The sequence below is a fragment of the Lepidochelys kempii genome, chromosome 23, assembly GCF_965140265.1.
Source record: "Lepidochelys kempii isolate rLepKem1 chromosome 23, rLepKem1.hap2, whole genome shotgun sequence".
NCBI lineage: Eukaryota > Metazoa > Chordata > Testudines > Cheloniidae > Lepidochelys > Lepidochelys kempii.
In genome coordinates, this window is record NC_133278.1 from 9,541,185 (window position 1) to 9,612,610 (window position 71,426).

The following is a 71,426-nucleotide window of genomic DNA, read 5'->3' on the forward strand; positions in this document are numbered from 1 at the left end:
CCAAGGAGCTGGTGGGGCTGCCACTAGCCGTCTACCCCAGCGAAGCGAACAACAACCCTGGAACCCATGTACACACGGAATGGGTGTGTAGGAAGGAGCCCAGGGCAGCCGAATCGGGTTCAGCTGTGTTATTGACTACAAGCCGGCCAGCGTGTTGTGATCAGATTTTCCCCTCTGACCCAGTGGCGGGCCACTCCGCTGCTGTTTAGGGCCCTGGGTGGGGACGCAGTGGAGCGGGAAGGCCTGGGTTCCCGTACCACCGCCACGCCACCGTCAGGAATGGCAGGCTCCCCACCTGGTTGTCAGGAGGCCTCATTGCTCTGGCACCCGCCTGAATCAGGACGCCAGATGGTTGTGCTGACTCTCCCACCAGAGAGCTAACCTCCCCTAGACGGCGACGGCTCTGCCAGACTGTAGGCCAGAGCCCCCCTACTTGATTGCTGCCCCGCCCTGATCAAGGGCCAGGCAAATGGACCTTCTGCTGCTCTGCCTGCCTGGCTGGAGGCCAGAGCCCCTACTCGACTGCAGCCCTGCCCTGAATGAGGGCCCCAGGCAAACAGACTCTCTACCATTGCTCGGCCTGACTGCAGGCCTGAACCATTAACACTGGGCTAATTTTCCCCTGAACCAAGGTACCCCGGAAGTATCGTAGCGAGGGGCGTGGTCTCCCACATTGATGGACGGGGAGGGAGCCGTGAACCCCTTACAGTCTTTCTTTCTACTTGTTCATACTTTTTCTCTAAATATGTCAAAACACAAGAACACAACCTTTCCCCGGCCAAACACAGAAAACAATACAAAAGAAATGTTCAAAAGGGCCGACGGCGCCAAAAACGTACACGACCGGAAACGGGGACGGAGTGCGGGACGTAAACCCTACACAGGGCGTGGAAACCTGTCAGAAGGTACACGGTGATGAAAGCTCTCGAGCAGTTAACTAGTCACGTGCAATCCCCCCTGTACATAGCAATCCCCCCTGTACATAGCAATCCTCTGTTTCATTTTGATGCTTTTTGATGTATTGTTCTGCTTTTATTTGATATATTAAATAACTGTATTTACAGTGATACATTGAGGCATAAACGATCTACACACCTTGTCCTGTACAGAGCACACAGACGGCTCCCCTGGATCCCACAACCCACACAGGGAGAAAGCTGTCGCAAGCGTCGGCATCTCCAAAATCGTATCAGGGCAAGAAAAGGCACCTGCTATTTCCCACCCTTGTACAGTGTAGACACGGGGTGAGGGCGAGACCCAGTGACCCCGGTTAGTCCTGCTCCATCTCTGCCGTCTGGGTTTCCATCAACAGCTGTTCACACTCGAAACGCAGGGCGGGGTGAGGTTTGCCCGTCAGCCAAAGAACCTTAATGTAAAGCAGCGCGCTCCTGCCAGTGCCCGTGGCAGATCCCCCATTCGAAGGGTGTGATCATTTCCGCCCTGAGATGGATGAGACCTCGTGTCCTGGTGTTAGGGAGCGCTGTGCTCTGTCCCCCACATATCCCCCCTCTCCCTGCCCCCCAGCCTAGTGTTAGGGGATGCTGTGCTCCGGATCCTACATATTCCCACAGCTTCCAGGCCCCTGGCCGGCATTAGGGGGCGCTGTGCTCTGTACCCTACACCCCCCATCTCTCAGCCCCCCTGCCAGGTGTTAGAGGGCGCTGTGCTCTGTATCATATGCATTTCCCAGCCCTCCTGCCCGGCCTTAGGGGGTGCTGTGCTCTGTACCCTACACATCCCCAGCCCCCAGCCTGGTGTTAGGCAGTTTCTAGTGTCTGTGAACTTACTGCATGTACCGGAGTCTATCGGCGCATGCTGGGTGCCACACGCTGTGGGTATGGACAGGGCCCGACGCTGGAACCTGACCTGAAGGTGGGATTGGCCACTGTCCTGGTGGTTAGGACACAGGCAGGTAGTAAAGGGGCTCCGTGCGGGGACCCGATTCTGCCTTTCTGTCTGGCCGATCCCTTCTAATGAGGCTGAACCTGCCCATCTCCCCAGACTCAGCATAGCACAGGACTTGGGGGGCACCTGCTGGCAAAGTGGCCTCAGTCCCCACTGTACAGGCAGGGGTCATTCAGCTGGTGATAGCCCTTCTCTCAAGCCCCCAAGCACCTGTGTGTCATGGCTGCCTGCAGCAGTTCAGGGCCAACAACTGCCTGGGGGGAGGGAACAGGGTCTGGCTAGGCAGGGGCTCAAACCAGGGAGTGTCAGTTTGGATCTCCAGCTAGCCGTTGGGGTGCAACACGGGGGGCGGGCAGGCAGATCAACTCCAGCCGCTTCATCATAAACCCTGTCCCTGAGGCCTCAGTAGAAATGGGGATGTTCACCTGGCAGTATGCAGGTGTGAAGGACTTCAGAGGGAGGTGGCAGACGTGCCCTTTTGATGGCGGTCCCTGAGCACACGGGGAGAGCAGGGGGCAAACGTCTGTTGGCAAATGTTCATTGGCAAACGACTGCGACTCACGGGCCCTGGGTGCACACACCCCTACAGAGGAACGTGTACAGGCCCAGCCCAGCCTGAAGAACACCAGCTCCTGTGTAAGGGAAGTCACCGTTTTTTTCACAAGAGCGGGAAACTGACGTTGGATAAGCCAGGAACTCCTGATGGGCACTTTCGTCCCTCCAGGAGACCAACCCATCTAGCACAGAGAATGGGGGGACATAAAGGCTGAGCTGAAGCTAGATTCATGCTCTCCAGGATGCTTGGGTGCCCTCATGCTTGAGCTGAAGATGGCCTGGGGGTTCCCAGCATTGCCCTCCTGCCGTTTCTCTCTGGGAGCCCTCGCCCTGCACCCCGGCCTGTGTGTTCTCAGGAGGCTGCGTGCTGCCAGGTGCACATCCCCAGTGCGGAGTCCCTGGATTAATGCCAGGGGAACGGGGACTGGGACTCTGCTCCTGGCTCATTCCCAGGAAGCTGGGAGTGTGAGTGGTGGAGCTGCCGGCTCTTGGAACCTCCCTTCCCAGCACGGGGTTGTCTCTGGGGGAAGCCCACCCCAGGAGCTGGCATTTGTTGGCCTCTTCCACAGAGCGCTGGAGTCTCAGCCACTCCAGATCGGGGGGAGGGGCCAGCTGTGAATTGGGAGCCAGATCCGGGTTTAGATGTGAATCCGCCAGCGCTGCGGAGCGTTCGGATGTGGGGAGCCAGTTCCCGCCTGCGCCAGATCACAAAGTGCCACTTCAGCCAGCCGCCTGCCAGGCTCTGGCCGCGCCCCGTGTGGAGCTGCAGCTGGGCCCTCCACAGCTGGGTGCTGCTCCTCCTCCCTGCTGGCCAGCCGGCCGCAGCTCCTCAGCACCTGCCCGCTCAGCCCCACCTCAGCGCTCCTGCCTCCCCAATGTCCTCCCTGGTGCTGCGCCTGGCCCCCTGCACCTGGCCTGTCAGTGCCCAGCAGGGCTGGGAGCCAAGCGCCCCCTAGAGCCATGTGTCAGGCCCTAAGTCCCTCCTGTGCTGGGCTCCCGCCAATCCACAAGCCAGGAACAGGCCCGTGACTCCCGGAGCAAGTATTTCAGTCTCACAGCAGCAGCTCAGTCTGCTCAACACGACTCCAGGGCCAGGAACTCGCTCCTGCCTGACATTGGCAACAGTCATAGGCTGCTCCAGCCCTGATCCTCGTCCTGCTCCAGCCCTGCTCTCGCTCCAGCCTCGCTCCACCCACGCCCCGGCCTCCTGAGTCCAGCTCCAACCACGAGGCCTGATCACCTCCCGCACCTTAGCTGACACCATCACTTCCAGAGGGAATGGCACTGAGGTTGCCGGGGGAAGAGGCATTCTCTGGCTGCCCGGAGCCATTGTTCCATTCCCCAGGACAGTCCCGTTGGGGACACTGGGGCATGGCCACTAGGTAACTCGAGGGGATGGAAGACCACGAGTGTCGATGAAGCCCCCTCGTACTAGGGCCAGGTGTCCTTGGCCCCCCCTCCCGCCTGGAGGCACTCGCATCAGCTCTGCGTACTAGGCCCAAGTGTCCTTGCCCACCCCGCACCCCCCCCACCCCGCCTGGAGGCACACACAGCAGTTATGCTGAGAATCTGCAACAATATGCTGCAGAGTCAGACTGCCTGAAACTAAGCAAGGCCACACAGGGCAGATATGGAAGAACAATGCTGAATAAAGCAGCTTTATGTAGAGTTTAACAAATGATACAGAGAATCAGGGAACTAGCTGGGAACTGGATTGGCTGGCTATATGGATACTTGGGGCAGCTTGCTATTGGATAAGTATGCTGGGAAAAAGGATGTATAAAAGCCTGTGTAACTTCCTGCTCTGTGTACAGGATTTGAGATTCAAATCTCCCTGTACCTATTTGAAGCTTCAAATAAACTTTTCTGCTTCTCCACCCTGTTGTGATTATTGGGTGTAGCACACCAGGAAACGAACCATTCAAGCTGTTGTTCAGCCTCTCTGCACTGGGTGCCAGCAACAGTCCGATGCCAGGACACTCCCCCTGAGCTCTGGAGAGGACTAGAGGTGCCTTAGGACGCCTGCCGTGCAGCTGCTGCAGAGTCAGCAGGAGACACTGGGTGAGGACTGGAGCCCCCCAGGGCAGGGGCCATTCAGGAGACCCAGCGTGGGGGGAATCAGGCCTGGGATTCTCTGCAGCGGCTGCTCCCACACAGGCCTTGGAGAGAGGAGCTGCGAAATCGCCACAAAGCGCCGTCCCAGCACAGAGCTCTGTAGCACTGGGACCCCGTACGCGTGAGCTGAAATCCAGCAGGGCCTTGCGCCAGCCCCACCCTCTCCCATTGCCCCGCTCTGGGAGGCCAGAGCACAGTTCACAATTTAGCACGGACCAGCAACAAGGATCCTGGCGGGCCCTGGTATGGTTGGAGCAGCATTTTCAATGTTGGGGAAAAGCGAGATCTGTGCAATAGGCAACGCAGCTCCATCTGGGCACCAGCCAGTTCCTGTGCCCCAGAGAGCTCCCACTGAACCAGGGACGAAGGGGGCAGGAGGTGGAAAAAGAAGGTGCCATCCTGGCACCCAGGAGACCCATGTTCATTTCCCAGCTCTGCCACAGATGCTCTGTTTGTCTTTGAGCAAGTCCCTTATTCTCTCTCTGCAGCGGTTCCCTGTCTGTACAGTGGGGGTAGCAGCCAGGCCCTGCCCTGCAGGGGGCAGATAGAATAAATGCAATTGAGGTTGGGCAGTGCTCGGATGCCAGGGGGATGAGGGCCAGGATGGTGCCTAAGACAGACCGAAAGCAAGGGGGAGCTACAGAGCCGGTGGTGAGAGGGGTTTGGCCTTTGACAATCTGCTCTGAGTGCCTGGGGTGCCAGACCCCAGGCAGCCACTGGCATTGCCAGATCTCCCTGATCTACACTGCTGCTGCTCTCCCTGCTTCTAGGAGTCACTGCCTCTCCCCGGGCCGAGAACCCCACAGCAATCATCTCCTGGGGCTGCCGTGGCTCTGAGCGTTAGCAAGGCCTGGGACACAGTACGGGGGCGGAGGGGGGGGGGGGCTGCTATTAAAGCAGCTTCTGCATCATTGCAGCGGTGGGAGAGGAAGCAGAGAGGGGACCGTTTTCCATCCCGTGGCCAAAGCACCCAGCAGCTTGGGAAAGTGGAAAGAACCGCTCGGGTGGGCTGGGAGTCGGGGGTGCGAAGAGTTCATGAATCCCCGTTCTGCACTGTCACGAGAAGGAGGAACCGGGATGGAAGTGATCCTCCCACTTGGGGATCCAGAGACCCCCTGGCTCCAATAGCATGGACGCAGGGAGGGGCTCTGGCCTGGGGTCTGCAGGAGCTGGGACTAGAGGAGCCCAGAGGTCCCTTCCGGCCTAACGTCTGTGACTGTGGGGAGCGGTGTTGGATCATATTAAAGAAGTTCTGTATTGAAATCACAAATGAGTTTGATTCCCAACAGTTTAAAGTCCAGGGTATTACTAATTAAGAGGTCTCTTGGTTTTTGGTGCTGATTCTCTCCCTCTATGTGTGAAACCTGCAAGCTGCTAATTGTGTTCGTACATTCTAAGACTGAGTCTGTTCTCAAAGCAATTCACAGAGAGAGAGACTCAAAGCAATACTCGAACAACAGAAACAGCACCCAGAGACTCCCCGCCCTTTTGTTGTATTAACAATTGTGATTAAAATAGAGATAGAGGATGTATGTGGATGGATGCTTGGTGTGGATAATAACTGAATGATCAGGGAGGTGCCAGCCTAAGAATCCAGTGTCCATGGGCTGAAGAAGGCGTCAAGTGGAAATAACTAGAGGACCCCCGGAGGGCAGACTGGAATCCACCCAACAGCCTGAAGAATGGGAGAACCAAAGAACAAGATAACATCTAGCAGCGCGGAGCCCTCAGGAATGTGCTATCTGCTGATTGATTCAGCAACAGCATGATGAAGGAATTCCCATAGACTGGCATAGGAAGAAATTCCTATAAAAATAGACTCTAAAAAGTGAGAACTTTGGGGTCTGATTCTGCAAACCAACTTCCAGAAGCATCAGATGACCATCTGACAAGGCCCTGCTCTCTCCTCACGTCCAGGCCACCTGGCCAGTGGCTTGGCATGAGCAACTCTAAGGCTGGTAACTATGATAACAACCTTGCATAACCTGTGTGTGTGTGTTTGTATGAATGAATGTGTGAATAAATATGAGATTGAATGGAATGTTATAGCTATAACTAACTGCTTACTATGATTCTTTCTGTATTCACAATAAATGTGGTATTTTGCCTTTTTCCCTTTCATGAGATCCTGTTGGTTTTTATTTTATTGGTATAACAGCGGAATGTCCCTCGCATGACCCCGGTGGGGAAGGACAGGCTCTAAAGCCGTGGCGAGGCCAGAGCAAGTCTGGCTGGGGCATCGCATGGCTGGGGAGTCACACATTGGCTGGTCTGTGACTCGCCTGCCCATTGTGACACGCCCCTGCTGGCTGGCACATCCTCATTCCCTCACTGCCAGGCTTGGCTCTGGCAGAGCGAGAGCTGGCAGGTGCCGCTGGGGAACGCTGAGCCAGCAGATCCAGCTCCGCCACCGGCAGCAGAAAGTGGGTGGCCCATTTACGCGCAGGCTTCTGCCCACTCCTGACTCCAGGTAGGAGAATCTTCTATTGCCCACCTCTGCTTTTCCACTGCATCGCCAACCACACCGAGCCTTCCCCGAGCTCCTGGCTGGGTGGCGCACGTCTGCCAAGCGCCCCGGTGCCGGCGGTCTAGCCTGGTGCCAGTGAGGAAGTGGGCACCGGCATGCGCACAGGAGGGAGCCCGGGGCGGCTCGACAGAAGGGGTGGCACCAGTCGAGCCCGGAGGGGACGGAGACAAGGAGGAGGGTTTAGCAGGGCTGGTGGCCTGGCACGGGAAGGCGGCACAGGTGGTTAGATGAGGCATTGGGCTGGGACCCAGGAGAGCTGTGTTCAGTTCCCCGCTCCTCTGTAAGTCTTCTGCGTGAAATCAGGTGAGTCCCCGCCGCTCTGGGCCTCAGCTAACAAGGGAGAGCACGTCCCTCCTCTGCGGAGGGGGGGTTGAGAGCCTAAATACCACAACACCCGTGTGCTAAACCACTGGCATGATGGGGCCAGGTAAGGGCTTAGACACTAAGGTTGCCGGGGGAACAGGCATTCTCCGGTTGCCTGGAGCCATTGTTCCATTCACCAGGACAGTCCGATGCCAGGACAGTCCCCCTGAGCTCTGGAGAGGACTAGAGGTGCCTTAGGACGCCTGCCGTGCAGCTGCTGCAGAGTCAGCAGTTGACACTGGGTGAGGAATGGAGCCCCCCAGGGCAGGGGCCATTCAGGAGACCCAGCGTGGGGGGAATCACGCCTGGGATTCTCTGCAGCGGCTGCTCCCACACAGGCCTTGGAGAGAGGAGCTGTGAAACCCCCACAAAGCTCTGCCCCCGCACAGAGCTCTGTAGCACTGGGACCCCGTACGTGTGAGCCGTAATCCAGCAGGGCCTTGCGCCAGCCCCACCCTCTCCCATTGCCCCGCTCTGGGAGGCCAGGGCACAGTTCACAATTTAGCACGGACCAGCTGCAAGGATCCTGGCAGGCCCTGGTATGGTTGGAGCAGCATTTTCAATGTTTGGGAAAAGCGAGATCTGTGCAATAGGCATCGTAGCTCCATCTGGGCACCAGCCATCTCCTGTGCCCCAGAGAGCTCCCACAGCTCCCACTGAACCAGGGACGAAGGGGGCAGGAGGTTGAAAGAGCAGGTGCCATCCTGGAACCCAGGAGACCCATGTTCATTTCCCAGCTCTGCCACAGATGCTCTGTTTGTCTTTGAGCAAGTCCCTTCTTCCCTCTGTGCTGTAGTTCCCTGTCTGTGCAGTTGAGGTAGCTGCCAGACCCTGCCCTGAAGGGGGCAGTTAGAATAAATGCAATGGGCAGTGCTCGGATGCCAGGGGGATGAGGGCCAGGATGGTGCCTAAGACCGACCGAAAGCAAGGGGGAGCTACAGAGCCGGTGGTGAGAGGGGTTTGGCCTTTGACAGTCTGCTCTGAGTGCCTGGGGTGCCAGACCCCAGGCAGCCACTGGCATTGCCAGACCTCCCTGATCTATGGTGCTGCTGCTTTCCCTGCTTCTAGGAGTCACTGCCTCCCCCTGGCCGAGACCCCCGTGTCACGGAGTCCCCGGGCGACGCTCTGGAACTGCTCCCTACGAAGTCAGTCAGGACTCTGGGGAAGTCTCCTTTCTGTGAACAGCCTGTCTGCAGGGCAAAGAGCTCACACAGCTTCCACCTTCCTGGGTCTGACCTCTGAGCATTCAGCATCCTCTGCTCCTCCGTGAGCTTCCCACAGCGAGTCCGCCCAGGCAGGCTCCTGGGGAAGCCGGAGGGTCCTGCCCCCCAGCTCCGCAGTCAGACGTGACTCTCAGCCAGCCAGTAAAACAGAAGGTTTATTAGATGACAGGAACATGGTCTAACACAGAGCATGTAGGTGCAGAGAACAGGACCCCTCAGCTGAGTCCATTTTGGGAGGTAGTGAGTCAGACAACCACGTCTGTACTTCACTCCATGTCCCCAGCCAGCCTCAACTGAAACTCTCTCCAGCCCCTCCTCCTCTGGGCTTTGTCCCTTTCCCGGGCCAGGAGGTCACCTGATTCCTTTTTTCTCCAACCCTTTTAGCTTTCACCTTGTAGGGGGGAAGGGCCAGGCCATCAGCACCCAGGAAATAGGGTGTCGGCCATTCTCTGTGTCCAGACCCCTGCACATACCTGCCCTCTAGGACTCTGCAATGATCATACACCCTTACCCCACCTCCTAGATACTTAAGACCTGCATAGGGGTAACTGAGGCACCCCCACAGTATTCAGAGGAAACATTAAGAACAGTCCCACTTCGTCACATGCCACAGCAATCATCTCCTGGGGCTGTCATGGCACTGAGCATTAGCAAGGTCTGAGATTCAGTTGGGCGGGAGGAGGAGGCTGCTATTAAAGCAGCTTCTGCGTCGTTGCAGCGGTGGGAGAGGAAGCAGAGATGGGACCATTTTACACCCTATGGCCAAAGCACCCGGCAGCTTGGGAAAGTGGAAAGAGCCTCCCATGTGGGCTGGGAGCTATGGGTGGGGAGAGTTCATGAATCCCCGTTCTGCACTGTTATGAGAAGGAGGAACCGGGATGGAACTGATTCTCCCACTCGGGGATCCAGAGACCCCCTGGCTCCAATAGCATGGATGCAGGGAGGGGCTCTGGCCTGGGGTCTGCAGGAGCTGGGACTAGAGGAGCCCAGCGGTCCCTTCCGGCCTAACGTCTGTGACTGTGGGGAGCGGAAGGTCCCTGCCATGGCCCCGGTGGGGAAGGACAGGCTCCAAAGCCTTGGCGAGGCCAGAGCAAGTCTGGGCTGGGGCATCCCATGGCTGGGGAGTCACACATTGGCTGGCCTGTGACTCGCCTGCCCATTGTGACACGCCCCTGCTGGCTGGCACAGCCTCATCCCCTCACTGCGAGGCTTGGCTCTGGCAGAGCGAGAGCTGGCAGGTGCCGCTGGGGAACGCTGAGCCAGCAGATCCAGCTCCGCCACCGGCAGCAGAAAGTGGGTGGCCCATTTACACACAGGTTTCTGCCCACTCCTGACTCCAGGTAGGAGAATCTTCTATTGCCCACCTCTGCTTTTCCACTGCATCGCCAACCACACCGAGCCTTCCCCGAGCTCCTGGCTGGGCGGTGCATGTCTGCCAAGTGCCCCGGTGCCGGCTGTCTAGCCTGGTGCCAGTGAGGAAGTTGGCACCGGCATGCGCACAGGAGGGAGCCCGGGGCGGCTCGACAGAAGGGGTCGCACCAGTCAAGCCCGGAGGGGACGGAGACAAGGAGGAGGGTTTGGCAGGGCTGGTGGCACGGCACGGGAAGGCGGCACAGGTGGTTAGATGAGGCATTGGGCTGGGACCCAGGAGAGCTGTGTTCAGTTCCTCGCTCCTCTGTAAGTCTTCTGCATGAGATCAGATGAGTCCCCGCCGCCCCTGGCCTCAGCTAATGAGGGAGAGCAGGTCCTTGCTCTGCGGGGGGGGTTGAGAGCCTAAATACCACAACACCCGTGTGCTCAGCCACTGGCATGGTGGGGCCAGGTAAGTGCCCAGACTGGGAGGTAGCTGATGGCCCTGCCCCTCGTCCTACTCCAGCCCTGCTCTCGCTCCAGCCTCGCTCCACCCATGCCCCGGCCTCCTGAGTCCAGCTCCAACCACGAAGCCTGACCACCTCCAGCACCCTTGCGGACACCATCACTTCCAGAGGGAATGGCACTGAGGTTGCCGGGGGAACAGGCATTCTCCGTCTGCCCGGAGCCATTGTTCCATTCACCAGGACAGTCCGATGCCAGGACACTCCCCCTGAGCTCTGGAGAGGACTAGAGGTGCCTTAGGACGCCTGCCGTGCAGCTGCTGCAGAGTCAGCAGGAGACACTGGGTGAGGAATGGAGCCCCCCAGGGCAGGGGCCATTCAGGAGACCCAGCGTGGGGGGAATCAGGCCTGGGATTCTCTGCAGCGGCTGCTCCCACACAGGCCTTGGAGAGAGGAGCTGCGAAATCGCCACAAAGCGCCGTCCCAGCACAGAGCTCTGTAGCACTGGGACCCCGTACGCGTGAGCTGAAATCCAGCAGGGCCTTGGGCCAGCCCCACCCTCTCCCATTGCCCCGCTCTGGGAGGCCAGGGCACAGTTCACAATTTAGCACGGACCAGCTGCAAGGATCCTGGCGGGCCCTGGCATGGTTGGAGCAGCATTTTCAATGTTCGGGAAAAGCGAGATCTGTGCAATAGGCAACGTAGCTCCATCTGGGCACCAGCCAGCTCCTGTGCCCCAGATTGCTCCCACAGCTCCCACTGAACCAGGGACGAAGGGGGCAGGAGGTTGAACGAGAAGGTGCCATCCTGGGACCCAGGAGATCCATGTTCATTTCCCAGCTCTGCCACAGATGCTCTGTTTGGCTTTGAGCAAGTCCCTTATTCTCTCTCTGCAGCGGTTCCCTGTCTGTACAGTGGGGGTAGCAGCCAGGCCCTGCCCTGCAGGGGGCAGTTAGAATAAATGCAATTGAGGTTGGGCAGTGCTCGAATGCCAGGGGGATGAGGGCCAGGATGGTGCCTAAGACAGACCGAAAGCAAGGGGGAGCTACAGAACCGGTGGTGAGAGGGGTTTGGCCTTCGACAATCTGCTCTGAGTGCCTGGGCTGCCAGTCCCCAGACAGCCACTGGCATTGCCAGACCTCCCTGATCTACGGTGCTGCTGCTCTCCCTGCTTCTAGGAGTCACTACCTCCCCCTGGGCTGAGACCCCCGCAGCAATCATCTCCTGGGGCTGCTGTGGTACTGAGCGTTAGCAAGGCCTGAGACTCAGTTGGGCGTGTGGGGTGGCGGGGCAGGGGGAAGCTGCTATTAAAGCAGCTTCTGCACCGTTGCAGCGGTGGGAGAGGAAGCAAAGACGGGACCGTTTTACACCCCATGGCCAAAGCACCCGGCAGCTTGGGACCGTTGGGTTGTCTCATCAGCCCTGGGAGGGGAGTGGGTGTGATGAAGCGGGACTGTTCTTAATGTTTCCTCTGAATATTGTGGGGGTGCCTCAGTTTTCCCTAGGCAGTTCTTAAGTATCTAGATGGTGGGATAAGGGTGTATGATGATTGCAGAGCCCTAGAGGGCAGGTGTGTGCAGGGGTCTGGACACAGAGAATGGCCGACACCCTGTTTCCTGGCAACTGGTGGCCTGGGCCCTTCCCCCCTGCAAGGTGAGAGCGAAAGGGTTGGAGAACAAAGGAATCCGGTGACCTCCTGGCCCGGGAAAGGGACAAAGCCCAGAGGAGGGCGGGGGCTGGAGATAGTTTCACTTTGGAGCTGGCTGGGGACATTGAGTGAAGGGCAGATGTGGTTCTCTGGCTCACTGCCGCCCAAAATGGATCCAGCTGAGGGGTCCTGTTCTCTGCACCTACAAGCTCTGTGTTTGTCCACATCCCTTCTGTAGTGGGGGGATCAAAACTGGACGCAATACTCCAGATGTGGCCTCACCAGTGCCGAATAGAGGGGAATAATCTCTTCCCTCGATCTGCTGGCAACACTCCTGCTAATGCAGCCCAATATGCCTTTGGCCTTCTTGGCAACAAGGGCACTCTGCTACTCATATCCAGCTTCTCGTCCACTGTAATCCCCAGGACCTTTTCTGCAGAACTGCCACTTAGCCAATTGGTCCCCAGCTGTAGCAGTGCCTGGGATTCTTCCGTCCTAAGTACAGGACTCTGCACTTGTCCTTGTTGAACCTCATCAGATTTCTTTTGGCCCAATCCTCCAATTTGTCTAGGTCACTCTGGACCCTATCCCTACCCTCCAGTGTATCTACCTCTTCCCCCAGCTTAGTGTCATCTGTGAATTTGCTGAAGGTGCAATGAATCCCATTATCCAGGTCATTGATAAAGATGTTGAACAAAACCGGCCCCAGGACCGACCCCTGGGGCACTCCGCTTGATACCGGCTTCCAACTAGACATCAAGCTGTTGATCACTACCCATTGAGCCCGACAATCTAGCCAGCTTTCTATCCACCTTATAGTCCATTCATCCAATCCATACGTTTTTAACTTGCCGGCAGTAGTACTTTGGGAGACCGTATCAAAAGCTTTGCCGTATCACAACCACCACTTTCCCCATATCCACAGAGCCAGTTATCTCATCACAGAAGGCATGACTTGCCCTTGGTGATTCCACGTTGGCTGTTCCTTATCACCTTCCTCTTCTCCAAGTGGTTCAAAATGGATCCCTTGTGGACCTGCTCCATGATTTTGCCGGGGACTGAAGTGAGGCTGACCAGTCTGTAATTCCCCGGATTCTCCTTTTCCCCTTTTTTAAAGATGGGCACTATATTTGTCTTTTTCCAATCGTCCGGGACCTCCCCCGATCACCACGAGTTTTCAAAGATAATGGCCAATGGCTCTGCAATCACATCAGCCAAGTCCCTCAGCACCCTTGGATGCATTAGATCTGGACCCATGGGCTTGTGCACGTCCCGCTTTTCTAAATAGTCCTTAACCTGTTCTTTCACCACTGAGCACTGCTCACCTCCTCCCCATACTGTGTTGCCCAGTGCCGCAGTCTGGGAGCTGACCTTGTCTGTGAAGACTGAGGCAAATAAAGCATTGAGTACTTCACCTTCTTGCACATCATGTGTCACTAGGCTGCCTCCCACTTTCAGTAAGGGGCCCACACATTCCCTGACCTTCTTCTTGTTGCTAACGTACCCGTAGAAACCCTTCTTGTTCCCCTTCACATCCCTTGCTAGCTGCAACTCCAGTTGTGCCTTGGCCTTCCTGATTACACCCCTGCATACCCAAGCAATATTTTTATACTCCTCCCTAGTCATCTGTCCAAATTTGCACTGCTTGTAAGCTTCCTTTTGGAGTTTAAGCACCAGCGCGTGGGGGCAGCCCAAGCAGAAATCCCCCCCCCCCCGACACACATGAGAGAGGTGCTGGGGGCCGTGCTGGGGGCGATGACAGTGGGGTCAGGCATCAGGGCACGTGGCTGTTGGGTGCGTTGCTGGATTCTGGAGACACCTCCCCTTCTGCCACCAACCCGCCCCACTGGAGCCCAGCACAGCGCCCTCTGCTACCCATGTCTGCCACCATCTCTCCGCTCCACGAAGCTCCCATGACCTGCCTGGGGCAGCGACAGACCCTCTTGCTCCCCAGTTATAACACCTGGCCCTGAGATAGCCCCTTTCTCCAGCAGATCTCAACGCCCTTCACAAAGGAAGTTGGCATCACTATGCCCACTTTATAGATGGGGAAACTGAGGCACACAAGGGGGACGTGACTTAACCAAGGTCACTCCACAGGCCGGCCATGTGTGTATGCAAAAGCCTGAGGACTTTAACTGGACCGGTCTAGTTAAAACATTACAACACCCCCCAACCCCATCCATGGGGATGCCGTTATACCAGTACAAAGGTTTGTTGACTGGTAGAGGCCAAATTACTATCAGACCTCAGGCCAACTGGTGACCCAAACTCCTGAGATGCTTTGGGAATGCTGCTAAACTCTCACAGGCATTGAAAAATGCCAGTTTGCTAAAATTTGTAGCCTAGCGCCCTGTTATTTGCATTGCCACACAACTGTGCGAGGAATGTACTAACCACAAACAAATGGAAATGTATAAATAACATAGTGATGGTAAACGTTTATGCTTAAGTAGCATATGTGTGATTGTGTGCTGGGAAGTCTATGATATTTACCAGACACAAATTTTGCAGGCGACAGACTGATCCCCGTGATATCTTTTGCCACGGCATGCATACAGCTTGGACTACTTATAGGTAACTTAGTTCCAACTTATCTCTTCCTCTTTCCCAATGCAAGGCTGTATGCAAGCCGTGGCAAAAGACATCACGGGGATCAGTCTGTCGTTTACATCAACGGCTGCAAAATTTGGTTCAGCAGACTTGGTAATGGATCTGCCTTTCTGTTTGAGCGCTGTACTAATAACTAATAAATACTGGCCGGGGCTTGGGTCCTTGAGGTCTCTTTAAGTAGGAAGTAAGATCGAGGCTGAATTGGTAATAAATCTGCTTCCCTGGGGGATCCTCCAACCCAAGTTTACCGGCTGGAACCGGACCGGGCAGGGTAACAACCTCTGTGTCGGGAGTAAAGACCTAGCCGTGTGTGGAGACTCTGGCTGGGACGGTCTAGGGGCCTACAGGGGAGGGGAAAAGTTTGAAGAAGAGATGTAAGACTAGATCCAGCGAAACGTTAACTCCATCAAGAGTAAAATGCGGGCAAAGGATGGCCCAAATAGTAAAGGAGGGCTTGGATTGTTTGTAAAGAAATGTGCTGTTATGCATGGAGGATCTGGGGCCGCACAGCGGCCTGCCGGCCTGTGGGATCACACGTGTGCGCTGCTTGTCTCTGAGGCTGACCAGAGAGTGGAGGGGAAAGTGTGACCCGGGGCGGCAGCTCAGCATCGGGCGCACGAGGCTTTTAATCAGAAGCTTAAGGAAGTGACAGAAAATGTTCAGAAAGGGAAGCCGCAGAATGGGGAAGTCAACGGACGGCTGGCGAGCGCCGCAAGGAAAGGGGAAGGCGGGCGAGGGGAAGGAGCTGAGGAGACGTGGGGTTGTCAGAAACGGGTGGAGGACGGTGGAAGTGCTCATCGGCCAGCACAGGAGCAATTGGCTGCGGTGACACTGGGAGCACCGGGGAAGCCGGCTGAGTGCAAGGAGGACCCGGAGGATGTGATGGAGCAGGACAAGCCTCATCGTTAATAATGCAGCTGAGCCGTGTCGGAAGTTAAGAAAATGAACTGCGTGCTGGAAGGAAAAGGTTTGGGGGCACCCTGAGTAAGGAGGGGCGTGGGAGAGATCGGCCCAGGGGCTCTAGAGAGAACTGGGGTAGGAGGCTGCCAGCCGACCGGGCAGGTTTGTGATGGCCGGGTGCTGGCGTGATGGCAGAATGCTTCTTAAATGCAACGTCAAAACATGACATTGTGACAGGCCATAGCAGAAATGCCAGGCAGAGGAGAAACCTGTCCAGGCACTAAGTCAATGGATTCCCCAAGGGTGCCGGACAGCACCTGGTTCCACCCAGTTCTGTAGGGGGAAATGGGCCAGAGATGGCAGTTCCCTCCCAGACCCTGCACAAAGCAGGTTGGACGAAGTGTGGGTATTTCCGGAGTTCATTGTATTACAAATGCAAATGGGACTGGAGTCTGGGGGGATGGGACGTGATTCTTCTGGGGGAGATGTCATTCCAGCAAACCCTGGGAAGGGTCAGGACCATCACAGGACACTTGTTAAACGACCGACCAGCCAAGGCGGGGATGCAAATTCCCACCTCTGCCCCCAGCCTTTCGAAATGATGCCCTGGGAAGCGAGACACTGGCTGCGAATGACCTGTTCCCAGATCGAGGGACCGGCCTGCGGCACTCACAGATTCCCAGGGGTCATGTTCGCAGCAGAAGCTGTGCTGAGCTTGGAAGCACTGAAAAGCCCGTGGGTGGGTTTGACGGGCTGCACCCCGGCCGGAGCCCTGGCTGGAGTCAGGGGAGGGATCCCTGGTAAGCCCATTAGCAGGCGGGTGGGTTCGCTGATTGGTTTAACATGTGTTCTCGGCAGTGCTGTCACCGTAAGCACCGAGGATTGTCCCCCCACCGGGGCTGTAATGTGTTAACTAGCCTGGGACAGTTACACTCCTACAGCATTTGTGTGTGGGGCTGGAGCCGTGGCAATGGGGTGGGGTAGGGGCCAGCAAAGGCCTCTGTGACACCGCCCCATGCCGGCGTTATTGACACGTTTCCCTGCAGCCGTCCTGACGTCCCGCAACGAAAACCTGGCCAGAGATTTTGCTCCGTGAAATGCTTTGAGATGGTGATGTCAGGAGATGGAAACCCAGCTGGGAATTTCCAGCAGGGCAGCGGCTCCCAGCGCTGTTCTCCTGCCCCACATCTCGGCCCACTACAGCCCTCACTCGACCCCCAGCTCTGTCCAGGTGGGGCCCTTGGTGCCTTCCATAAGGGGTGTTACACACAGCGCCACCTAATGGCCAAACAGTGCAATACAGGTTAGGGCCCCTCCATTCCAGTCCTTTTCCTCAGTGGGTCTTTAGCTCCATGGCAGAGGATTGAGCTTCTAGCTCTGATGGTCCCAGGTTCAAACCCGGGCCGGGCCAGCGACGACCCTGGGGGAGCTGCCGAGAGCGATGGGGAGGGGAGGGTGCGGCCGACGTGCCCATGCGGGTCTCACACTGCGCTCTGCCTGCAGCTTCCTGATCGGTGAAGACGAGAGTCTACAAGGGCAGAGGCTGGAGCACCATGGGGGCCCATGCCAAGAACTGGAACGATAAGTCACTGGGAATCAGCTTCCTGGGCAGCTTCTCTCCCGTCTGTACAGATTTCCCTGCTAGGCCCCCAGGGGAACTGGGAAGTTCACAGCTGCTCTTGGTTCCACCGCGGTGGGGCACTGGGCTGGGGCACAGGGTCAGGAAAGGGACGGGGAGGGGGAGCGTGGCGAAGCAAATGTGTGTGTGGAGGCGGGGAGCCGCATTACCAAACACAATGGTGGGGGAGAAAGACACTGACATGGCCAATCAAGAACGGGGCTAGAGGGTGTTTATTTACTCAGGCCACATTCACATCCCCTGAGCAGCAGAGAGGGGCCAGGGGCGTGTGTGAAATTAACAGGGGGCTGCTGGTGTCCTGCAGAAACAGCCCCTGACAACACCACCCTGACCGCTGCCAAGAGCCTGATCCAATGTGCTGTCTCCGGGGGCTTCCTGAGCGAAAGCTACACCCTGAAGAGGCATCGCGACGTGAAGTCAACCCAATGCCCCGGGGACGCCCTCTATGAGGCCATAAGCCAGTGGCCTGAGTTTGAAGCCTGAGTCCCTGCAGCCTCGGGGCAGCCCCTGCGTCCATCGCTGACCCCACCCGCGGCTTCTGCCTGCTTGAGCTACACCTCTGCCCCCCAGCAGGGGGCGGCCTCTCACTTCTCGCCCACCTGCTGCCTCCTGGGGCCCGGAGAGCAGGGCTCTGAGAGTTGGGGTTACGCTCCCGTCTCCCCTGGGCTCAGCTGCCTCCCCCACCCCCGGGGGCTCAGATTTCTAATGGTGCCTGGGAGCCACCTGCCTCCCCCAGGCTACTTCCTTCGGCAGACGCCAGGCCTAGCCCCTCGCTCCCGCCCGCAACGGGCATGTCAGCTTAGCCCAGGTCCACACACAGCCACGCCCAGGGTCTTACAGCGTCCAGGGGGGTGGGGCCAAGCCTCAGCCGAGCTCTGTGGCGACGGCCCTGCCAATCCCTGGGCAGCTCAGGAAACATCGCCTCCATTCCCGTGTGAAACGTCTGAGCAATGATCAATTCCAGAGTCAAATCCACCTCTGCCCCCAGCCCCCCCGAGCTCTGCAGCGAAGATTTCATCTGGAATCCCCCAGAAACCAGTCGCTAGTTAACCCCCCACAAAGGGAACCCAAGTGTCCCTGAGCCCTGACACTTGGCTCTGCCTGGCCCCCGCAGGGTCTGCCTCTCAAAGCTTTCAGCGCTCGCCCCTTTTGCCCCGACAGTCCGTTCCCACGAGCCTCTCTTACCGAGGGGGGCAAAGTGTTTGGACGGGGAAGGACCCGTCGGGTGGGTCGCAGAGTCCCACAAAGGGGTTTTTAGTTCAAGTGCAATTTGCCTTTACCTCAGCGCCCCGCAGCTTAGTGCTTGCTTTGCTTGGGAGCTACTGAGCAGTGACAATAAACCAGCTTCTAGCACATCCAAAGTTGAAGCGCCGGGAATCATTTCATCTCCTGTTAAACCATAACCACCCTGCCGCTGGGCTGGGCTGGGCGAGCTGAGAGGGTGTGATTATGGTCTGTCAGATTAGCACTAAGAAGCCTCCTTGGGCTAGGTGCTATATACACAGAACATGAGACAGACAGTCCCTGCCCTAAAGAGCTCACAGTCTAATTAGACAAAGGATGGGAGGGGAAACTGAGGCACAGGGAGGGGAAAAGGGTTTTACCCAAACTCACAGGGCCAGTTAGTGGCAGAGCGTGGAACAGATCCCATGGGTGCAGTCAAGTGCTCTGCCCACTAGGCTGTGCTGCCTCTCAATCCAGAGGGAGGAGGTGGAGCGAAACCAAGGGGGTGCTGGTTCCGCATGGGTCACACACAGTCAGGCCCGGCAGCCCTGAGCTGAAGGAAGGGGAGGGGAGCTGGAGTTTGCGCCTGCTGATGGGAGCTGGGGCTGCGGCTGGAGACTGGCAGGAGGGGCCGGAGCGGAGGGAACAGCCATGCCAGGAGCAGTGTCCCAGTCCCACAGTGCCCAGGGCTGCCCAGCATGTGGGAAGGGGGCAGCAGCACTGACAGGGCAGCTCTTTGTTTCGAGAGTCGCTGTGGAGCAGCCCCCGAGCGAGGCTGGGAGCCCAGCACCCCAGGGCTAGACGGGCCCCGTAAACAGGAGCAACCCCTGGTGGGCTGGCAGCTGGAGGCCACGCTGCAGAGAGTGCAGGTCTGGCCCCCCCGCAGCCCCCGGTGTCCTGCCCCTGGCACAGTCCAGGTTCAGCCCAGTTATTTCTGCTTCTGAGCCGTGGACCCTGGGGGACGCGACCAGCTGGGATCCAGGCTCCCTGTTGGGAAGAGGCTAGTCCAGGCCCTGGCGGCTTGAGCTCTGGGGGGCGTGTAAAGCCCAGGAAGGGGCTCAAGGGGCTCAAGCAAGAGGTTTCACTCCTGGGCCAGCCACAGCCCCGCTGCAGCCCCGGAACAGACTCAACACAATCTCTCTTCCCATCCTCCCAGCATTGTAACACCTCCCCAAGACCCTGCGCGGCTGCCACAGCCCAGGCCCCCCAAGCCACCTTGCCTGGTCCCAGGGTGTTTTGGCTGCTGGCCCCATGGAGCTCGGCCCAGGAGGGGCGAAGGATCCTGCGAGGCCCAGGGAGGGGTTGGTTCCCTCGCCAGAGGAGGCTCTGGGTAGCCACAGCCACAGGTACTCGGCCAGGAAGGCAGCCAGGATCTTGCAGAGGTTCTCCACAGTCGTGGGGTGCAGATTCTGCTCCGTGTCCTCCATCGTCTGCCAGACCCACGGGAAAGGGGTGGCGATGAGGTGCAGCACCGGCACTCCTGCGGCCAGACAGATACATGGATAGTCAGCAGGGATCCAGCCCAGGATCTGCCTCACTGCAAGCACCAGCCTCTACTGCTGGAGTTACAAGAGTAATTCCACTATTGTCAGCAGTAGTAGACTATTATCCCCATGTGGCCCAGCCACTAGCGGGCGACGGGCGACATTCTAAATGCGCACACTGTCTCAGTAGATGGAGCCAGGCCCTCAGGCACAACCTGACCTTACATCTAGGAGCCGTGTGCTCCCCTGACCTAGCAACGAGCAGCTGGCCCAGGTGCATTATGGGAACCAGATTGGCCAGAGACATCAAGCGAGTCAGGGCCAAGTGGCTAGATAGCAATGATATGTTTATAAAGTCTTTCACCCCCAAGGATCCCAGAGCCTAAGTTCAAAATGCAGCCACCTCTGGGGTGAAGTGTGCCAGGCAGGCAAACATCATCTATAAAGCATTTTACCCCTGTAAATAACACCTAGCTCTTGCATAGCCCTTGTCCTCAGGGGATCCCAAAGCACTTTACAAAGGGGGTCAGAATGATTCCCCCCACTTCACAGATGGGGAAACTGAGGAAGACAGCAGCAAAGTCACCCAGCAGGGCAGCGGCAAAGCCAGGACCTGAACCCAGGTCTCAGTCCCTCGCTCCACTCATGAGGCCAGGCTTGTGTGGGAGCCTGGGGGAGTCTCACCACACTTTGTCTGCACACATTCCTCCCTGGCTCCCCCGGGGAGGCCTCCCCAGCTGTCCATCCCACACTGCTCTGCACCTGGATGAACGGTAGCATGGGGCAGGACAGGTACCTTTGCGAAGGAAGGGGACGTGGTCCTCTTCGACAGGCCCATAGACAGGCTCCCTCTGGAAGTACGTCTGCTCCCAGGGGTGGGACTGCAGCAGGCCCAGCCGGTGCAGACGCTTCTCTGGGCGACACAGAGAAGAGAGTGAGGAATGGGCTGGTTCCTGGGACCTGCCAGGCTGGGGCACGGCAGAATGAGCCCCACAGGGGGCTACACCTGGCCGCTCACAACAGAGCTCCCTGAGGACACGGAGACGCTGCCGGGGAGGGAGGGGGGATTTCAAACCTGACAAGTCGTGTTTGAGGGAAATAAAGTGTTGGTGAAAGATGCCAGGTCAACAGCCCCGGGGACTGAATCCCCAACTCCCAGCTCTGTCTCACAGCTGGGGATAGAGCCCAGGAGTCCTGGTTCCCAGCCCCCCTGCTCTAACCACTAGACCTCCCACTCCCCTCCCAGAGCTGGGCCTAGAACCCAGGCACCTTTATTCATTGTCAGACAGACGCAGGACCATCAGGACTGGCGGGTGGGGGAGGAGGTAGCTGTCCCGCTACAGGTGCCTGGGGGGGCAAGCCCCCTTCCACCCCTGGAAGAAAGGAAGGTTTGGTACCGATGCCAACGAGCCGGTCGAACCAGGAGGCGGTGAAGGGGAAGTGGTTCCGGATGGTCGGGTGGCGGGCCCCCAGCAGGTCCAGCAAGACAAACAGGCTCTGCAAGGAGGAAACGAGGGGTTAAATCTGTAGGGGCCCAGTCACCGCAGGAGGATCTGAGGGAGGGATTGGTACAAGATCCAGTGCAGACAGATTGAGCCCCCCGCCTACCCCGGACAGGCACCCCCACCATCTCCCTCCAGCCTGAAAGATCCCCCATGCAGAACTCCTCAGAGGGGCAGGCGGGCGGCTCTCACCATAGCCTGGAGCTGGCTGGTGCCCGGCTGGTGCTGAGCCCTGGCCATGGACAGCCCCGTACAGGGAATCCCTCTCACTCCACTCCCGGAAGGCCTCCTCGCCATCCAGGAACAGCAGCTGCAGCGTCACCTCAGAGCCCTGGGGAGAGACATGGGGATCACTCAACACCTGGCACTGCTGGACAGGTGAGGGGACTGCACCCAAGACAGCAGCAGAGTTAGGGATAGAACCCAGGAGTCCCAGCTCCCACCCCCCCCCCCCGGTTTTGCACACTAGACTCCATTCCTTTCCCCAAGACAAGAGTAGAACCCCCAACCTGGGAAGCTCTCACCTGCTCCTTGGCCTTCAGCAGCTCCACGTCCAAGGCCGTGGCCAGTTCCAGCAGGATGGCACAGGGCACGGCCGAGTCGGTGGCCCCCAGGAAGGTGCGGCCCTGTCTTTCCCAAGCTGCCACCCCACCGGGCTTGAAACATCACCAGCTCCATCCAGCCCAGGGACCACATGGACAGGTACTGGGGCTGGGATGGGGACTCTGTGGAATCTTAGATTAAAGGAGCACCTTTAGATTTGGGATGGAGGGGCTAGCTGCAGAGCAGGAACATCTTTCCTAAATTCCCCAGGCTTACCCTGATCTGAGGCTGTACAGAGGAGGCTCCCAGCCAGCAGCTGCCTTATCAGAACTGTGTTCATTAGATAGATAGATAGATAGATAGATTCAGGGTAATGTATCAGAATCTGGCCCTCACCCCATTGCACTCAGCGGGTTTCTCTCGTTTTACCCTGGGGGAGAAGAGATCAGAACCCAAGACCGCCAGTTCCAAGAACTCCACAGACCTGTGTTGTCACTGGATTTATTACCAAGGGGACATTAGACAAGGGGAGGCACCAGAATACCCCTCTGTGGGACAGAATGACAGACTGAGGGGCAGGGTTTGTGTCTCCCGCTTTGAAGTCCTGTGTCTTTGTGCATGCAGAGCTCTGTGCAAAACCCACCATCTCTGTGAGCCCCAGGGCGGATGATGGCCCTGGGAGGAGCTGTGACCATCCTCTGAAAGAGTTGGTGCCAGGGCATAAGGGTTGCTCTGTACAAAGGAGGAGATTAAACTCCTCTGCAATACATACGTAACCCTTCTTCCAGTTCCAGCTCTGGCTTCAATATATAGGAGTTCCTCTCAAAATTATAACACAACACTGGCTTGAGCTCCCACCCAGAAATCTGGGAAAACTAAACACCAGCCCTGGGTGTTTCTAAGAAGCAATACTTCCTGTCTTGCAAGCACTGAGTCTGTGTGCGACAAAAGAAATATTTTATTAAGGGGAGAAGGAAGAATGGCATTAATTTGAGAAAACATGACAACAATGACTCAAACGTATGCAAACAACAGGTAAATCCCTGGCCCCAGGTGGAGCAGTGGCTTTGTCTCAGTTTCCCTCTTTCTGAAAGACCAGCGGACAAATGTCCCATTAACACACCACTCCCCTTTCTGTCCATGACACCGCACTCTTAGTTTGCTGTCCACCGTAAGTGAAGTCCTAGGGTCTAGGGGTGCCGTTAGGTGCATTCAGCTCCAGCCTTAGGGGAGGAATGCAGGAAAATCAAATGATGCCTCTGCCCACTCCGGTCACTGCCCACTCTGCCACTGCACACTGCTGTCACCTTCTGAAGTTTCTGCACTGCTCCAGCCCCAAGTGTTCTCAGCTCTTAGGTTATGGCTACGTTGCAAAAAATACCAGCAGCCACAAATCTCAAAGCCCAGGTCTACAGACTGGGGCTCTCATTATGGTACTAAAAATAGCCATGTAGTTGTTCCTACTGGGACTGGAGCCCAGGTTTCGGAGCCTGAGGAGGAATGTCCACACAGCCATTGTTAGGGCCGAAGTACAAGCCTGAGTCTGTAGACAAACCCTCAGTGATTTCGCTGGGTAGTGCAGAGCTCCAGCTGCTGCTGCCGTTTCTGCACTGTCTGGACAGCAATTCTGTCCAACAATAACGAAGGCTCAGCCCTTAATCTAGCTTCTCGCAGACCAAATAATCACTGAGCAAAACCAAAATCCCCGTTGATCACTATCAAGTGTTTCTCCAAACACCAGAGGAAAAGAATCACAATTTTCCAAAACCCTAGAAGGAGGGATCACACCACCACACTGACGGAGCGAATTAGGTTCATCTTAAGGTGACCACATCTCTTAGGGAATATTACAGACAGTGCTGCTGGCCTCTAGTCACACTGTGTATTGCTGGGGGGAGTCAGCAGCAACCAGGGCTGGGTTCCTTTTGACAACACAACACAGAACCAGCTCGAGTCTCCACCCAGTAATCTGAAAAAAATTACACCCCACACTTGGTACCTCTAAGAGCCAGTACGTCTCCTCTCACAAGCACTAAGTACATGTATAGAAGAGAAAACTTTTAATACAAGGGGAAAGGAACCTGGCATTACTTGGGAAAACACCACAAGCATGATTTGAAAACATCTGACCATGAATAAAACACCCACCCCAGAGTACATTGGCAGCATCCGTTTCCTCAGTCTCTCACCTTGCAGTGTGACAGTCCGACAAACAAATGTCTTTTTAACACGCCAGTCCTCTCTCCCTCCACCGCACCCCACTCACAGTTGTCCTTGGTCAGTGAAAACCCAGTGTTTGGAGGTGTGTTTGCGTGAGTTAACCTCCCACCCCGGGGGGAGGGGGGCAGCACTGAGCAGTGATTCAGCAGCCCTCGCTGTGCCGCTGTTCACTCTGCATCGCTGTCTGCCTTTGTTCACTCCACAGCCGGCCACTCCACCATCATTGACTGCACCGCCAGCCACCCCCCAGTGTTCCCTCTGCCACTCTCCGGCGCTCTGCCATCAGTCACCCTGCCACGGCCCTCTCCACTGCAACCTCTGGGGTGTTTTGAAGTTCCACCACTTAACTCAGCTCTCAGCAATTCCAATTCTCAGTGATTCCAGCAGTTAGCGAGGCAACCTCGTTCACCAGAGACACTGTCCCACAACGGACCGAAGGCTTCATATTTAGACTGGGCTATCAGTGATGTCAGCTCGAATGATCCAAACCAAGAGACTCTCAACTGGGCCTTAAGAAGCTCTGTCGTTAAACAGTACAGAGTCAAATGGCACGTAAAGCCAGATGGGCACAAATACCCCCTCACATCTCCGCTGGCCTTTGGCACCCCTACTTCCTGCTTATTGAATGCAGTTAACTTGAGAGTGACCCCCTCATTCATGGCACACCAAGGCCAGTTCTGCTCCCTTTGATTCACAAAAGGATAACCACACTTTATTACCTCTGCCTCCGCAATAACAAAGTGATTTGCAATCCAACACCAGACAAAAGTGATCATTTGGGCAAAGCAGCCCCATCATGTTGCTCACCTAGGCAGAGTGGGTGTGTCTATTCAAACATGGTCAGTTCCTGATGTCTTCTCCCCAGCTCATCACTAGGTGTTGGGAAAGCTCATTCAGAGCCTGCTTACATAAGAACCTATAACTGCAATTTCACATAAACAGATTGAACACTCTGCGCAATGCGTTCAAATGCATCACACATCTAATGAGGCTAACAACATTTCCTTATCCCTGTATCCAAGGGGTGCCTAGCTAGACATGAGATAATATGATGGGTGACTTGTCCAATGAAGGGGGAGCAATAGCTGTTGATTTGGCAGAGGCAGGGGGGAACTCTGGGGACACACGCAGAAGTCCGGCCCCGGTGACTACAGCATCGGCACTGCACCCACCCTGGAGATTACAGTGGCCATAAATCCTGAGCTGTGGGGGGGAGAGTTCCCATTGCTGAGCCATTGTTTCCATCTTGTCACTCCCCCGGGTGCCCATTTCACCCCCTGCCCCAACAGACTCTCATTCTAATCCCACAGGAAGAAACTACTCCAGTGGGCTTGAAACATCACCGACTCCAGCCAGCCCGGGGACCACACACACAGGTAAAGTTGGGCCTCAATGGGACTTTGTGGAATCACAGACTAATGGGGTACCTTATAGATTGGGGGGGGGGGGAGGAGGGAGGATCCCTGCCCCTGGGAGTGCCGCAGAGCAGGGAGGCCTTTCATAGGGGGATGCTTTCCTTGGCTTCTCCTGATCTGGGGATACATAGAGGAGTCGGGACTTAGGGGCTGCCCAGCCAGCTCCTACCTTGTCAGAGTTGCATTCATTAATAGATCAATAGGTAGGTAGGTAGGTAGAGAGATAGATAGATATGGGGCAATGGATCAGAACCCATCTCTGACCCCACTGCAGTCACGAGGTAACTCCAGATTTATACTGGCAGAACTGAGATCAGAATCCAGCCCAGATACTTCCAAGAACTCCACAGACCTGTGCTGTTGCTGGGTTTATAATGCAGGGAACATTAGACAAGGGGAGGCAGCTGAATGCCCTAGGGCTGGGCACAGAGAGATCAAATGACAGACAGACAGACTGAGGAGCAAGGGTATATGTCTCCCCCATAGAAGTCCTGTGTCTTTGTGCATGCAGAGTTCTATCCCAAACCCTCCATCTCTGTGAGCCCCAGGGAGGTAATGGCCATGGGGTGCACCGTGACCATCCAGCGTGAGTGTAGGTACCAGGCTGAGGGTTGTTCTGTACAAAGGAGGAGACCACGCCACGCTGCGTCACATGGAAAGTCCTGCAGACATGACTGCATTTCCCATCCGCAGTGTTATACAGGATGACAGCAGGAGCTACACCTGACGTTATGGCAGCACATCACAAGCCTTCGTCTGGTCAGATCCCAGTGACCCTGTGGAGCTGGTCGTGAGAGGTGAGGGGCCTGGTTTGGAGTCCCCGCTCTCAGCCCTGTACCCAGCCCAGCCTTCACAGAGTCTATGCCCCAAGGAGATGCTCACAGCCAGGATCTGCCTGGGGCCTTACAGAGGGGATGCCCAGTGTGGGATCAGGAAAACAGTGGATTTGTCATGCAGCCAGGGAAAGCTGCAGCAGCAGCTGTTGATGTAAGCCAGAGGGAAGGGGGAACGCTGCCCCCAGGGCAAGCTGCAGAACAGTGAGGCCTTTCCCAGGGGGATGCTCCCTAACAGAGTATGCCCAGAGAAGTCAGGGCCAGCAGCTGCAGAACCAGTCCCTTCCCCAGCTGATAAAATCCACTAACCCCCTGGAAGTTAGAGTGACCATAAAGGCTGAGTTGAGGGGGGAGGGGCCCAATTGCTGAGTCGCTTTTTCTACCTCTTAGCTCCCCCTGATTGCCCATTTCATCCCCTGCCCTGACAGGCTCTCATTCTAAACCTACAGGTGGAAACAACCTCACTGGGCTTGAAACATCACCATATCGAATCAGCCCAGGGACCACACGGACAGGTACCTGAGTGGGGAAATCATGCCTCAGGAATCTACTAGAATGCTTTGAAGGGGTCCACAAGCATGTGGACAAGGGTGATCCAGTGGGTATAGTGTAATTAGATTTTGAGAAAGCCTTTCACAAGTTCCCTCACCAAAGGCTTTTAAGCAAAGTAAGTTCTCATGGGATAAGAGGGAAGGTCCTCTCCTGGATCAGTAACTGGTTAAGAGATAGGAAACAAAGGGTAGGAATAAATGGTCAATTATCAGAATGGAGAGAGTAAATAGTGGTGTCTCCCAGGGATGTGTACTGGGACCAATATTATTCAATATATTCATAAATGATTTGGGAAAAGGGGTAAACAGTGAGGTGGCAACATTTGAAGATGACACAAAACGACTCAAGATAGTTAAGTCCCAAGCGGACCATTAAGAGTCACAAAGGGATCTCACAAAACTGGGTGTCTGGGCAACAAAATGGCAGATGAAATTCCATGTTGATAAATGCAAAGTAATGCTCATTGGAAAACATAATCCAAACTATACACATAAAATGGTGGGGTCTAAATTAACTGTTATCATTCAGGAAAGAGATCATAGAGTCATTATGGATAGTTTGAAAATATCCACTCAATGTGCAGCAGCAGTCAAAAATGTGAACAGAATTTAGGGAATCATTAAGAAAGGGATAGATAATAAGACAGAAAATATCATACTGCCCCTCTATAAATCCATTGTATGACCACATCTTGAATACTGTGTGCAGATGTCATTGCCCCATATCAAAAAAGATATGCTGGAATTGGAAAAGGTACAGAAAAGGGCAACAAAAATGATTGGGGGGCATGGAACAGTTCCATAAGAGGGAAGATTAATAAGACAGGGACTTTTCAGCTTGGAAAAGAGACAACTAACCAGGGGGGTGCGGATTGGTAGAGGTCTGTAAAATCATGACTGGTGTGGAGAAAGTAAATAAGGCAGTGTTATTTACTCCTTCTCATAACACAAGAACCAGGGGTCACCAAATGAAATTACTAGGCAGCGGGTTTAAAACAAACAAAAGGAAGTACTTCTTCACACAACACACAGTCAACCTGTGGAACTCTTTGCCAGACGATGTTGTGAAGGCCAAGACTATAACAGGGTTCCAAAAAAACCCCCAAGATAAATTGATGGAGGATAGGTCCATCCATGGCTATTAGCCAAGATGGGCAGGAATGGTGTCCCTAGCCTCTGTTTGCCAGAAGCTGGGAATGGGTGACATGGGATGGGTCACTTGTTGATTACCTGTTCTGTTCATTCCTTCTGGGGCACCTGGCATTGGCCACTGTCCGAAGACAGGTTACTGGGCTAGATGGACCTTTGGTCTTACATAGTATGGCCACTCTTATGTTCTTATGGGATGGGGACTCTGTGGAATCACAGATTAAAGGGGCAACTCTAGATCTGATGGAGGCGGAGGCGGGATCCCTGACCCCAGGGTTAGCTGCAGAGCAGAGAGGTCTTTCAAGTCTGTTCCTGTTCTGGGGGCGCACAGAGGAGTTGGGGCTCAGAGGCTGCCCACCTGGCCTCTTCCATCTATCCTTCATTAAATAGCTAGATGGGTAGCTAGATCCAGGGGTAATGGATCAGAATCTGGCCCTCAACCCATTGCTGTCAGAGGGTGACTCTGGATTAACCCTGGAGGAGCTGAGTTCAGAATCCAGCCCTGATACTCCCAAGAACTCCACAGACCTGTGCTGTCCTTTCACAGCCCTCACGAGGCACCTGGATTTCACCTGGGGCAACATCCTCCGTCTGGGTCTGGTCTCCGGGGTTCTGCTGGCCCTGGTGCTGATCATGGCCGAGGCTGGTTACTGCTGGAAGGAGACTCCAGGTGACATGACCCCCCTCTCTTATCCCTTCCCCCACCCCAGGACAAGGCCCCCCAAGTCTGCCAAGCCCCTGTGAACATGGGGGTACCTCATCTGCACATAACCCTTGGGCAGCTGGCCCAGCTCCTGTACCACCTGTCAGTGGGGGGAGGAGTCAGACCAGGGTGTCCCCTGCACACACTGAGACTGCTATGAAGGGTGTGTGATGTCCAGAGATGCCCCTTCCCACTGTGAGCTGGAGCCACCCCAATGCCTGGCCCTACCCCACTCTGAGTGCCCCAAGTGGGTAGGTCTGTGGTGGCGGATGGGTGGGGTGGGGGGCAGTGCACACAGAGACTAGGTCTCTTTCTGACCAGCAGCTCCCACCTCTCCAGCCCCTGGAAACCCTGGACAGCTGTCTTGTCCTCCCCTCCCCTCAATCCCATCCCAGTCAGGGGGCTTGGACCTGTGGGGTGACACTGGCCCCTCTAACCCGCCGTCTCTCTGTGCTTACAGGGGAGCCTGGATCCAGCCATGCAGAGATGAAGATCTCACTCGGGGAAGAGCCCTATCTGCTTGGAGGGCTCCACAGGGCAGAAAAGCCACTCTCCCTTCCCCCAGGAAATCCCTGCTTCAGGGAATCTCACATTTATTCCATGGTGCTCCCAACTCAACAGCTGGACCCTTGGGAGCAAACCCTCGACCCCCGGCACCGAGCACACCAGCCCTTGTGTCACCAGCTAAGGGAGCACCTGCCGGGGCCCCAGGGGGTGGGGAAGCAGGGCCGTAGCAGAGCCCCGTGCAGGGAAGGTGCTGCCTATGTCTGTGGGAAGCCCAGGGTGGGGTGTGGGGGGCTGGGTGCTGTATAGGGCCCCCTCAATAAATAACCCCTTCCCTGCCAGATTCCCTACTCCTCCTGCTCCCTGCTGGGGACATGACCTGAGAAGATGAGGGAAGGCCGTTAGTGCTTCCTTAGCCAGAGCATTTGCTTCCTGACCTCAGGGGATGAGCCCGATCCCTGAGTATGCCCCGGAGCCAATGTCAGACTAGGGAGGTGGAGCAGAGCGAGATTCCCTGATCATAAGAATGGCCATACTGGGTCTGTTCAGCCCAGTGTCCTGTCTGCTGGGGGGAGCATGGGGCAGGGGATCTGGGTGCAGGGAGAAGGGGACAGGAGACACCTCGGGGACATGTTAATGCTGGGACCATTTCTCCCCAGACTCAGGAATCGCTCTGATACCAGAAAAAAGAAAAGGAGGACTTGTGGCACCTTAGAGACTAACAAATTTATTTAAGCATAAGCATCCGATGAAGTGAGCTGTAGCTCACGAAAGCTTATGCTCAAATAAATTTGTTAGTCTCTAAGGTGCCACAAGTCCTCCTTTTCTTTTTGCGGATACCGACTGACACGGCTGCTACTCTGAAATCTGATACTAGAAGGGATCTGCTGGCCTGAGCCCGGCACCGTCCAGCCCAACATGTGGCTCTCCGTGCACATGCAGGAAATCTGTCACCTCCAGGGAAAACAGCCACCTCGGCCAATGTGTGAGCACGACCCAGCACCCACTTGGGAATGGGATGGGGCAAAGAAGAGCCAGAGACAGCCCTTCCTGGATGGGCACCGACACTGCCATTGCAGTGCAGGGATCCCAGCACACAACCTGTCCCACACACAGAGCACCCCAGAACCCTGCAATCCCTCCCTCTGCATTGCCAGGCTTGGCTGGGAGCCAGGACCCCAATCCCCAGGGGAGAGAAGAGCCAGGACCCTCTTTGTACAGGGGAATTATCTCCCGCAAAGCAGAGCAGGGTCCCAGCCAGAAGGGGTGGCTCAGAGATGTTATCTCCCAGCAGGGCAAGGCTCCCCAGTACCCCATCCTGCAGAATCCCAGCTCCTGAGATAGAGTGACCGGCCCCCTGTGCATGGGGACATGAGGTCTGGCCCCTGGCACTGAAATAAAGTCATTTACTGCTCCCCCAACCCCGGGGTGTCTGTCCTGGTCTCTCTCTGGAGCTTCAGTTCTCTGTTGCCTCAGTCCCTGCAGTAGGGTCCCCCACTCCATACATCACCCAGCTCCCTCCCCCAGCTCTCACCCCCTCCCCAGTACCTGATCCCATCTCTGTAGGGATGGACCCTACTGTCCTGGGGATCCCATCTGCCCCCTTGGACCTTCTCCCCAGGTCTCCTGGGCCCTGCTGGGTCACCAGGAGGATTTTCCTCCACCACCCGCAAGCGTCTCCATCACCCCTCCTCAGCCTGGGGGGGGTGTGTCTCCCAGAACCCCAGTCTCTGAAGAGCCCCCAGAATCCTCCCAGAATTTCCAGAGCATTCTCTGCCCTATATATCCCCTGGGTGGCTCCTGCCCCTACGTATGGAGCTGCCCCTCAGGCCATCAGGGGCAGAATTGTTCTTCCCAACCCTGCTGAGCCATGGCAGCACGAGCTAGTGTGTGTGGGGGGTGATGCTCTGTACCTCGGGGGAACATCCTACACCCCCATGTTCATCCTTGTAAAATGACTGTGTGATATCGAATCCAAAGTTTGTCATGTCGGGTGTCTTCGGAAGGCTCATGATGCACTGAGCATTGTTGTTACAGTACCCTTATAGTATGTTATAGGTTATAATTTCATGTATGTAGTTATGAGGCTGAAAATGTATCCTCGTGGCTTAAAATAAGCCCAGGCAAAAACTTTACAAGAGCAGAGAGGTAATTCGCACTTCATCAGGGCAAGTATGGGACAAATCCAGCCCAGTCTCACCCGGAACAAAGGGTGCTGGCCTAGGCAGCAACAAAAGACTCTGTTAGACTCTCGTGGGAGTCACCCCCCTTCCTTTGGTCAATTTGGAACTGGGATGAGGTAATGCTCACCCAACTATGAAGTGGGGATGGGGCAAAGCCGAGAGGGAGGAAAGGACACAATAAAAGGGAGAGACCTTTGCCATGCTCTCTCTCTCTCTTCCACCTACATCTACAGATGCCACACCAGGGACTGAAGAGCTGATCAAAGGGGAGAGCCTGGCTGAAGAGCAACCAGACAGCCTGTGGTGAGAAGCATCTAAGTTTGTAAGGTCATTGAAAGTGTTAAGATCAACTTAGAATGTGTTTTGCTTTTATTTCATTAAACCAAATCCGACTTGTTATGCTTTGACTTATAATCACTTAAAATCTATCTTTCATAGTTAATAAATGTGTTTGTTTATTCTACCCGAAGCAGTGTGTTTGGTTTGAAGGATGTTGGAGACTCCCCTTGGGATAACAAGCCTGGTACATATTAATTTCTTTGTTAAATTGATAAACTCATATAAGTTTGCAGTGTCCAGTGGGCATAACTGAACACTGCAAGACGAAGGTTCCTAGGGTTATGTCTGGGACCAGAGAGATTGGCTTGTGTCATTCGGTTGCACAATCCAAGGAGCAGCTTACATGCCAGAGGCTGTGCGTGAACAGCCCAAAAGTGGGGATTTTCACAGCAGAGCAGGGTAAGGCTGGCTCCCAGAGTCAAGGATTGGAGTGACCTAGCAGACCACTAGTCCAGATAACACCAGAGTGGAAAGTCACAGGGAGGTGTGACCCCCTACATTCCCCTTTGCCATGGGGCAGATTCTCCTTAAATTCAAATGTTTAGGGCTCCATTCACCATTATAAACACCTGGGGAAGTCACCATTCTACCCCCCAACTCCTCCCCATCACTGTCCTGCTCCACCCACCCCCTCTCAGGCCCTCCACATAGCTCCTTCCCCCTCATTCTCCTTTCCCTACATATCCCCTGTTCTCTGCCCCACAACGTTCCCCTGAACCCCATATTACTGTCCCCTCGACCTCCCATCCCAGCACCCACATCCCATCCAAGATCCATTAAAAATCAGCATTAATGGCACGAATAGCTACGTTGCCGATGCATTCAATACGTGTGGTTTCCAGTTATGGTCCTGCTGATTTAACAAATTTATAAATTCCAACACCAGAAGGGACTAGATCATCTAGCCTGACCTCCTGTATAATCCAGGCCAGAGAACTGCCCCCAAGTTATTCTCGGTTGTACGAGAACAGATCTTTTTTAAAAAAATTCCAATCTTGATTTTAGAATTGCCAAGGATGGAGAATCCAGTATGTCCTTTGGTCCATTGTTCCAGTGTTAATTACTCTCTCTCTTAACAAATTGTTGCTGTATTTTCAGTCTGAATTTGTTTGGCTTCAACTTCCAGCCAATGCATCTTGTTATACCTTTAAAAAGTGTTGCATTCTAATAGTTGATGTTTAACATCCTCGCTAGGTGCAACTGGAATAGAAAGTATTTCACTATTACTGTAGGATATGGGTACGTCACTCCACTTCTTCCCAAATACAGAACAGAAAGATTTGTAATACTTCTCCTTTTTCTGCATCATGATTTACAGTTGTACCATCCTCATCTCCAACTGCACTAAAACTGATTGCTAGGATATTTTGTTTTCCATATGTTTCAAGAACTCCTTATTGTCCTTATCCTAAAATGCCATAGATTTTTCATTGATATTGTTAGATTTTTCTTATCAAGTGTCTACAATTCCTAACTCCTCAGTTGCACCTATTGAGATGAAGTTCCCCATTTCCTAGTTGTTTAATATTATTATTTGTTATTTCTGTTTTCACTTCCACTGATAACCAGGATGGGGGTTTAGCTGAAGAAGCCACTTTCACAATTTGCTGAATTTTGTGTTTTGGGGGCATCTGATACATCTTAAACCACGCCCCAGCATTGGTCACATTTAGGGTTGCCAACTTTCTATTTGCAGACAACCGGACCTCCCTTCCCTGCCTCTTTCCCAAAGTCCCTGCCCCTTTCCCGCCGCTTTTCACAAAACCCCGCCCCTGCCTCATCCTTTCCCTCAAGCCCCTACCCCTGTTCGCTCCTCTCCTCCCCATCCCCCCCTCGCTGCTCTCTCTCCTCCCCCTTCCTTGTAGCTGGCTCCTCTCCTCTCCACTTCCCTTCTCCACTCCCACTGGGATCCCTCTGTCACAGAGCTGCAGCCTGACATGAAGTCTCCTGCCTGCCCAGATGCAGGTAGGAGGCGGCCCCAGCTGAGCGGGGTCTGGCTCAGGTTGATGACCCGGCACCTCTCCCTTCCCGCCCACAGTAACCAGACTATTGGTGTCTGGTCAGTACATCTGACTGGACACTGCCAAGTCCCCTTTTTGACCAGACTTTCTGGTTGAAAATTGGGTACCTGGCAACCCTAGTCACATTTTCATCAGTCAAAACAAGGTCTAATATCCAATTACCCTGACTAGGTTGCAATATTTATTTTTATTTACGCTGGGATGAAAGATACGAATGTAGCCCCTGATCTAACTGCAGCCCTCGGGGACTCCAGAATGACCTGAGGGGAGCTGAGATCAGAATCTAGCCCTGTTGCCTTTGCAGGTGATGGGTGACTCTGGCTTGACCCCGGGCAACCTGATCAGGCTGCAGGATATTGTTTCCATTTTGGAGTGAAGGTTCAGATCTCTTTTCCCTGACTCAGCTCCCCATTATTAATACAAACGTTCCCCCAGCCCTCTGGCCCCTTTGGTACTCAGCACCCAGCCTCTCACGCTGCCTGAACAGCCAACTCACCCTTGTCTCCGATCCTGCCCCACTGACACAAGTGCTGGCCTCAGACCCTCGCCCAAGCTGGCACTCATGGAGAAAAAGGGCAGTGAGCTCACACCACATGATGGGACAGCGAGGGACCCCTCAGTGCTGCTCCAAATACCCCAGTCCCCAGCTCCACGGAGCCTGATGCCCCAGGGAGCTCAAATGAGGAACTGAGCAGGGGGCGGCAGGCACAGGGAGCCTGTGATGCTCAGTGAGAGCAAACCAAGGTCCCTGCCACTCTCAACAAACCACATCCCCATCAACTGCTGCCCATGTCTCTGCGCTGCACAGGGGACACCCAGGGGAACTGGGGGGATGAGCTGTGTTAATTCCACCAACCTGACCAGACCAGAATCTGGGTGCAAACTGTTACCCCCAACTCTGCTGGATCTGGGACTGTAGGGGTCTGGTGGTCAGAGCATGTGTTACACTGCCAGACCAGGGATGGTTTTAAAAATGGAATTTTATTAAACTTAATGTCCAACTCCCCAGACAAACACAGGCTGCAACCCGCTGGGTCCCCCTGGAGAACGACAGAAACCCTCCTGGGGGTGCAGCTTGCATCCCCACTGTTCCTCTTTAGCCTCGCTAGCAGATCTCCAAACCCTTAAAGGGACACGGCACAGCCTTAGAGATACAGGATGCAGGTATGTAGAACCCTGACATTCCCGTATCAGTGCTACACTCCTCTGTGGAAATATAATATCCCCCAAATATTCCCATTAACAAAATATAAAACATTCCGTCCAGCCATTTGGCTTATTAGCAGACACCTACGACTTCTTCAAGCTCGTGCTTTCGGTCTCAGATGAGCTTTTGTCTTGCTCCTTTTTCATCAGATCTGGAAACATTTGCATCTCTCTTTGGTTTAATTCACATTAAGCAGGAAATGTCTGTGTCAACGGTTGTTCCATTGCCCAACCAAATAGCCAGTTCTGAACAGTTTACATTCCCAGAGATCCTCAGATCTTATGAAATACCAGCTCCCATATGGTAAGTGGTATAACCATGTAAGACAAAGTCATTAGACATAAAAAAACATCTACTCAAGAAACATAAAACTAACTATGTAGCGCTATCGACCCCTTTTCTAGAGCAATATCCAAACCAGAAGCCAATGTCTCTTCATTTACATTAATCTTGGAGAGAATACAGGATAAGATACAGGAAGAGGTACTAGGTACAGCATGTAAACACAAGGATAAACCCATGGTGCATTCACCAGTAGCTGGAATTAGACACTGATGAGTAGGTTCATAGGTCAGTATCTGAGGGGCTCTTCCCTCTCTAGTCAGAAGACCTCATGTGACAATGGGTTGTTCTCGAGATCTGTCCTCTTGTGCACTGATGGTTTCCGGGTCCATGGTCACATTTTGCCATTCATGTCTTTCATTGGCTGATGTGAATGTCACATCAGACGAGACATCTGTCTTCAAGTTTACAAGATCAACAACACCCCCATTTCCCAGCCATGGAAGGAATGTTTCTGCCTCTGAATTCAGAGTCACCATGCCATGGGTACCAGGTTGTTTGTCTTCGCTCTCACTGTCAGAATCACTGGAGTCCAAATTCTGTCGTTATAAAGGCTTGGTCTACACTACAGCCTACTTCAGTATCACTTACGTCACTCAGGGGTGTGATTAATCCACACCCTCTGAGTGACATAGTTATACCGACCTTAACCCCCTGTGTAGACAGTGCTCTCCCGCCCACATAGCTACTGCCTCTCGCAGGGATGGACTTACTATGCTGACAGGAGAGCGCTCTCCCATCAGCATAGAGCATCTTCACCAGATGCGCTACAGTGGAGCAGCTGCATCGGTGCATCTGTGCCGCTGCAGCCCTTCTAGAAGAGACTCGCCCTTAGATTTCCAGTTTTGCTTATTTACCTTGATCTCTGTATCTTCTGCAGTGGTGCTGTGCAGCACAGTGTCATATCCAAGGGCAAGAAAACCCAGAGAAGCCAAAACTTGTGGTGACAAACTCTATCACCTCCTTCTCCACCCTCTGCCTTTACTCTGTGAACTCTCCCCTTTCCTTTCATGTTCTAACATGAATTTTATCTTCCCAATAGGATGTTAGTTTGCCTGGTCTCCTTCCTGACAAGTACTCCTGTCCCCTGGCCAGAGGGCAGCACCATACACTTTCTGGCCATACTGATTCTTACCACGAATAGCAGAGCTTTGAGAACATATTGAGGCCAGTTCATAAACGTCTTTCAATTGCTGTTTCTGTCTCTCAGCATATTCTTTATGGGTCCTAGGTGCAGATTCAGAGTTCATAGGTAGAGCAAATGCAATGACAATAGACAAATGTGATTATCTTCAAGATAATAAATAGAAGGGTGGGAACTCGTAGCATCATTTTGTGTACAGTTATAGGCATCGATGGTCTTATGGTCTTATTAAGGGAGTCCTTCCAGTCTGATTTTTGTTCTTCTGGCAAGGTTATCAATGTAGCCAGCAGAATTTGATTCAGCCTTTCTACTTGCCCATTGCCCTGTGGGTGGTGTGGGGTTATGGGAGAAGTTTAAATCTTACTGTAGTACTCTACCCTTTGGAAAAAAAAAACTATTTTCAAACTCTGCTCCTTATTGATGATGGATTCTTTTGGGGAAATCAAATCTTAAAACAAACTAATTGAAGATCTTGTCTGTCACTGTCTTTCCTGAGTTTTTGGTGGTAGGGTAGACTTTGACAAACCAAGTAAAGTGATCCACCGAGGCTCAGATGTATTCATATCTTTCTTTGCTTCTTCCTAGATGGAAGAAGCCTATGGTTACAAGTACAAATGCTTCTGTTGTAACTGAGGAAGTAAGGTGCCACCAGACTCCTTGTTGTTTTTGTGGATACAGACTAACACGGCTACCCCCTGGTACTTGTTGTAACTATGGTAGTTAGATGAAATCTGGTACGCTGGTGAGGTTTCTTTTGCTTGGTGCACATACAAACTCTAGTGACACAATGTTTGATGTACAACATCCTCCTGTGTTCTCTTGGTATTTGGTTTGTGCCCCAAAAACTTATACGGAAGCATTTTAGCAATAGCTGGATCTTTCTTCTGAGTTGCCAAAATGTCTTCTCCTGGAATAAGTTTTATGGTGGATGTAATGCCCATGAAGGAGACTTTTACTGTCAAAGGATTGGTAGTAATAACTACTAACCTGGACACCTTGCTATCAGTTTGTATATCCAAGGAGTTTGACTGCTTTAACAACACCTGTGTTCGTCTCTTCTGTGTATTCTGTGCATCCTGTCAATATCAAGGGGAATTCCTGATAAAGCATTAGATTTCCCTAGATGATATTTAACTACAGTAGAACCTCAGAGTTACGAACACCTGGGGAAAGGAGGTTGTTCGTAACTCTGAAATGTTCGTAATGCTGAACAAAATGTTATGGTTGTTCTTTCAAAAGTTTACAACTGAGCATTGACTTAATAGAGCTTTGAAACTTTACTATGCAGAAGAAAAATCCTGCTTTCCCTTTATTTTTTTAGCAGTTTATGTTTAATACACTACTGTACTGGATTTGTTTTTTCTCTCTCTGTTGCTGCTGCCTGATTGTGTACTTCAGGTTCCAAATAAGGTGCATGGTTGGCTGGTCAGTTCATAACTCTGATGTTCATAACTCAGGTTTTCTACTGTATGAAGTTAAAGTCAGCTAATTCTGCAAGCCACCAGTGCACTATGGGGTTCAGCCTGGCAGTGGTGGAGATGTAGGTTAGCACATTATTATCTCTGTTAACTGTGAAGGATTGTGCATCGCAGATTTAGTCTACTAAATAAATAAATGGTCAGTTTTCGGAGTGGAGAGAGGTAAATAGCAAGGTCCCCAGGGATCTGTACTGGGACCGGTGCTTTTCAGCATATTCATCAATGATCTGGGAAAGGGGGTACCCAATTTTGGCAGGCTCAGCTTAGTTTTTCACTCCAGCTAGCTCCTGAAGCTCAATCCCGGGCAAACTGCCCTGATTACAGTTTCCATTATCTCTGTCTCAGTGGTCCCCTTGGGAACACCATTTGCAATTTGATAAGCCAAACTGCTTTGGTTTAGCCTGTCCTTTTGCAGGGAGTTCCTAAACTGTCCTGTTATTTTAAAGTCTTTCTTTAACACTGGTTTTCTTTTCTGGGATGGGATTGACAGATCTTTTGCTCCTCTTTTGCTGTAGCGATGGCTTGTAAAATCTTCTCTCTTAATGCCAGCAATGTAAGACAATCCCTGATTTTCCAGCAGATTTGGCTCTTCCCTATTGAAATGAATTCTTATATATTTGGGTAAGGTCAAAGAGCTTTTGGCTGCAGTTTCACTGTGATGTGTCCCAGAAATGCCCAGGGAGTCACAGACTTCTCTTAAATGCTCATCCTTTAGCTGGTATCAGAGTCCTCCTACCTCCACGACTGGTCTTTTAACTCTCTCCCAGCCATAGCGCTTGCAACCAATGAAATCTTCCCTGGCAGCTTTCTCTGGAGCAGTCTGCAGCAGTTTGGTGGGTTCATCTCTTGGAGAGGTCAGATCATTGCAATTCAGCCTCTCCTGTCTGGGCTTACCAAATCTTACACTCCCGGAGCAGGGGCGGTTTGAATAGTGGAGTCTTATTAAACTTAGTATCCACAAAACAAACAAGAGCTTCAAGCCTTTTCTGGTTCCCTTAGGAGTGCTACACTGCAGCTGAATTGAGCCGAGGCGAACGTATGGCTCCTCTCAAAGAGTGCACTAAAGACACGAAGTGATGGGGCTTGTTTCCCTTCTGGGGAGCTGCATTCACTCAGCTGGGGGGGGCGGGAGGGATAGCTCAGTAGTTTGAGCATTGCTCTGCTAAACCCAGGATTGTGAGTTCAATCCTTGAGGGAGCCATTTAGGGATCTGGGGCAAAAAGTGGGGATTGGCCCTGCTTTGAGCAAGGGGTTGGACGAGATGACCTCCTGAGGTCCCTTCCAACCCTGATATTCTATGATGCTAGAACAGGCCAGCAGGGGAGCGTCTCCTCTTATGCAGGGAATCATCTCAGGAGAAGCACAAGGAACAGAACAGCCTTTGGACTGTACACATCTGTCCTAGACTACACAACGCCTCTTCTCTCTTCCTCACTTCATCTTCAGGGAGCAGTATTTTACTGCACGCCGTCTGCTCTGACCCCTTTTGTTGATACACAAAAAGTGTTCATGGGAACATTGCTGGTGCCAGCACTGCCAGGGCACTAGCGCGTGTGCACACTTCATCGCCTTTGCCAGCGCTGGGCGTTTCCACAGCAACAGGCTGCATCGGCAAGAGGTGTGTGGCTCCGGGGTCATCATCCCAGCATCCCTCATGCCGCCATCAGGCACGTTGTCTTGTGTGGGCTTTTTGCAGTGCATTGTGGGATACGAGCACCCCTCTCAGGGAATGTTAGCGTTTAGGGTGTGGGACAGATCTGGCAATGTCCTGGCACATCCTGGGCGAACCTACCTGAATTAAGGGTAAGTCACTTTGGAGTCCATTGTATTAAAAATGCAAAGTTTCTGTATTATTGGGGGTTGCACAAAATTTCTCTAGGGGGGAGGCGTGGCCAGTGTAAACCTCCAGAAGCATTATGAGCTTCAAAGGACTATTTCAAAGAACTCGCCAGACAAACAAAGTTACATGGGGCTCTGGGGAAATACCTGGGGGAGGCAAATGCACGTTACTAGGCATGGCAGGGTGGAGGATTCGTGCATGAGTCCCCACTGACAAAAAAAAACAACCACTTTGTTGGGAGCTGTTCTTCGTTTGGTCACTGTAAGAGTTGCTTTGGCAGGAAGGGGCAGAAGAGGAATGGAGGAAGGACCCAATAGCCATCACAGCCAAAACATAGAGTAAAAAACAAAGGACAGATTTGTACCCACACGTTCAGAACACACGAGATTACCAGTCCATTGCTTTAATGACTTGGCTGACTCATCAGGTGAAAGTGGATGGGAATCTGGGAGGCAGTGACCATGAGTTGGTTGAGTTCAGGATCCTGACGCAGGGAACAAAGGTAAGCAGCAGGATACGGACCCTGGACTTCAGGAAAGCAGACTTCGACTCCCTCAGGGAACGGATGGCCAGGATCCCCTGGGGGACTAACTTGAAGGGGAAAGGAGTCCAGGATAGCTGGCTGTATTTCAAGGAATCCCTGTTGAGGTTACAGGGACAAACCATCCCGATGAGTCGAAAAAATAGTAAATATGGCAGGCGACCAGCTTGGCTTAATGGTGAAATCCTAGCGGATCTTAAACATAAAAAAGAAGCTTACAAGAAGTGGAAGGTTGGACATATGACCAGGGAAGAGTATAAAAATATTGCTCGGGCATGTAGGAATGTTATCAGGAGGGCCAAATCGCACCTGGAGCTGCAGCTAGCCAGAGATGTCAAGAGTAACAAGAAGGGTTTCTTCAGGTATGTTGGCAACAAGAAGAAAGCCAAGGAATGTGTGGGCCCCTTACTGAATGAGGGAGGCAACCTAGTGACAGAGGATGTGGAAAAAGCTAATGTACTCAATGCTTTTTTTGCCTCTGTTTTCACTAACAAGGTCAGCTCCCAGACTGCTGCGCTGGGCATCACAACATGGGGAGTAGATGGCCAGCCCTCTGTGGAGATAGAGGTGGTTAGGGACTATTTAGAAAAGCTGGACGTGCACAAGTCCATGGGGCCGGACGAGTTGCATCCGAGAGTGCTGAAGGAATTGGCGGCTGTGATTGCAGAGCCACTGGCCATTATCTTTGAAAACTCGTGGCGAACCGGGGAAGTCCCGGATGACTGGAAAAAGGCTAATGTAGTGCCAATCTTTAAAAAAGGGAAGAAGGAAGATCCTGGGAACTACAGGCCAGTCAGCCTCACCTCAGTCCCTGGAAAAATCATGGAGCAGGTCCTCAAAGAATCAATCCTGAAGCACTTGCATGAGAGAAAAGTGATCAGGAACAGCCAGCATGGATTCACCAAGGGAAGGTCATGCCTGACTAATCTAATCGCCTTTTATGATGAGATTACTGGTTCTGTGGATGAAGGGAAAGCAGTGGATGTATTGTTTCTTGACTTTAGCAAAGCTTTTGACACGGTCTCCCATAGTATTCTTGTCAGCAAGTTAAGGAAGTATGGGCTGGATGAATGCACTATAAGGTGGGTAGAAAGCTGGCTAAATTGTCGGGCTCAACGGGTAGTGATCAATGGCTCCATGTCTAGTTGGCAGCCGGTATCAAGTGGAGTGCCCCAAGGGTCGGTCCTGGGGCCAGTTTTATTCAATATCTTCATAAATGATCTGGAGGATGATGTGGATTGCACTCTCAGCAAATTTGCGGATGATACTAAACTGGGAGGAGTGGTAGATACGCTGGAGGGGAGGGATAGGATACAGAAGGACCTAGACCAATTGGAAGATTGGGCCAAAAGGAATCTGATGAGGTTCAATAAGGATAAGTGCAGGGTCCTGCACTTAGGACGGAAGAACCCAATGCACAGCTACAGACTAGGGACCGAATGGCTAGGCAGCAGTTCTGCGGAAAAGGACCTAGGGGTGACAGTGGACGAGAAGCTGGATATGAGTCAGCAGTGTGCCCTTGTTGCCAAGAAGGCCAATGGCATTTTGGGATGTATAAGTAGGGGCATAGCGAGCAGATCGAGGGACGTGATCGTTCCCCTCTATTCGACATTGGTGAGGCCTCATCTGGAGTACTGTGTCCAGTTTTGGGCCCCACACTTCAAGAAGGATGTGGATAAATTGGAGAGAGTCCAGCGAAGGGCAACAAAAATGATTAGGGGAGTGGAACACATGAGTTATGAGGAGAGGCTGAGGGAGCTGGGATTGTTTAGCCTGCAGAAGAGAAGAATGAGGGGGGATTTGATAGCTGCTTTCAACTACCTGAAAGGGGGTTCCAAAGAGGATGGCTCTAGACTGTTCTCAATGGTAGCAGATGACAGAACGAGGAGTAATGGTCTCAAGTAGCAGTGGGGGAGGTTTAGACTGGATATTAGGAAAAACTTTTTCACTAAGAGGGTGGTGAAACACTGGAATGCGTTACCTAGGGAGGTGGTAGAATCTCCTTCCTTAGAGGTTTTTAAGGTCAGGCTTGACAAAGCCCTGGCTGGGATGATTTAACTGGGAATTGGTCCTGCTTTGAGCAGGGGGTTGGACTAGATGACCTTCTGGGGTCCCTTCCAACCCTGATATTCTATGATTCTATGATTCTATGAAAGGACCCCATTGCCACCAGCTGTCCTTTGATCAGCCAAAGTCAGGAATAGAAGACACGGCCGTTAAAGCCTGCGGTGGTGCAGAGATATCTAGTAAGAGTCCTTGTGATAAATGAAGGTGGGGGGAGCTCCTTTTTATGGACACCCAGCCAGCCAGTTAGCTATAAAGTTCCTCTTGGTGGCTGTTCTCTGCTTGCTTTACCTGTAAAGGCTTAAAAAGTCCCCCAGGTAAAGGAAAGGGAGTGGGCACCTGACCAAAAGAGCCAATGGGAAGGCTAGAACTTTTTTAAAATGGGGAAAAAACATCTGATGTTGTTCGCCAGGAAAGAGAGGGACGGGGAGCAGTTATGCTATGAGAAGCTTTAAGCCAGATATGACCATAGAGCATCAGATCATACCGAGAACAACTTATTTGGAACCCCCAGATGTGTAAGTAGATCAGGAATGATTAGAAAGACACAATTATTTCTGTTTATTTCTTATGGCTAGTGGACTCCTCTGTGCTAACCCCAGGTGCTTTTGTTTGCTTGTAACCTTTAAGCTGAACCTATTTTGGGTGCTTAATTTTTGGAATTGCTCTTTTAAAATCTAGCAAAAGCCTAAGTTCCAGATGCATTTTCTTTCTTTTTGTTTCTAATAAAATTTACCTTTTTTAAGAACAGGATTGAGTTTTTGGTGTCCTAAGAGGTTTGTGCATGTTGTTTAATTAGCTGGGGGCAACAACTAATTTCCTTTCTTTTCTTTCTCAACTCTTCTCCGGAGTGGGTGGGGGTGAAAGGGCTTGAGGGTACCCCACAGGAAGGAATTCACAAGTGCACCTTCCTGGGCTCTCAAAGGGGTTCTGCACTTGGGTGGTGGCAGCATCTATCCATCCAAGGTCAGAGAGAAGCTGTAACCTTGGGAGTTGAATACAAGCCTGGAGTGGCCAGTATTAATTTTTTGAATCCTAGCGGGCCCCCACCTTGTGCCAGAGTGGGGAATCAGCCTTGACAGTCCCAGTCTTTCAAGCAGGATTCAAGTTCCGCTTAGTGCAAGCCATGCTATGGCATCCGTTTTATTGGACGTTTTTCTTCTGCTGTTTATTGTAAGAGTTGCTTTGGCAGGAAGGACCAGAAGAGCAATGGAGGAATAACCCGGCCATGGCCAAGATAAGAAGCAAAGGCCAATGACCACAAGGGGGGTTCGAACGCAGCCATACAGAGCACAACGGATTATCAGTCCATCGCCTTAACCAGTCAGCCAGGCCATCAGTTAAAAGGGCTCTGGTGACACCAGCTGACCTGCTGAAGACAGTGCTGAAGCCTGTAATCATGCTAGTGTTGGGGAAGCCTCCTGCAAGATTCCCATTCTCGAGAGGTGGCTGTGAGTCCTGGCGGGAGAAAGACATGCTACGGCAATTGCTCCCTAGCTGCTGCCACCAGAACAAGGAGGAAAGGCCAAAGATAAATGTGGTGTTTGAAATCACATGGGCAGATCACAATGAAAGTGCTGGGACATCAGTTGGGGGGGGGGGGTGTGGCTGAGTCACATGACTGACCCCATAACATGTGCTGTGTTTGTTTCTGGAGGATGCCCCCAGGTGGCTCCCGCAGGTCCCAGCCCTGGATTATAAATAGGCTTCACAGAACTCAATTTTTAATTTTTTTTTCTTTCCAATTTTGACAATGTCAATGTTGATTTTTAAGGGTTTTTAAATTTTTGTTATCAGTTTAAATGTCCACTATTGGTTAAAATCATGGGTTTTCAGCAACGTTTTTATATTTATTGATTTATATTTCACAGTGGAGGGAATTAAAGGGGGGGTCAGACAATAATTATTTAATGGCAGTAGATGTTGAGATGCAAAAAGTTAAAGCTTTCTAACCATTAAGACACAAATGGGCATAATCACATGTCAAAATATACAGTAAATATCCCCAAATCAACCTCTAACAATGTCTCGAGCAACATTTCTCTGACTTTGCTTATCTGCAAATGTATGATTATTATCGATGGAAATATTTTCTTGTGGGTTTGTGTGCATGCAGGGAACTTGATGTTTACTGATATTTACCAATAACAATCTCATCCATCCAAGCCTAGTTCTAAACAGAGCCCCGCGCTGCGTGTGAGATGAGCATGGAGCGTGGGCTGTGGTTGCAGGCTGTGGTCCCTGTTCCCAGCACAGGAGTGTCTCCTCTCCCAACCCCAACCCCATCCCCTCGGCTCTGGCAGTATTTATAGACACACAGCCCCAGGGAGGGCAGGCAAACAGCATCCTTTGGGACAGACCCACAGCTCTCTCCTGCTGGATCCGGCTCCCTCTCCCCAGGCCAGGCCCTGCAGGAATGAAAATTAAACCCTTATGAAGTGAATGTGTCACTGCTCACACACGGGGCCGGACTCTGTCCTGGGGACAGGAGCACGATCCCAGAATGACACTGCTGCAAGCCGTGGGTTCCTCTGTATTTACACACACACACAGAGCAGTGTGACTGAAGAGCATGGACTGGGGTGTGTGCGGGAGGGCCATTTTACATACTCGCCTTGCACAGAGAGCGGGAGCTGCCATAGCAATGTTCCCTCTCATTTTTTCCATCCATGTGCAGAATAAATTTTGTTATGTGTGTAAGCAGTGTCAGGATGAGCTCCACCCTGACATCTGGTGTTGAGGTGTGGCAAGTTGTGGAAAAGAACTTCAGGGGCCGATCTCATTTGCATAGGCACACCCACCACGCCTAGAATGAGACCATAGCTGCCCAAATGGTCACTTTGGCTGCTGTGGGATCCCCAGTGTCTCTGTTATTGGGGCAGGAAGAATAAATTGTTATTACCCTGATTATGGGAACTGTGCTTGGAACTGTACGTGGCCTTTTGTTATGATGGAGGGATTCACCATCAACTAAGTAGCACTCGCTAGGCAAGGGTCATGGGTTCCAAAACTGTGTGAATGGAGAGAGGCTGGGGACAAGTAGTAGTACTTGGTGGCATGGGCCCCTTGGTGAGGGCCTTACATGCTGATTGCACTTCCTCCTCTCTCCACTGTGGAATATCAGAGCTAATTTTGATTTCATTAGAAGTCTAGTTATAGGCTGCTGAGCTCACTTTGGGCTGACAGTGCACCAGCACTGGGGCTCCCCTACTATAAGCTGAATTCACCTAAGAGCTGAAATCACTGAGTGTTGTGTTAAGTAGTGGGGGAGCCTGAAGATATATTGTGGAGCAGTTTGCGGGACGGCTGGTGAAGCAATTCGACGCGGAGCAGTGTGTGGATGGCAGGAGCTGCTTGTGGGCCGTGGAGCTGAGTTCGTGGGGCAGCTGAGCGAAGGAGTTCGTGGGGCGGCTGGCGGAGCGGAGCGCAGCTGAGCGAGGGAGTTTGTGGGGCGGCTGGCGGAGCGGAGCGCAGCTGAGCGAAGGAGTTCGTGGGGCGGCTGGCGGAGCGGAGCGCAGCTGAGCGAAGGAGTTCGTGGGGCGGCTGGCGGAGCGCCGCTATGGAGCTATGGGGCGGTCAGCTTCAGATCACGTAAGGTGCCTCTTACCCCGTCCCATTTCCACCCAGGTTGGGAGGTAAAGCTCCGCCGATAAACTTTCGAACTCTGGGGCTGCCCTGACCAGGGACAGAGACTTTTGGGGCATTGGACTTTTGGGACTTTGGGTGATTTGGGGTTGCTGGACTCAAGAACCAAAGGGAAAAGGGCATGCCCCAATTTGCCTGGGGTGGGGTTGTTTTTGCTCATGGGTTGTGTTATGAATCCTGTTGGGGGTGTTTCCCCAACATAATGCCACATTGTTTCTCTCTGTTATTAAAAGACTTTTGCTACACTCAGACTATGTGCTTGCGAGAGGGGAAGTATTGCCTCTTGGAGGCGCCCAGCGGGGGTGGTATATATTTTTCCCAGGTCACTGGGTGGGGGCTCGAGCCGGTTTGCATTGTGTTATTGGAATGGAACCCCTAGATATTGAACCCGGCCCTTGTTGCTGCCAACTCTGACGGGCAGAAGGGTTACATGTGCACCGAGGTATGTGCCTATGTGTGCCATCAGTAGAAACAAAAAAACTAGATATAATATATATTTTTAAAAAGTTACCATTGGGATAATTACTCCAGCCAGGACAGGTTAGGCCTTTTAGAACTCACTACTCAAAGAATTAAATTTAAGGGGAAGAGAAATGAAAAATATGAAATGCACAAACCAGTCAAAACACTAAAATCACACACTTTGAAAGAATAAAATTACAGAGAATATATGTGCATTACAGGAAGTACGAAGAAGTAACAACAACAATAATACGAGTATGTGTTGGGAGGTGAGTGTGAAAGAGACTGTGTGTGTGAGAGAGAGAGAGAGAGACAGACAATGTGAGCTGGCTGCTGGGGAAATCTCAGAAACAGTGCACTGTCCCTTTAAGAAAGGCACTCAGTCACACTCACCGTTCAGGGCTCTGTCTTTAAGGGCTTGTCTACACGGGCACTTTACAGCGCTGCAAGTTTCTCACTCAGGGGTGTGAAAAAACACCCCCCTGAGCCCTGCAAGTTTCAACTCTGTAAAGTACCAGTGTAGACAGTGCACCAGCGCTGGGAGCCGTGCTCCTCCGTGCTATTCCCCGCGTGGGGGTGGGTTTTTAGAGCGCTTTAACGTTGCCAGTGAAGACGCCCTCAGATAAAGTTCAGATCTCACCACAGAGGAGCGCCTGCGGGCTGCTCCTTGGAGGTACTCCTTGTTGCCCCATGTTTATCAGTTACACCCCCCCCCCCATCTATTCTCATTAGTGAGTTTCTCCCCCGGCCCCGAGTCTCATGGACACATCGCTGCACAATTACGCAGCCCACAGACCCCTCTCTAATCCCAGCCCCCCTGGTCTGCCCCGGTGACCCAAGAACTTCTTGGTGCCAACTGACAGAGGGCAGAGGGGTGCACAGAGTTTTATGGGATCCCCTGGGACAGATATATGCACAATAGCTCACCAAAGGGTGGCCTGACAGGTCTCTACCATAGCCCACTGGGCATCATCATTGCTGCAAGGTGTTTGTATGGGACATAGCTTAAGAGAGATGTGAAAAGTGAGAGATTAGGCTCCAGAAGTGTTGAAGAAAAGCTCATCTCCTGCGCCATGGCAATCCCTTCGGCTGAGCCAATCAGCACACAGAACAAAGCCCAGCCATGGAGACAGGCTATATGCACTGTCTGGGCCAGGTGCGGGCCTGAGAATCTACAAAGGGCTTGGCTACACTTACAGTGGCTTGGCTACACTTACAGTGCTGCTTAGAGAAGACGCTACCTATGAGAGAGCTCAGCGTAGGTACTCCACCTCCACGAGAGGTGGTAGCTAGGCCAAAGGGAGAAGCCCTCCTGTCGACACAGCGCTGTCTGCACTGTGGGATAGGTCAGTATAACTGCGTAGCTCAGGGATGTGGATTTTCCACACCCTTGATCGATGTAGTTAGACTGACATGCACTGATAGTGTAGATCAAGCCTAGGACAAAGGACACCCAGGATAAGTCTGTGAAGAACGACCTCCTCTGGGAAGAGACAATGGTCTGAACCTAATAAGAAAGAGGAGAGGGGACAAGAGCTCCCTTTCACCCAGGAGGCGGCTGACAGTGTTTGTCTCAGGAACAGGAGATCATAGCCAAGCCTGGAGTAAAACCCCGGAAGGACTGTGGGGTGAGCGTTGCTCTACCAGACAGAAAAGAATCTCGTTCAGTGAGTTTAGGCTCTAGTCAAGGTGGTTTGATTTTATTGGCCATGGAACCATTTCTTTCCAACCCTTCTCCTTGCTACCCCTCGAATCTCTACACTCTGTGAAATCACTTGTCCTTGGTGTCACTATGAAGGGATCTAGGGTTGTGTGTTGATCAGGGCAGTGATTGGAGGTGGAGCTGGTCAGCTGGGGGCCCTGTTCTTTTGGGAGCAGCGGATCTGTGACTGCAGTGAGTGCCCTGCGGGACAGGGGCTGGGTGCTGCAGCAGGACGCTTGGAGGGCTGGGGGCTGGAGTGTGCCTATTGCCAACCTAGAGAGAGGTCACCCCACGAGGCCTAGAGGGCACAGCTTGTGTGGCCTGTAGCCAGGGGAGTCGGAGAGCTGATCCCTGGCGGGCACAGACAAGGCTTCCTCATGCCAGGGGCAGCTGGTAGTGAAGTGCCTCACTGCTCCGGGTCCCCCCAGGGACCATCACAGGTCCCCAGAACCTCCAGCCTCCTCTTCTTTCTCCTCCTCCCCACCATTCCCCTCAATATATGGGGGCTCTCCCCTGCCCTTCCCCGCAGGCCTCTCCTGTCGCTCCAGGTCAGGCTGAGCGACGGCTCTTTTCTCCACGTTGCAGGTGATGATCGGGGCAGCCGTCACGAGGAGCAGGGCCAGGGTGGAGCGCAGGATCCAGACCCAGAGAGAACAGCAGGTGCTGGAACATGGGAGAGAGCAGGGGGAGAGGTCACGCGCCATGGGGCTGAGTGTGGGAACAAATGCACAAGACAAGCCTCACTCCCTGCCTGGCTGGAGGGGTCTTTGTTGAGTGCTTCCCCCCCACACCACACACACTGGGTGTGTGTTGGGGAATTTCACCCAGCAATGACACATCCTGGACAAGCCAGGGGGAGGCCTTTGACTGACCCTGGTCTTACTGGTTAGAGACCTCATGTAATCCTGCCAGGACCCGCTCCTGCGAGGATCTTCCTCACTGCTGCCTCTTTGCCCGCGGGTGTCCAGCCCTAGTACCTGGTCAGCTGGTGTCAGCCCACTGCTCTGCACCCTTGGGGCCCTTTCTGAGACATGCTGGCAACTGGAATCTGGGCTGATACATTGGGGACTGAACTGGGGACCTCCAGAGCTGAAAACATCAGCTGCCATTTCATGAACTAAAGAACCAAGCCTCTGACATCCTTGGTTTTAACAAGCATGTCTTAGAAACTGGGTTCTGAGGTGTATTGAAAACTGTGGCAGAATTGAGGGCTATCACTTTAATTTGTGAGCTAGTTCCTAGTACTGCTTGTGGGCTCCAAGGGAAGTCATATGATTTGTGTCAGTCTGGATTGTAAGAGCCAGCCCAGAGTAAAGTTGTATGAGGAGTGTCTCGCTTCCTTAGGGAGCAGCCTGCTTTGTGTCTCTCTGGTTTTGGTAGTGTCATTCTGAATTCTAAGAAATAATTGTCGTATTATGCTTTAACCTTCTAACAAGAGTACTGATGTTTTTATTTAACTTCTCTATGTATATGCTGGTAACATCACAGGGCAATCACCTATTTGATGGCCAGTCAGTAGGGGAGGAAGCATAGGGTATGATGTCACACCGCTTCTCGAGTTGATGGTTTAGGCAGGGACACCATCTGCCTCCACTTCTAAAGATTCATGGCCCCGCTTCCTCTGGAGTACTTTGACAATTCCACAGCACTGTCCATGGAGTTTCATCCAATCAGAGTTTCATCCAATCAGGATTGATGAGGTCATCTTTTTATGACAGATTATTTACCCAATACAGCAAATGTCATGAAGAAATTGGAAGAAATCCAGAAGAATCATTCAATCTATAACTGTACATTGCTGGCTGTCTACTGGAAGTCCCAAAATATCAATCAGCCTCCGCGGATCATGTCACTTTGAGGAAAATGATCGTAAGATCTTCTGATCATGAATGGAGTAAATGGTTAAACAACAAAATTGTTGAGCACTTGATAAAAGATATAAGCTAAAAATCTGTTAAAATTTGAAAACCACAAATATGTAATAAAATTCAGAGCTGGAGCTGAATTCTGCAGCTTAATTATTAACACACACATTCAAGCACCCAATCTGACATTTTACACCAAAAAGGTTTACGTCCTCCAGTTTAGGGCAAGCAAACAAAGAAAGATCTCTTTGTAATCAGTAAATTAATTTCCCTTATTTTCCACTGACCTGAGTAAAAATCAAAATAGTTGTTAAAACACCACTTTTACAGGCAAAAGAGCTTTCTTCATCTCAACACAAAGGTGGGATTTTAAATTCTCCCAGGATCCCACAAATTGTAGAGTCATTACATGTGACTGTTTGAAATCATCATATGGGGACACCAAAAAAATCAATGATCAAATAAATAAAAGAACGTCTTGTGCCACATGCAGACTAGAGGGCTCTAGCAGCTCACCAGGCTTTACTGTTACTCAGAAAGTAGAAAACGGACCAGCTCCTCAGTTGGTCTGAATCAGTCGAGTTCCACCAAAGTCCAGGCGAGGAAAGATGAACTCAGAGCCCAAATCCGCACGAGGTGCTGGCTTCCCTCAGCTCCAGTTGGACCTACTGAGATTTGCAGCTGCTCAGCACCTTGCTTGATTAGTCCTTTAAGCTTTAAAGCATGTGACCAGGAAAACCACTGGTAAACTAAGGGAGTCACTGAAAAATTGAAGCTGATTTGAGAAACCCTAATGTGCTGAATTCACAGGCTATGCAACTGGTGGTGTGAACTGGACATTAGGAATACATTGTCCAGAAAACAGATACTAATTGGAACCCTACTGAACTGGGTCCCAAAACTCCTGTTGACTTCAATGGGCTTTGGATCAGACCCTGAGTAATTGATATGCCTTTTTCACCTTGTGCCCGGCCTCACAAAGTAAAATATACAAAACCTAAATTTCTTCCACATGATACTGGGCAGAGACGTATATATAAGGGGCTAACTCTGCTCTCACTGAAATCGATGGAAGCTTTTCTCTTGCATTCAAAGGAGTTAGGATCTAGTTGGTACTAGGACTAAAATATTTTAGCTCTATCTATTCATAGATTCATAGACATTAAAGGCCAGAAGGGACTTGATGATTTGACCTCCTGCATAACAGAAGCGATTTCTGTATCTCCAGCCCGCAACTTCTGTTGTGCTAGAACATGTCTTTTAGAAAGAGACATCGAGTCTTGCTTTAGAGACTTCAAGCCATGGAGAATCCACCACATATTAAATGAGTTCCCTGCCTAAGCACCTGTTCCCTTACCATGGAGTCTCTAAAATGAAATAAGCCCTAGAACATAAACGAGAGAGATGGGTCGGAGCTGCAATATTCAAAGGCAGATTTTGAACTTCCTCTTTCCCAGCGCCAAGAAAAGATGGAAGGGATTTTAACTCAGGGTTTTGACCAAGGTCATTAGATAGGGGAGAATTGCAAAATATGGGTCTGGATAATGTGTGCCCAGAACTTAGAGATGCAGCCACTTATAATTTAGCATCATTTCCTGCTGTGCATGTGCCCGGGGTGTTTTTCAAATGGCCACAACCCGGTTAGTTTACCCCCATCTGCTCTGAACTTCAAGCAAAGTCCATATGGACATTCCTGATGATGCACCTGACAAATTTCTCATTTAAGGATTGATCAATTTTTTGAAGAGGTTAAACCTGTTGCATAAAACTCAGAAAGGGCTGGTGGAATCTTGTTCAACCATTAAATAAAATAAAACAAAACAATTAGCGTTGAGCTGGACTTCAGGAATGGAGACTTCAGCACAAGAGATGGAAATTTTGAAACTTTTACTCTAGTTGCCACTGGCTGCTCCCACTGCGCCCCCACTGCCTGCCCCCTGTGTGCTAAGCAGTCCTCCCTTCATTCAGCGTGTTACCTGGTGCACTCAGGTACTGGCGGGCACTGGGGAGAGAAGTCTTCTCTTGGTTCCTGTCGTCCTTGTGCTGGTAGCGGCAGAAATACTCCTCTGGGCTCTCTGGAGACACTGGCCGGGCTGACTCAAATACGAATTTGTTTCTGTCCTCGGGCAGCATTAAAATTTCCTTGCTGTCCTTACAGAAGATGACGCGCGTCACTGAGGTGTCCATAGGGATGAAGCACAGCAGTATGATGGTGTCCCCTTGGGGGGTAGGGCCCTTGTTCAGGATCAGTGTCGGGGCAGGGAGGTCACCTTCGTGGGGAGGAAACATTATTTGGTGAAACGGCTCCTCTCTCATGGAGCTGACATTTGAATTATGGCAGAGACTAGCCAGGCCCTTGTGTGTCACCCTGGACTGGGCTCACCTCAGCCTGGGACTTTCTGCCATGGGGAAGAAGGGTCTCACTCTCATGAGCCGGATTTGTAAATTCAAACCCAGATGCCCCATGTAACTCAGGGGGAGCTGCCCCCTCCTGCTTTACAGCCCTGTCAGCTCCCTCCAGCTCTTCTGCTTTTATCCTAGACAAATCCTAGACAAATTGGAGGATTGGGCCAAAAGAAATCTGATGAGGTTCAATAAGGATAAGTGCAGGGTCCTGCACTTAGGATGGAAGAATCCAATGCACCTCTACAGACTAGGGACCGTATGGCTAGGCAGCAGTTCTGCGGAAAAGGACCTAGGGGTGACAGTGGATGAGAAGCTGGATATGAGTCAGCAGTGTGCCCTTGTTGCCAAGAAGGCCAATGGCATTTTGGGATGTATAAATAGGGGCATAGCAAGCAGATCGAGGGACGTGATCGTTCCCCTCTATTCGACATTGGTGAGGCCTCATCTGGAGTACTGTGTCCAGTTTTGGGCCCCACACTACAAGAAGGATGTGGATAAATTGGAGAGAGTCCAGCGAAGGGCAACAAAAATGATTAGGGGTCTAGAACACATGAGTTATGAGGAGAGGCTGAGGGAGCTGGGATTGTTTAGCCTGCAGAAGAGAAGAATGAGGGGGGATTTGATAGCTGCTTTCAACTACCTGAAAGGGGGTTCCAAAGAGGATGGCTCTAGACTGTTCTCAATGGTAGCAGATGACAGAACGAGGAGTAATGGTCTCAAGTTGCAGTGGGGGAGGTTTAGATTGGATATTAGGAAAAACTTTTTCACTAAGAGGGTGGGGTGGTGAAACACTGGAATGCGTTACCTAGGGAGGTGGTAGAATCTCCTTCCTTAGAGGTTTTTAAGGTCAGGCTTGACAAAGCCCTGGCTGGGATGATTTAACTGGGAATTGGTCCTGCTTCGAGCAGGGGGTTGGACTAGATGACCTTCAGGGGTCCCTTCCAACCCTGATATTGTATGATTCTATGATTCTATGATCCCTCTTGGGCCAGCTCCTCATTGGGGGTAAATTGGCAAAGCTGCCCCGACTCCAGCAGGGCTACGCCTGTTTACTCCAGAGCCTTCACCTAGGGAAGGGGACTGGCAGGACACAACCTGGGAAAGCAGCTGGGTGGAGTCACTAGCCTTCGCTTGATGACTTATCCCCACCGGCAGCCATGTCCCTGGGGTCTGGTTCTCCCTGCCTGGCACTTTGCATATTGCAATCCCAAGTTGTGGCTGCAGTACGTGGAGCAGACTCGCGTTGGCTTTGGTCGCACTAGCTTGAGTAGCCATAGAAGTGAAGCCACGGCAGAATGGGATAGCTGCTCGAGGGTGAACCCAGTGTCTCAGGCTGCCGTGTTGTTGCTGCTGTTGTTATCTGAACTAGCCCAGGTGTGTCTACACATGCTCTAATCACACCTCTGATTGCAGGGGGGACACGCCTCGAGTGAGGTCACTGCCATCTGTAAAATGGGCGAGAGAGATGAGCTCAGCCCCTGGTGTGTTGACCAAGGTGGTGTCCATCTTGTAAGTGGGGCTAATCCGGGAGTCAAACTGCTGGGGGCCTCCAATGCTCAGGAGAAGTTTGCTTTTATCAGAGGACTTGTGGGACCCTCTGGGGTGTGTGTGTCCTCTCTGGGCCATTCCACAGAGGGCGGAGGGTCTGTGACTTGAGCTTCAGCTTCAGATATAAAAACTCATGCCCTGCGTTCCAAGGAACTCTGGGTCTGAAACCCAGCTGAACCCCCATTTACACACCCGTCGTCATGGCCAGAACCCCCGGGGCTTCCAGAGCGGAAAGCATGAGTGAGTGAGGCTCTGACACACTCACCCCCTCTGTGGACCAGGCCCGGAGTGCGGCATGTACGCACCAAGCAGGGCATTACTGAAGCATATGGAACTCCACTTGAGTTCAGTGGGAATTGCTCCCATTATGCCAGTGGCCGAAATTGGTCCTCACCTGATGCCAAATTGGTGCAAATTCCACTGCTCTGCCGCATACAACCGTTCATCTATTTTCAGATCAATTTACACCCGATCCCGTGTGCTGCCATTTACACTCCCATTGGATTCGGGGCCCTCACACTCATCCCGTGGGTCTGACTCTTCTCCCACTGAAGTCACAAGGAGTCGGGCCCAATGAATCAGCACCAGGCTTTTTTACAGTCAGTGCCAATATCCAAAGTGTCCCCCATGAGACCTGATTCCTGGTGCTCTGCCCCACCCACCAGACACACAGGGCCTGCTTCTCATTTACACTAAAGCCCCGTCCACAGGTAAAGTGAGTGTGAATTTACACCCTCTGTTAGCCTCCTTACACTGCCCAACTGCTATTAAGAGGTCTTAGTGTGCCTGAGGATTGGGCTCCTCTGTTCTATAATTAACGTTGTTACACGGCACTGACACTCACCGGGAGAGCGGCAGATTTCCTGACTTGCAGCCAGCGCTCCTGTGCACTAAAATATAAATTCCCATCATTAGCGCAGCCAGGTCAGTTGGGAGCTTTTCAGAGCTACACAAATTTAAAATACGTGGAGCTTTTGCCATTATGGTAATGAGCACACGGGGCGTCCTCCTGGTCTCGTGCTGCCGAGCGTCTCTGGTGGGAATCTCGTCCCCAGGCAGGTTTCCTCCACTAAAAATTTGTTCTGTCCTCCGTCAGTTCTGCCATCTTCCTAGTCAAGCACCTGCACCTCTCCCCTCAGATCAACAGCCACTCCCACAACCCCAGCCCTTTAGTCACCCTCCTCAGACTTTCCCACTCCCGCCTCCTCTTCTCTCTGCACAGGGTCTCACTATGGTATTTAGAGGGAAAGCTGGCACAATATGATGTGACCTTCCCACTGCTTCCTTCCTCCCCACATCCTACAGCTCTCTCCTTCTTCTCCCTGGCACAAACACAGAAGTTTCTCATCTACTCATCTCATCCCAGCTTCTAATCGCTCATCCCCTCCCTCCCTCTTCCGCTTCATCTCTCACTCTCTTCTGGCTCTTTCCCCTCGCAGTACAAACACTCATTAACTCTCCCAATAACCTCTCTCTTGTCCCTACACTTGGGAAGAACCCCCATAAACATCCACAAAGCTACCTCAGTATCCTCCAGATCCTGCCGTGAAACTCTCCATTGTCACGCTGCCTACAATAGACCTGACAATGGTGAGGCTGCTGGTGAGCAGAGACTGTATCGTCTCACTGGGTCCATCTACACTGCAGCTGGGCAAGAGCTTCCCAGCATGGGGAGATGGACACGTGCTCGCTCTGCTCAAACTAGACTTACAACGAATGAAAATAATCTAAGTTAATATAAAAATATAAATGCTGCATAAATCCTGCTGTCATCAGTACTAAAACTCATCTTTCTGGGTTACATGACTGCAAACAGAACATAGCAGAACAAATCAGACGTCAAGAATTATAACATTCAATAACCAGTCGGAGAACACTTCAATCTCTTTGGTCACTCGATTACAGACCTAAAAGTTGGCAAAAAGAAAAGGTGTACTCGTGGCACCTTAGAGACTAACCAATTTATTTGAGCATAAGCTTTCGTGAGCTACAGCTCACTTCATCGGATGCATACTGTGGAAAATACAGAAGATGTTTTTATACACACAGACCATGAAAAAAATGGGTGTTTTTCACTACAGAAGGTTTTCTCACCCCCCACCCCACTCTCCTGCTGGTAATAGCTTATCTAAAGTGATCACTCTCCTTACAATGTGTATGATAATCAAGGTGGGCCATTTCCAGCACAAATCCAGGGTTTAACAAGAATGTCTGAGGAACAGTGCGGGGGGGGGGGGGGGGGGGGAGGGGAAGGAATAAACAAGGGGAAATGGGATACTTTTTATAATGAATCAACCATTCCCAGTCTCTATTCACGCCTAAGTTAATTGTATCCAATTTGCAAATTAATTCCAATTCAGCAATCTCTCTTTGGTCAAACTGGGCAGCCTCTACGTAAAAGAATAAATGGACACAAATCAGATGTCAAGAATTATAACATTCATAAACCAGTCGGAGAACACTTCAATCTCCCTGGTCACGCGATTACAGACATGAAAGTTGTGATATTACAACAGAAAAACTTCAGAAACAGACTCCAAAGAGAGATTGCTGAATTGGAATTCCTACCCCCCCCACCCCTGGTTCTCAGACGTTCTTGTTAAACCCTGGATTTGTGCTGGAAATGGCCCACCTTGATTATCATACATATTGTAAGGAGAGTGATCTCTTTAGATAAGCTATTACCATCAGGAGAGTGGGTCAGAGGCCCAGCGGCAGGAGCATTGGGAGAAGTGGTGAGAATCGCAGCAGCCCCTCAGGGATTCGGCAGAAGGGAAGGCCTGTCTCTCTCTGCTCCTCAGTGTCTCAGAGAGAGACGTCTCTGTGGCTCTCTGATCTGACCTCTCCCCTTCTGATCTGCAGGGAGCATAGAAGCTGCAGGCGCTCTCTGATCTGCCATGTGCTCCCCGCGGTTCAGAGAGAAGAAAAGCCACAGACCTTTGAGAGACATGGCCGTGTCTGCTACCAGCCTTGCTGCGGCCAGAGGGACGCTGCTCTCCCAGCTCTTGTCACAGGCCTTACACTGAACATTGTGGTTTTAACATTGAAATCAGACCCGAGCCAGGGTCACACCGGACAGAAATGACAGCTGGGTGGTCACCTCTCCAGAGTTCAAGTTGCAGATGTGTCCCTGCTTAAAGCTGAATTTGGCACCTTTTTTAAACCCCTATGAAAAGTCAGAGTGGTCTGAAAATTGGTAAATCAGGTCAGGGACTGGGGTAGAGATTGTGAGAAAATTGGAAGGGAATTTAACAAGACATTCCTCAGATAGCATCCATTCCAAAGCTGCAAAGTCCTTCTAGCACCTACTAGACAAAAATTGTCAAAACCTTGAGACTAGGGAGGGTCTGTGATGGTAAGAACTTCCACTGATGCCCATGGCCAAGCTCTCACTGGCAGCTGTCAGATCAGGCCCTTTCTTTGAAACTTAGCAGAAGTGTTCAGTGTCCCTTCAACTTCAGTAAAGTCTCACTTATGCTTAAATACTACACCCTGGGCAGCATTTCTTATTGGCATTGCACTATGGGTTTAGCCACACATCCTTGTGTTTACAAGTTATTGAAGTCCTCTCCAGTTGCTTGCCTCTACAGATTCAAAGTCTTTACGTGAAATGATCTTAGTGGCCTAGGAAAGAGAGAGCTCCCAAATCACTTCCCTTACGAATATGCACTTACCAGGGCAATTCTGGGCAACTGCACCTGTATTCTCCCACTGTGGTCCATTAAGAGAACCTGCTCTAGGCTTCTGACTCCTGAATCATCACCTTTCATGCGTGGAGATCCCAGTGTCCCTCCTTGCTGCACAGTTCTCTGCCTACACTGTGCTACCCCCAGCAAGCCAGACTCCCTAAAAGGCCAATGTTTGAGCTCTGCTTTCTCTCCGAGGGCTATGGCCAGTGTCTCACCTGCAGTTACAAGTTGCCACACAGCTACTTCTAAACCACCACATTTATTCTGAAGCTGAAAGAGAGAAAACAGATTAAAACAATATATGAACCTACACACAGGCTAAAAAGTTTAACAGAGATCAACCCCAGCTCCAATCTAAGAAGAATATTACCAACCGCCTAACTAGGGTGGTGATGGTGACTATGAAATGTTCCAAGAGATTACAGAAGGTATAACCATAGTAAACTCAATAATAATGGGGGATTTCAACTTTCCCATATTGACTGGGTGCATGTCACCTCAGAACAGGATGCAGAGATATAGTTTCTTGAGACCAAAAATGACTGCTTCTTGTAGCAGCTAGTTCTGGAAATCACAAGGGGAGAGGCAATTCCTGATTTTGTCCTAAGTGAAGAACAGGATCTATTACACTAGGGGAATACAGCTGAACTGCTTGGTAATAGTAACCATAATATAATTCAATTTAACATTCTTGTGTGTTGTGGGGCAGAGGGGGACACCAAAGAAACCCACCACAGTAGCATTTTACTTCAGAAAGGGGAACAATACAAAAATGAGGGAGCTAGTTAAAGGGAAATTAAAATATACAGTCGCAAATGTGAAATGCCTGCAAGCTGCACGGAAACTATGTAAAAACACTGTAATAGAGGCTCAAATTCAATGTATACACCAAATTAAAAAAAAACATAGTAAGACCACCAGAAAAGTGCCACCGTGGCCAAACAATAATGTAAAAGAAATAGCTAGAGGCAAAAAGATATCCTTTAAAAATTGGAAGTTAAATCCTACTGAGAAAAATGGAAAGGAGCATAAACACTGGCAGGTCAAGTGTAAGAGTAGAATTAGATAGGCCAATAAAGAATCTGAAGAGCAACTATCCAAAGATTCAAAACCTAGCAGCAATTAAGATTCCCACATCTGAGCCATTATTTTTAGGGGACAAATCTGGGATTTAGGGGATCTAACTGGGAATTGGTCCTGCTTCGAGCAGGGGGTTGGACTAGATGACCTTCTGGGGTCCCTTCCAACCCTGATATTCTATGATTCTATGATTCTATGAAATCTGAGGAGCTGTCCCAGATTGAAGTGTCACTAGAGGAGGTATTGGAACAAATGGATAAATTAAAGAGTAACAACTCACCAGGACCAGATGATTTCACCCAAAAGTTCGGAAGTAACTCAAATGTGAAACTGCAGAACTACTAAGTGTGATCTGTAACCTGTCATTTAAATCAGCTTCTGTACCAGATGACTAGAGAATAGCTAATGTGAGGCCAATTTTTTAAAAAAGGCTCCAGAGCCAATACTGGCTGGTAAGCCTAATTTCACTACCAGGGAAATTGGTTGAAACTATAGTAAAGAACAGAATTGTCAGAGAAGTAGACAAACACAATTTGTTGGAGAAGAGTCAACATGGCTTTTGTAAAGGGAAATAGTGCCTCATTAGTCTATTAGAATTCTTTGAGGGGTCAAGAAAAATGTGTACAAGGGGGATCCAGTGGATATAATGTACTTGAAGTTTCAGAAAACTTTTGATAAGGTCCCTCACCAAAGGCACTTAAGCAAAGTGAGTGGTCATTGGATAAGAGGGAAAGTCCTCTCATGGATCAGTAATTGGTGAGAAGCTAGGAAACAAAGGAATGGAGAGACATAAATAGAGGTGTTCTCCTGGGATTGGTACTGGGACCAGTGCTGTTCAACATATTCATAAATGATCTAGAAAAGGGGGTGAACTGTGAGGTGGCATAATTTGCAGACAATACAAAATTACTCCGGATCGGGAAATCCAAAGCAGACTGCGAAGTGTTACAAAGGGATCTCACAAAACTGGGAGACTGGGCAAAAAAATGGAAGATAAAATTCATTGTTGATAATTGCAAAGTAATTCACATTGGAAAACTCATACCAAGTATACACACAAAATGATGGAATCTAAATTAGTCTAAATTAGAAAAAGATCTTGGAGACATTGTGGATGGTTCTCTGAAAACATCTGCTCAGTGTGCAGCAGCAGTCAAAAAGGCGAACAGAATGTTGGGAACTACCAGGGAAAATATCATAATGCCTGGATATAAATCCATGGTACGCTCACATATTGAATACCGCATGCAGTTCTGGTCATCCCATCTCAAAAAAAGATCTTTTAGAATTGGAAAAAGTACAAAAAAAGGACAACAAAAATTATTAAGAGTGAAGAACAGCTTTCATATGGGGAGAGATTAAAACGACTGGGCCTTTTCAGCTTAGACAAGAGATGACTGAGAAGGGATCTGATAAAGGTCTATAAAATCATGACTAGTGTGGAGAAAGTGAATAAGGAAATGTTATTTATTCCTTCAAATGACACAAGAACCAGGGACCACCCAATGAAATTAATAGGCAACAGGTTTAAAACAAACAAAAGGAAGTACGTCTTCACACAGCACACAGTCGGTCAGTGGAACTCGTTGCCAGGGGTGATGTGAAGGCCAAAAGTATAACGGGTTTCAAAGAATCATTAGATAAGTTCCTGGAGGATCGATCCATCAATATTAGCCAAGATGGTCAGGGATGAAACCCGATGCTCTGTGTCTCACTAGCTTCTGACCACCAGCAGCTGGGAGTGGACGACAGGGGACGTATCACTCACAAATTGCCTGCTCTCTTCAGAAGAGAGGACACCGGGCTAGATGGAGCATTGTTCTGACCCAGTCTGGCTGTTCTCATGTTCTGATGTTCACCTCAGGCTGCGGAAGGTGTCAGTGCTTCCAAACTCACAACTGGATTTTCCCTGAGGTTATGAATTTTTAACTGTTTCATAACCAGAACCTAGACTGGGCAGATCAGCCTGTTTCTTTATGCAGATTGGGCCTTCGATTTCAGATTCCAGTAACAGATAATCAGTATATAATCATCTTCTCCTCAGCACGCAGATGCCCCTTTCCCACCCCTCACCATCTGCTGACCCTAGTGCCCATTATATAATATAGCCGCCTGTTACAACGTCCGGTTCCCTAAGCTTTGGGGTTATGTATCTCCTGCCACCACAAAGCTTCACAAGTGGAAATTTTACTTGTGTCTTCCCCCACTGTTCTACCTTATCCGAGACCCCTACCCCCAGGAGTGGGATACTCGCTGATGAACACGGTAGGTGCTCTTCAAAGCCCGGGCAGGAACAGACAGTCACCATAATGCTACTCTGGGCTTGTTTAACAAACTCTTACTTTATTACTTGCACATAAAGCCAGCAGTGAACTCAGTGACTGTCTATCTAGAAGTGCCCTCTTTACCCTCTTGAACATGGGAAAGTCTCACTGCAGATCCCAGGGCAGATGTCCTTCTCAGAAACTCCTGGGTCTTACGTCCTCAGAACTTGGTCTCAGTGCCGCCGTCCCAGTTGTCTGGACCATACAGCCCCCCATGGACTAGTCTTTGGTGTCTTGAGCGTCCCTTCCTGGCATCTTCAGCCAGGCCGCAGAAAAAAACCATCTCTAGCCAGCAACCCTCAACTCTCTCCTTGCACATTCCTCGCCCACCCGCTGGAACTGGCATGAACGTGCTACGGGGGCTCCTAGCAACCCAATCGACCTTTCCAGAGTCATCAGATATTAAATTGCTGTCTCTTGTCCAAACCCAGGTTTTACTTCCCACAGCTCCAGCCCCAGTAACATGAATTCACCACATTATTTCTTTGTCAGGCTTGTCAGTTCTGTGGCTGGCTTGCCCGGGTTGCCCGACTGAGGCTGCTTTTCTCTCTGGAACGGGGAGACGGCATTCTGTCTTGGCCGTGTCTAGCTAGGTGCCCTCACCGCTGTAGCATCTCAGCTCCCCCCAATCATACCTGGATTTCTCCCTCCCCACACCTCTGGCAGGCAGGGGAGAATTAGTCCCCTTTTATCAGGCCCAAGGAGATGAAGCCACTTGCCCCAGTTCCCCCAGTCGGTAGCTGACTGTAGCAGGAATTCTCCCCCATGACAGGGGAACACAACACCTGCTCTGGGGGTGTCTGCAGAGAAGCTGCTTTAGTGGCATAGAACAGGGGAGGACACACTTGTGAGAGCTGCTTCTGGATCAGTCACTGACAAAACACGCTGGTAACGCAGGGTTCAGGTGTCCAGCGATAGCTCCTGCCCTGCCAGGGCACTGAGTCCAGCACAGCTCAGATTGTGAACCCCAGGAAATGCAGGGTTAAGGTTAACGCCCGCGCACCTCACCTCTGCTCCCCGGGAGCTGGCAGCAGCCACTGGGAACCATGGGTCTGTGCTCCGGTTGCGTTCCCTGCTCTAGGTGCGGCTGTGTGAATGGTGGAGGGGTTTGTCTGAGAAGCGTGGCAGGGCTGTGATGGGCTCGGAGTCCACGGGGGAGGGGTGGTGAGCGAAGGCCCAAGAGGTGTTTGTACTTGAGAGACCCAGTTTGCCCTGTGCAGCGCTGCGCTCTGCAGGCTGTGCCAGTCGCAGGGCTCGGGGGTGTTCTCGGCCGGGGACTGTCAGCAGGGAGGTGGGGGTGGGGCTGCTCTGGGGGTTTGCTGAAGGGCGAGGGAAAGTCGAGCATTAAATGGCATCGTGCACGTAGGAGCGGGGGGCTGCGGGAAGGGGTGTAAATGTAGCAGAGGCGGAGTTCTTGGGGTGGAGCAGGCTGGGTCTGTGAGCAGAGAGCGGGTGCTCGTAGCTCCTGTTTGCTACAGTGCGAAGGCAGAGCCTGGGCGTATTGGGGCATCGATCAATGAGGGCAGAGTTAAGGTTGCACAGGCCTGACCCTTCCCTCGGTTTCCTGGTTTTAGGAATCCTGAGTGTGAAATACTTGAACTCGGAATGTTCTGGGTTTTAGACGTGTGAGTTTGGCTGGTCTCAGCGTTCTGGGCGGGAGCGAGATACCCCGGGGCAGCCTTGACTCTGTGCTAATGAAACTGTTTGTCAGAGTGTGTGTGTGTGTGTGTGTGTGTAAGACGGGGGGGCGGGGAGGAGGGAAAGGGGAGGGGGGGAGAGAGAGAGAGAGAGAGAGAGAATGTGTGCGTGTGAGAAAGAGGGAGAGAGTGTGTGTGCGTGTGTGAGAGAGAGAGAAAGATCAGGCCCTGTTCCCCTCGATCAGTGATGTTCATGACTCTCTGTATCTGGGAGTCTCTGCGGCCCCCGTGGGGATGAGAAAACGCTGCTTGAAGCGAGTCTGTGTAACCGCAAAGTTTCCGTGGGGCCCCAGCGGACTCGGGGAGGCAATGGCCACATGTGTGTCTCACCGTAATGCCTGGCCCCAGGTGATGCTGTACGACGCTCCCAGGAGGCAGGTTGGGCAGAGAGAAGGCAAATCACTTTATTCACTGCACAGGAGCCAGCTCAGACCCAGCCTGCCAGAGACTCCTTGGGACCAGGTCTTTAAAGTGACTCAGGCACCTAACTCTCATTGACATCCATGGGACTTAGGCACTTCAAGACCGTCAAAAATCTGCCGCCTTGCTCACCCTGGACATGCTCAGAGTCTCAGCACAGACCCCAGCACGTCCCCCCGATAGCAACATTACAGCGTGTTGCTGGCACAGCTATGCCCACGCAGGCCTCCCCGCGCTGCCCCTCTCCCCACCCCCACCATCAGGCCGGCACCAGAGAGATTTGGCTCAGCATCTGCTTCCTGGACCCTCAGTAAATGCAGGAGCCATTTGGGTCCACATTTTGAACCCATTTGGGACCCTGCATTTGCATTTCCCACAAACAGGTGTGCATGTCAGGTGTCCCTCCGCATGAACAGTCTCCTAGGGCTGGGAACTTCAGCCAGGAAGGTTCTGCCATAACTAGAACAACGGGCTGTGACGCGAAGTCTAATCTTGGCCACACCCAAGAAGAGTCGGAGCTTCCCCCGTGTCATCGATTGACCCAAACGCTGGTTCTTGCTGGCTGGTTAACAGGCTCCATCACCATCTCCTTCCCTGGGGCTCCAATCAGGCTGGCAGCGAGTGTGGGGCTCATGCAGGCTTGTGGGGCACCAGGAATCCTGTGGGGAAGTGAGAGGGAATCCCAGTGACCAGCTCAAATGCAGCTGCTGCCCACCCCTTCCCCAGTAGCTCCCTGAGCGCTGGGCAGGGAAGCATTCCCCAGCAATGGGCTGGGGACAGCCCTGGGCATACTGTGTTATCTGCCTGTCCCCATATCTGCAAGGAGAGCTGGGGTAGTTCCCTGCTGTTGAGCCCCCCTGCTTAGATGCTGCTCACTCCCCAGTCCGAGCCCCTGGTTTTTGGGGTTATAAAATGCTGGGGAAGGGTAGGGGCTCAGGCTCCAGGTGAGTGAGCTCTGGGGCCTGGCAGGTGGAGCCAGTGAGTGGTCTCAGCACAGATCTTGGTAGCAGGTGTGGGAGATGGAAGCTCTGAGTTGGCAGGGAGGCTGGGTTAGATCCTGCACCCCCAACCAGTCCCTGCACTGGCTTGAGGGGAGAACAACCCCTATCCCACGTGGGACTATTCACAGAGTGTCACCCTTACCCAGTGCTATGGAGCCGTCCGGGTGTCCCGCATTTGAAAGCGACCCTTTCCTACCACCGCGTACGTCACTGCAACATCCCCGTCCATTCTGGGCTGCGGGGACATCAATACATTTACACAGCTAAACATTTACACCCTGTTTCCAGTCTGAATTTGTCTACAAGGGAACACCAGGGAGGGAGCCCTGAGCAGGGCCCAGGGACATGGTGAAGGGGAGGGGGAGGAACAGCTCCTCCTTAGACCTGGGGCAAGGGAGCACCATGCTCAGGAGGGTGCTGGAGCACAGGTCTTAACTTTAACCACCTGCCTCAGTCCTATTGGAATCAATGGGAGAGATGCAAGCGCTTGGAGTCCCCATAGGATCAAGGGCTCCCATCAGCTGGGGCTTCCGGGGATGAGACAAGCCATGGGTCAGTTAGGGAAATTCCCCAGCTGAGCTGGGATGTCATCAGGGACCCACAGACAAACCCTTCTCCTTTCTTCTATTGCATGTATGGGGCCAGATCCCCAGCTGGTGTAAATCAGCATCACTCCATTGCTGTCACAGGCGATTTGGTTCATTGACATCAATGAAGCTACAGCTGATTTACACCAGTGCAGGATCTGATCCCATTGACTCCAATGGAGCTACAGTGATATGAAACTGGCTGGAGAATTAAACTCAGATTCTTCAATTCTTTCTTCCTTCATGCCAAGACGGTCACTATTTATTCCCCAGGGCTAGGGTCACCCCACAGCGACCCTCACTACTGGCCAGACCAGGGGTGCTGGCACTGGGATCAGCCCAGGGGGTTCCCAGGTTTAGCTGTAACTCCTGGTGCCTCTTTCCATGGGAACGTTCTGCCCAAACCTGGCAAACTGCGGGCACCGGCACGGCGACTCACCTGGTCAGCGCGGGCTCCAGTGACCACGGTGTCTGGGGGAGAGAACTGAGGTCAGTGCATCCTCACCAGCCGCCGCATGCCCCAGAGAGACACTGCCCCATGTCCCCCAGGGCCCCAGACCCTGACCCCAGCAGGGCCCATTGAGGAGAGACAGCGGCGGGCACCGCAGTGTGAGCACTAACGGGCTGGCTGGCCCAATGGACACTGGGTTCCCAGCTTGCTGCCTGTGTTGGATAGGGTTGCCAGGTGTCTGGTTTTCACTTGGAACGCCCGGTTGGAAAGGGACCCTGGTGGCTCCAGTCAGCACTGCCGACTAGGACATTATAAGTCCGGACAGTGGCACAGCAGGGCTAAGGCAGGCTCCCTACCTGCCCTGGCTCCGTGCAGCATCTGGAAGCAGCGGCATGTCCCCCCTATGACTCCTATGCATAGGGGCAGCCAGGGGGCTCCGCACGCTGCCCCTGCCCCAAGTGCCAGCTCTGCAGCTCCCATTGGCTGGGAACCGCAGCCAGTGGGAGTCGTGGGGGTGGCACCTGCAGACGGGACAGTGCACAGAGCCACCTGGCAATGCCTCCACATAGGAGCTGGAGTGGGGACATGCCACTGCTTCCGGGATCTACTTGAAGTAAGCGCCACCTGAAATCTGCATCCCTGCCCCCCTGCAAGCCCCAACCCGCTGCCCCAGCCCAGAGCCCCCTCCCATATTCTGAACCCCTCGGATCCACCCCCCAGCCTGGAGCCCCCTACTGCAACCCTAAACCCTCATCCCCTGCCCCACCCCAGAGCCCCCATGCCCAGCCACAGCCTTCACCCCTCTCACATCCCAATCCACTGCCTCACCCCAGAGACCCCCACTCCACCATGAACTCCTCATTTCTGGCCCCACCTTGAAGCCCGCAACCCCCAGCCGGAGCCCTCACCCCCACCCCAATCCCCCTGAGCCAGCCCAGTGAAAATGAGCTAGTGAGTCAGGGTGGGGAGAGCGACAGGGGGAGCGGGGATGGACTGAGTGGGGGCGGAGCCTCGGAGAAGGGGCAGGGCCTCAGAGGAGGGGCAGAGCAGGGGTGGGGCAAGGGTGTTCGGTTTTGTGTGAGTAGAAACTTGGCAACCCTAATGTTGGGAGAGAGGAGAGGAGAACTGGACCAGGCCTCATGGATGCTGGGTGCCCAGACTGCTCCCCATATCAGCAGGGTGAGAACTGGGACAGGTCCCATGGACACTGGCTGACCACAGATAACGGGGCGATGCTGTTTGTTCCTGTCATGTGTCTCCTTTCTCCCCTTACAAGGAGGTGTCTGCCCAAGCCCCTGCACCCACCCTGCAGTTTGTGGCAGAAGCTGCCAGGCTCCAGCCAGTCCCGTTCCTGCCCATGGCCGACGGCTCCTGTCACCTTGTCATTGGGCTGGGCAGAGGCTGAGGAGACAGGGAGAACAGTCCCCATCAGGACAGGACTCTCTGGCCTGGCTACCCAGGGCCCCTTCTGGCCCCAACACCCCGGACTCTGACACCAGCCAACAGACGGACAAAAGGCAGGAGCCGAACTCCCCCCAGGGCAGTGCCGGAACAAAAGGCTCTTACACTGGATCTGATCTTCAGCAGCCGGGCTGCTCCGGTCTGGGCTGGGTTCCCTGTGTGGAACGAGAGCTGCGTCAGTCCCATGTGCAGCAGCTGGTGCTGGGGCCCTGCTGCCGTTAGTGATGGGGCAGCAGCACCATCGCCATCACTAGGGCGGGGGGGGGGTTACGAGGCTTCCAGACAAGGGTCAGGCCCCCGCAGAACCCTAGGAGAATTTGCACTGTGGGTAGCCGGGGGGTACAGCCCAGGTCAGCTCCCCAGGGCGGAGTCCCAGACAGGGCAGCAATGGTCCCCCCCAGACCTGGGCATCACCTGGGGGAGCAACCCCAGAATGGAGCTGGGGGTCAGGGCAAGTTTCCCTCCTACCTGTGAGTCCTGCAGCATGACACAACTACCAAGAGAAAGAAAAGAGCGTTAGGGAAGCTCAGCGCACGTCACGGCCTGGGGCGACTGTCGGGGCCTGGCGGTGTGCACCTCTGCCCCCGATATGCTGCACCTCTCCGCTGGTCTGTGGGGTCTAGCTACCCACAGAGCCCTGCAGCCGCAGATCCACGGAGGCAGCACAGGGCAGTGGTTAGTGCCGTGGACAGATGCCCAGAGACCTCAGTGCTGGGTGATCTCAGACCAGTCAGTTCTGCTCCCCGTGCCTCAGCCAGGTTACAGCTGGGTTATAGCCTTTCACTGCCCTTGGAGTGAGATTTAAGATTTCAGAGCGATGCTCTGGAACAGCCGCCCATCTCAACTCATGCTCCACCCCACCGGCACCTACCTGTCTTCATGAGAAAACAGCCCAGCAATGCCAGAGCCAGGCCGGCCATGATGGCGAGTCCCACAATGGGTCCCAGTCCTAGAAAACCATTGGAACAGCCGGGAACAGAGAGAAAAGCAAGGGATTAGGCTGGGGCAGAGGAGCCCAGGGACTGACGTGGGTGGGGCTGGGAGCATCCAGAACACAGAGGCAACACAAAAGGGATCTAAGATGAAGGGTGAACCCCAAGGGTGGGGATACAGGATGGGGGAGGGGTGTGAGCCCCAGGGGCAGGGATCCAGGACCAGGGATGAGCCCCACGGGCCAGGGATACTCGAACCAAGACCCCTTCTCCCTTTATGGGATCTCATTGATTAGATCTCTTACAGGGCCCCAAATTTCTCCATCCCTGGTTCTGCTTTGATTCAAGGTTCCCACAGGCCTCCTTCTGTGGCCTGCGGAAGCTGCCTGTAACTTTCCCCCTTAGGAGAGGAACATCACAGCCCTCTTTCTGAGCTCTGAGCTGACATCTTGGGGAGGGAGTTCCCCTCCTGGGAGTCAGGAGTCCCACAGCCCTCGTTCCCAGGGCTGCAAGGGATCACTGAGGCCAACTTCAGCCCTCGCTCAGCTTCTCTGCGCCAGCCCCTTTTAACCCAAGCCGGCCATCTAGGATGACCAGATAGCAAGTGTGAAAAATGGGGACACTTTTTTTCCCCCGAGGGGGGGTGGGGGGAGTATATTGGCCTATATAAAACAAAGCTCCAAGTATCAGGATGGTCCTGATAATATCAGGACTTCTGGTCACCCCACATCCATCCATCTTCTCCTCCCGCCTTTGACTCCCTGGAGGCTTCTGTTATCCCAAGCCTGGACTGACTTAGCCACATAGCCAACCTGGCACAGGGCTGTGATAATGTTCCCTAGCAGGGGAGAAGTGCAGAGAGGGGCAGGACCAGTCACCTCGTCACGGGGCTAGTCGCCCTGGGACACCTGGGCTGCCATCACATTTCACAGTGAGATAACAAGTTGGCTTTAGCCATCTCCTTGTGAAACACCCTATTGCTCCTCATGGATTCTTACCCTGCAGCCCCTACCCATCCAGGTGCCTACAGCAGGGTAATGGTCTCGCCACTGAGAGTGGTGGGTGCTCTCCTGTAATTTCAGATCAGCTCCCCCCCCACCCCCACCCCCACACAGAGGGAAATCCCGCAGCATTGAGCCAAACCCTTTATCTTGGGGACATGCCTCCCCTCCAGAGGTGTCACTCCCCGAAGGGCTGGGTCCATCTGTGGGGCAGACACAGAGCGATCACAGATCCCCTCAAACAGCTGATACCCCAATGTAGCATGGCAATGATTGCCAGTGAAATACGTGCGACCAACTCTGGAGCCATCACACAGGGACATGGGAACATTCGATTAACAAAGTAATAAAGCACTCAGTAGAGTGGATAAAGCACTGGACTTGTACTCAGGAAACCCGGGTCCTATTTCAAGTTCTGCGGCTGGTTAACCTCGGGTAAATCATTTCCTCGCCCCATGCCTCAGTTTCCCCATCCGTACAATGGGGATGATGATGCTACTGACCTCCTCGGTAAAGGGCTTTGCGATCTATTCATTGAAAGAATTGATCAGCCTGAGTACAGCGCTGCGGGTGTGATATTTTTCACAGCCCTGCACGGCATAGCTAGGTCAGTCTAATATTTCAGCTTATACTAGGCCTCGAACTGCACTTGGGTCTGGGTTGATTTTCAAAAGTTAAAAAAAGTGGGGGGGAAAACCCCAGTTTCACAAAAAAAATTCAGACTATTGATGTTTCTGTTTTACAGAATTCAAATAGAGTAATTAAAAAAAATATTTCAGTACGTATGCAATAGTGACACCGCGGTAGGTCGTCACCAGTGGGGCTTAAACCTGGGACCTCTTGATCTTAATGCATGAGCATGTACTGCCCTAGCTGAAAAGATAAAAGCCTGTTTACCTGCGAGGCACTAGGCTCCTCACGGTCTCGCTGGCCTGTCCACCACTAGAAGGGGACAAAGTGCCAGACCGGGCAGGCAGGGCTTACACATATTTGTTCAAATCATAGAATCATAGAATCATAGAATATCAGGGTTGGAAGGGACCTCAGGAGGTCATCTAGTCCAACCCCCTGCTCAAAGCAGGACCAATCCCCAACTAAATCATAAATAAATAAATGCTGAATGCTTGATTTTGCATTTCCTCCCCTTTTTCTCTTTCCCACATTTTTGGTTTTGCATTTTCCCCCATTCCCCCCCCCCCACACACTTTTCTAATTATAAACTTTTTCTCTTCTTTCCCCCGTCCCCCTTTTTCACATAGAGTGTGATAATATAAACCATGGCCAGGGTAGGATTTTTGCTTTTCTCCTCTGCTTTTTCTGCCCCCCCCCCCACTTCTGCTCTGTAACTTTTCAGAATGGCTCCATGTTTGGAATAGTTACCCAGGGGCCAAAGGGAAAATGAGAGTTGGGCCCAGACCCTCCAAGGTATTTAGGCACCTAACTCCCACTGAAATCACTGGGCCCTTAGCGACCACCTGTGCAGATAACCCCCTCAGCGTAGCTTCAGATATAGCGGGGGGAAGAGTGTTTCTGTCGGTGTAGCTAACACTGTTTGGGGACATGGTTTCCTCCACAGGGAGAACAACTGCTTCCGTCGGTGTACGCTGTGTGTACACTCGGAGACTATGTCGGTAACGGTTCTGTAGTGTAGCCAGAGCCACGCTTTCCTTTTCCCGTTCAGTGATTTTGCCAGAGTTGGAGATGTTTTGAAAAGTTACAGAGCAGAAAAAAGAGAAAAATAAAAAGGTAACAATGAAAACAAAAAACCACCCCAGTCATCATTCATTCTGCTGCACTTGGGCAAAAAACGGGGAATGGGGAGTCAGGGGCAGGGGAAAGAAATTTCAAAAAAAGCTGTGATTTTTTAAAATGGAAATAAAAAAAATTCCGTTAGGAATGAAACATTTTTGGCTATTTTGGAAAGTTCTCATTTAAAGCAAAATAAAAATGTCAAAAATAACATTTTTCAGTGAAATTTTTTTTCATTAAATCCTATTTTTTTGGTGGAATGTTTGTCAGGCGACATACTTCCAGCAATTCTCGTTTGGCATCGGTTAGCTCACAGCTTTGTTTTCTGAACTCCAGCAAAGCACGTGCCGGAGCAGCTGAATTGCAGCCAAACTGACAAGAATCACACCTGCCACTAGCACCTGTGCAGCAACCACGCTGCGGGCGCAAAGATTCCTCTATTTACCTGCTGCGCCCCCAGCCCCCCTTCGCCCTGGGACAGAGGCAAGCATGGAAAACGTCCGCACAAGAGATGGAAGTTTCCCAGAGTGAGGAGTGACTGACGACAGGGGGTTATAACGGAAAGTGATTTCCCCGATTCACCCTTGTGTGATGCCAGCTTGTCACCAGGGCAACACACTGATTGCAACAGATGACTGCGATGGAGTGACACCGATGGCAATCTGTGAGGGCACAGAGGTGAGCTGAGCCCCCCGACTATAGCCGGTGCTGCATTAACGGCCACTATCTGAATCCTCGTCACTTGGGCTGAGATTCTGTGTGAGGGCCAGGACAGGGCACCAGCTCAGTCCCTCTTTGCCCCTCTGCCCAGCAGGGT

The 71,426-nt window shown here is 52.3% G+C and overlaps 1 protein-coding gene and 1 pseudogene across 1 annotated transcript; one reads left to right on the forward strand and one right to left on the reverse strand.

Annotated features, from left to right (window-relative positions):
* The first annotated feature begins 15,705 nt into the window (after window positions 1-15,705).
* Window positions 15,706-17,863, forward strand: LOC140902072 (peptidoglycan recognition protein 1-like). The gene is given in 5 exon segments (XM_073321734.1): window positions 15,706-15,730; window positions 16,253-16,463; window positions 17,167-17,184; window positions 17,186-17,289; window positions 17,613-17,863. Coding segments are annotated over 5 exon segments (531 nt in total). The 3' UTR covers window positions 17,786-17,863.
* Window positions 17,864-17,886: 23 nt separating this feature from the next.
* On the reverse strand, window positions 17,887-23,571 carry LOC140901846 (glutaminyl-peptide cyclotransferase-like protein; annotated as a pseudogene).
* Between the last annotated feature and the right edge of the window lie 47,855 nt (window positions 23,572-71,426).